The following is a 72,089-nucleotide window of genomic DNA, read 5'->3' as shown; positions in this document are numbered from 1 at the left end:
TATTGCGCGTCACAGTATTATTGAACCCTTCTATTACTATGTAGCTTGGTATTATATATGCATAATCAATCATTTGTAATTATATAGTTTCATTGTTTATCAAATTGTCCCTAAATTTATTTTGTAGTTACGAAATAGTATTCTCTTTAAATATATAAAGAAAGCAAGTGGGTGCCTTCTTTTATAATTTGTGGTAAGATTTACAGTTGCCTCTAAATGTTCGTGGTTTTGGCAACAATGTGTGCCTTAAATAGGGGTATTAGAGACAACTAATAAATAGTGATGGAGTTATGGTTGCCTCTAAACACAAGGGGTCTTATTTGAAATATATTTTGTCTGCTTCTAAAAGGTGGCATTAGGGGCAACTTACAATTAGTGATAGTGTTATGGTTGCCTCTAAACATAAATGTCTTTACCAGTAATATTACTTGTTTGCCTCTAAAAGGTGGCATTAGGGGCAACCTGTAATTAGCGACAAACTCATGGTTTCCTCTAAATGTAAGTGCTTTTAGTAGCACCATGATTTGTCTGCCTCTAAAAGGTGGTATTAGAGGTAACCTACAATTAGCGACGGAGGAATTAGAGGCAACCAAAAAATTGCTTCTAAAGACCATTAGAGGCAACAAATATATATTTAGAGGCAATTTATAGCTGCCTCTATATGTAACTTTTCTTGTAGTGTTAAAGGCGACGAGGACTTATACACCAAATGTCACACACTCCTAAAAGAAGTAATGGGCAACCGGAGTAAAATTGGCTTTAATGCGCTTATTACACACTTTGGCAATTCTTCACGAAAAGTCACCAAGGAGGAGGAGATACTTTACATTCTCTTCGCCCTTACTCGTTTTATCATGTGTAAATCTGGTAGCATTTCTGCCCTATTTCTGCCTTTAGCCGTAAATATTTCCTTCAATTCATCATTTCTGGCATTGGGTTCTATCATGCTAGGACAACTTTATCGTTGCATGTATAGATGTAGGCAAACAATCATAGATGGGGATGACCTTAACCGAATAGGAGGTCCTCTCTGGCTCCTGCCTTGTTGGGGAAGTTTATACACTGACCTTGGGTTTGCACTAACCCAAAATGAAATCATCGCCAAACTTTAACGGGATAGCAAAACCAAAATAGCAAACACACCCCGGGTGACCAGTTGCCTTTCGTTTGCAGAGATGTATTTCTCCTGCTATGACCATCAAAAGGTGGTGGACCCCTCTTTGACCATAAAATGTCTTATGCAACTAGACCCCCTACTTGGCGTCTGGCACCCTTTACATGACAAGGATAGGGTCAATTCATTTGGTTTAGGGATGTTTGATGTTACCCCAGACTGGCTACAACAAATTGGTTTAAAACATTCCTTCATCCAAGACTCGAAATTCTGGTGTTCAGTCTTGACTGCCAGGGACATGCCTGCTGCTGAGCCTGAACATTTTGGTTTTGAAGTATATAATCCCTAACTTGTGGCCAGACAATTCGGCCTATATCAGTCTCTAGCCATCCCAATACTGACCACAGAAAATCACAACTGGGGAGCCAGGTTCTTGTTTGAGGAGGAAGACGTGTGGCAAAGCCCAACTGTTCAGTTTGTGACAAGCACCTTACCTTCTTTCAGTGCTTGCAAGTTAGTCACTGAAAGCTACACCTTATGGTGGTACAATGAAGAATTCTGAAGCAACACAACAAACAAAGTCATCAATAACTTTACCTTCAGTGTAACATCATTTGAAGGTATGTCATCTCATTTTATCTGTCCTTCAGAACTCTTTTCATTTTAGTTACTTAATATCCGCTTTCCCCTCTGTTGTGTTCATGCTGAAGGCAAAGGAAACAATAAGAAAGATGTTTCTACTTTTAATATGAAGAGTGGTGATCAAGCAGAGACTACCATCCATGAAGGAGAACTGAATGCCCTTGAATTCAATGCGCAACCAATCTCCATCACCGATAATAAGCATTATCACTGCACTCCTCATCTACCAATCGTCAGTCTTCAAGAAGCCTTTGAGCGTCCAACCCGTGCTGGAGACAGGAAACATGGAAATAGGCATGGAAGAATCATCACTTGTAGCCCCTCAGCTCGAACTCGGTCTGCATTAAAGTCAAGTGGACCAAACTCTGATGAAGATGACCACCAGCCCATCTCAGGTAAGATATTACCAAGTTTTGTCTTTGACCAAGCTTTCTTTATTACTAAGCTGACCCTATAATTTACTGTCTCAGCATTTCTTGCTCAGAAATGGAAGGATTCTGAAAAGCCCTCTCCGACTGACCCCACGATAATCAGCAGTGATGAAGAAGAACAAGTGGAAAATACTCCTGCAACCAAAGCACCAAACCCCACTCCTGATATCCAGAAAACAAACCAGGATGACCAAGCTTCCAACAGTCCTCCAAAGAAAAGACAAAAGAGTCTTTCTTCCATTCTTAGTGACACCACTTCCCATTCTTCTGATACAGTGTCTACCTCTGAACCCTCAGCGACAGAGATTGTGCCCACTACAATCCTCCAGGCCTATCCTGCTGCCTCCAATGTTTACTCCTCCGAAACAGCTCTGACTATGCCTCCTGAGTCTGACCCAGTGATCCCTCAAACATCTGACACTCAGCCACCATAGCTTAGTGTAGAGGCTAGCCTTGAACATGACATTCTTCAAACATGCTCAGTGGAAATGGAATCCAGCCCATCCACAGACCAGCTTATAGATCAAAATCCATTAGGGTTAACAAAAATGGATCCTCCTGTGGAAACCCTTATTGTTGGGGAGACAAGCTCACTGCCAGAGAAACGTGTAGAGAAAGAGGCAATTGAGGCCCTAAGCATCATAGGATCAGATAACTACTCCCTCATGGAGCAAGATACCTATGAATTGGTCGGCCACAATCCAGGTAATTCTGGTTATACACTTTGTGATTTCGAATTTTCACATCATGTTTTCTCACTTGGATTTTCATGCCAGACCCTTCGCAAACAGTGACTTCAGATGTTCTTCGTGAAGTCCTTGGTAAGTGCTCCGCAGCAAAGATCGATCCTAGCCCAAAAGCTCGTACCCTTGCCATACTTTCCTTGAAAAACTTGATAGAAGTCCTTGCTATAGTTGATCCCCTTGCATGGGGTGACTTGCTCAGACCTTATCAAGTTTTCATCAAAATTGTCCTCTCCAAGAAGGATCTCTTCCAGCAGGATCTTTCCTCCTCCCGAAAGGACATTCTGAGTTCTTTCAAGCATGGGGCTCACTTATGGGCTAAGGTAGATGATAGCGCCAAAGAACAAAAGAGTCTTACCAATCGCCTTCACCAGCTAGCAGAGGAAAAACACTCCCTCGTGGCTCAAATGGCAAGCATAGAGCGAAAAAATAGCAGGTATAGAGCAAGAGGAACAACAATGCCTTCAATCTCTGGAAACATGCAAGCAAGAACAACATGATGCCCATCATTATGCTATACAACTACAAGAGATAGGAGAACAAGCTGAGAAGCCCCTTGAGCACTATGGCACTAAGATCGGGCTTGCCGCCAGGGGTCAAGTCCTCGTTAGCGCTCTGAAGCAGCGTGCTGATTTGATATTAGCCAGGAGGGCAGATAATCCATGATCAAAAGAGGGTTAAGAATGGAACAAAAATTCCCTAATTGTATTTATCAGACTATTTGGTGATGTAACAGTATTTTGCAGAACTTATAGCTCATGTATTGTTTTTAAATACTTGGCTCCTGATGTATGAGGAGCAAATCCTATTGTTTTCTAGAAATCCTTCATACTACATTGGTAATATGATTTCATTTTTTCAGGATTTCATGATTGAAATTACTCATGACTATGCACCTTCTCTTTATTCGAGGAAAGAGAAAATGTTTCATCATGATTTTGTATAATTTCACTGTATATTGAAGAGTAACTCATGAAGGAATAAGAAACTAACTTGGTGTAGTAGACAACAAAATAAATTATCAGACTTCCGTTATTTAAAGAAAATCTGGATAAACACATAATTTTACCTCAAGACGTTCTGCGATCTTGAGTTACCCTTTTTCGCCGGTACTTGCAAAATAACGGTTAGTTTTACCTGTTACCGCGCCCCATGCGATTGTACTCCCTTGGAAGCGCTTGGTCCCTTGGGCAATTTTCTCCTTACGGCTGACCTTGGCTTTTCAGAAGAACAACAGTGACTTTAAAATGATAGCCCTAACTCGGGATTAAGGACTACCCTGATAACGGCATATGTCTGTTTTAATGCCTATAGAGATTTGCATGCAATGTTTACTTACAACTTGTGATTTTAAAATTGAAAGGGGGCATTGTTCTGGCCTAATGCTAGAGGCATCTTGAATTTGAATTTGAAAGGGGCATTGTTCTGGCCTATTGCTAGAGGCATCTTGAAATTGAAAGGGTCATTGAATTTGAAAGGGGCATTGAACTTGAATTTCCTTTGGTAAGCTTGAACCTCTGGAATTTGAAAGGGTCTTTGAACTTGAATTTCCTTTGGTAAGCTTGAACCTCCGGAATTTGAAAGGGTCTTTGAATTTGAAAGGGTTTTTGAACTTGAATTTCCTTTGGTAAGCTTGAACCTCCGGAATTTGAAAGGGTCTTCGAATTTGAATTTCCTTTGGTAAGTTTGAACCTCCGGATTTTGAAAGGTTCTTTGAAATTGAATTTCCTTTGGTAAGCTTGAACCTTCGGAATTCGAAAGGGTCTTTGAATTTGAAAGGGTCTTTGAATTTGAATTTCCTTTGGTAAGCTTGAACATCCGGAATTTGAAAAGGTCTTGTCTAGGTCTGGTTCAAGACATGAAAGGACAATACTGGGGTCTAATCCTGGTACTAAGTGTTGATTGAAGAGTGTTGATAGAAGCGAGCCTATGGAAATGTGCTAATTCAAGAGTGACTGTAGAAAGGTGACATGGGCTACTATGGTTCGACTTGGACGCGACTCTAGTTTGAACATGACACTGATATTGAATTGACTTGACATTGACATTGACTTTGACTTGACGGGACATTTACTTTGACTTGAAAGAGACGGGGACCATAAGTTGAGTTTCAAGATTTCCGCTTGATAGCGACAGACTTGAACACGTAATAGGGCCTTAGAAGACAAGAAGCCCCCAACTGGAAAATAAGGGACCACGATGACGGCAAGCCCCCCAGCGAGACTTGGAGATAATGTAATTCGCTGATTTTTGTGGATAATGTTGGTGGTCTTTTAGGTAAGGCTTAGTGACTATGTGGAGGAGACAAGTCTGATGGTAGATGGGTCATTTTTGTAGATTGTAGGGATGAGTCCCCCAATGAGATGTACTAACCCTAAAGGTTAGGTGGCTTTACTTCTCGAGGATTGAGTCAATGAGTCGTTGAAGGTGGCCAAAGAATAGGCTATGGTTTGAGAAATAGAAAGGGTCAAATTTGTGACTAAGGGTCAAATATGTGGCTAGATGTGAGGTTGGCTAGTGATGTAGGTTCAAGTATGAGTCTATGTCGGGGTCTAGACTGAGTGGGGTATTTTCGGATTCTAGAGAATTGAACCACTCGTTGAGATGAACCTCGTTTTATTTTTATTAATTTGGTCAAACCTCAAGGTGAGGCTACCTACGTATCCTTGCGGAATCAGACCGATCGTAGTTCGTGAGGTCGTGTGTGAAAGTGACGGACAATGCTCATTTGGAGAGGACTTTTGAGGTTGTAATGTAGGCTAAGGTTTGAGGATGTGAGGCTTGAATTGTACTTTGATTTTGCACTGGACTTTGACAAGCTTTTGACTTTAGAACTTTGAATTGGAGGTTGATTTTGATTTCACTTGATTTTGAAGTTGACTTTGGCATCACTTTAACTTTTGAGGCTTTGAATTGAACTTTGCTTTGAAACCTAACTTTGTTTTAAGGTGTTAGACTCGATAAAGTTTCAAACCAAAGATGGGCCTATGTCAGGATGAAGGACCTCTTAGACCTATGAGCCACTAGAAATTGAATGAACCTAGTCTTGAACCTTTGTCAAATCTAGGTTCCTGGGGTTGAGTCTATGATCGAACCTAGTTTAGTTTTAAGGTTCTTAGATTGAAATTGAACTTGAAAAGTGTCAATAGAGGGACCTAGGTCAGGTTTAAGGTTCCTCGATTAAAATTGAATTAAACCTAATTCAGGTTTAGGGTTCTTGGATCGTAATTGAATCGAACCTAGTAAAGGTTTAAGGTTCCAAGGGTCGAATCTAAGTCAGGTTGAAGATACTAGAGGTCGAACCTATTTCTGTTTTAAGGTCCGAGGATTGGAGTTGAATTTGAATTTAAGAGTGTCTAATCGGACGTACATCAGTTTTGGGTCCTTAGGTTTGAGCTTAACATGGAATGGGTCTAGGTTAGTCTAAGGTTTGAACTTGAATTGGGCCTGTGAGTTGAATTGGGGACATCGAGTGGTATTGCATTAGAGGTCTTGGACTAGTAGTCTTGAAAGGAGTCATGAGCTAATGGTCCTGAACTGTAGGTCGAACTAAAAGGTCTTGACCTATAGGACCAAGGGTCGTGAGCTAATGGACTTGACCTAATGGGTCATTGGGCTTCATGTCTTGAACCATGGACTAAGGGACTATGCTTAATTGAGGGCTATGCTAAGAGCCTGGGCTAATTGAACTAGATGAAGAGTCACAAGTTAACAAGCACATTGATGGAAATACAAAGCGAATTTATTCACCTAAGGTCAGGATCTAAGTGATCTATAGGTCGGCTTGGTTAGGTCTGAGAGGGTACCACGCCTAAGGGTAGAGCTGGGTCCAATTTCACCACTAGCAATTAGCGATGTATGGCCGAGTTACCCCCTATGTACACGCATCCAGTAACACGTGCACACACGACATGGGCGGGATAGGACTTGCCTTAGCCATGTGATCCATTAACCACATGCAACCAAGGTAGTATCCCCTCTTAAGGTGATCTCGAGCATAGGACATGCCCATATTGAGACCAAGGAGCCTAAGGTGTGACCCTACTCGGAGGGTCACAAGCACAATTCAATTAATTATGAATACGGAACTACGAGACTTTCAAGTCTGTCCACTCACCAAATGGTGATTATCCCCATTGAAGTCGCCAAAAACTGTAAGGCTTCGCCCCCGCCCTAGGGAGGGGCTGACCTCAGTCTTAGTGTCATGGAATTGAGCCATGGAATCCGCATGTGAATGCATTGGGGTGTGTTGTCGAATTGAGGGGATCGCCACCGCGCCTATACCGGTTAATCATGGACGCCCGAAACGTTGGTGCCAAATTAATGGCCCCACTTTTAGGTCTAGTAACCAAATCGTGGGTTCGGGGACATAGTACGGACCAGATCTTTGACCCAATCTGCCCATGTAGCGGCCTCTACTCAGTCTCATTGTAATTCCATAAATCATAATCATTGAATTCAAAGAGCCTATTGATTTGGTCTTAAAAAGCGCACTAACCTAATATTACTAAAAAAAGTAGGTTGCTATTAATACAAAATAATGAGCTATCAAAAGTAAAAGATTAGTAAGGACAAGATAAATAATAAAATAGGCCGGTATTAACTAAACTAAAATATTAATAAAACAAATCCTACCAAACTAAACTAATGAGAAACTAAATAAACAACAAACAAGTATAAAATGCATGAATAACAACAAACATCAACTGCAAACATGATTAACTCACGCATACTAACATAAACTGAAATATGCATGGAAATCAAACTAACAAACATAAACTAATATGCATAATCTAAACTAATGAGAAATATGCTAACTCACGCATACTAACAACAAACATAAACTGAAAGTCACAAACATGGCTCGATGACAACGCACGAATCTACCATACACATGCGATTATCATCGATCAAGCATCAACTATAAAGTATCATAATCTGCAAAATCAAACCATGATCAATATAGATTAATGGAATTATATGAAATTATAGTCCTCAGAAATTATATGGAATGGCCGCGGTCGAAACGGGTTCGCAAAGGCTTCTTGATCGCTTAATTTTCGGGACGGTTTTGAGGTGAATTTTGCTGCTGTTTTGGGGGTCTATTTACTGCAATTTTGGGACAGATTCTCGAGGGTTTAGAAGTGTATTGATACTGCTATGTTTAGGGGCAGAAATGGGGCTATTTTGAGAGGTGTTTCGCTGCTAAAGCGGGGCTGTTTTGAAGGGTGTTTCGGTTGAGCGGTGATGCTGTATTTGCAGCAGTTTAGAGGGGTGTTTGAGAGGGTTTTTTCATGAGTTTTCTTGATGATCTAGAGGGCTGGTATATGGGGGTATATATAGGGAAGATTAGGGAAAAGAAGTAGGGTTAAGTAAGGTCTAGAATGTTGATAAGTTGTGCGTGGGACTTGCGTGTGCCGCAAGCTTATTTTTGGGCTTTCTTTTAGGTAGGTTTGCATGGGCTTGCATGGGGGTTTTAAGGTAGAAGGGATTTAGGTGGTTTAATTACTTGTTTTAGGTTTTATTTTATGTAGGCTTAGATTAGTGGATATTAATTTGGGCTTGGCTAAAAGAAATAGTTTAGGCTTAGGAAAAAGGATATGGGTTTAAGGGTGGGTCTAATGTCTATTTAAGCAATCTCAGGCCTTTTAAGAAATTCGGACCAATTGACGATCGATATAGTAAAATCATAGGACTACTCAATTTGGGGAGACACATTAGGGTGTCTACAACGAGAAAGTGGTGTTTGAATTTTCTAAGGCCCTCAAGAAGCCCATGGTTGAAAAAATTTGGCGAGTTGATTTGGTAGAGTCCGAGCTTGAGAGTTGTGCTATGGTGACTTCCTTGAGGAGGCACTACTAAAATTCGGTAGTTTAGCGACCGTTTTTCTACGACCGTCATGAAAACGGTCGCAAAATATGTTAATTGCGACCGTTTATAAGGCGGTCGCAAATTTGCGACCGTTTTTAAGGCGGTCGCAATTTTGCGACCGTTTTTGGGTTATAAAACGGTCGCAAAGGTATTTAAATATATTTTAAAAATAAAATTCATGTGAAAAATAATTCAAAATTAAATTAATTTCGTTACGAGCGTTAGTGGCGGTCGCAAAATGCAACAATTACGACCGCTATAACGGTCGCAAATTGCGATAATTATGACCGCTTCTCAAACGGTCGCAAAATTACGACCGCTATACCGGTCGCAAAAGTGTTTTTTTATTTTATTTTAAAAAAGGGTATAAAAGAGCTCTACTCCTAACCCTAATATGTTGATAGCCGCTCTCTGCTCACATCTCACGTCCTCCCCCTTCTTCTTTCTTCTCTCTCCTTTCTCTTTCTACTTTTTCCTTTCTTAATCTCATGTTAGTTCCTCCCCCTTCTTCTTTCTTTCCTCCTTCTCTTTCCTTCCTCATTCTTTCCTTCCTCTTTCCTTCGATCTCACGACCTTCCTTTTTTTTTCATCATTCTTTTTAGATCTTGAGTTTTGGTGTTCGGATTTTTTGTCAACAAACAAGTTATGGAAAAGGGTTTATCTTCAACAAACAAATTATTGGTTTCATGGTCAAATTCGCCCATAAAAGTTCCAGATCTGGAGTTTTTATGGTCGAATTTGAACATATAAACCCAAAGAGGAAGAAATATTAGGAAAGGTATGTTGGTTTTTCTGAAATTTTTGTTTATTTTCTGTTTTTGTGGTTTTGTTTCGTGTTTTATTTGATTTTTGTGATTTTTGTTGGAGTTTGTATTCGAATTTCTTTGATTTGGGTTTGATTCTGATTTGTTGTTAATTTTGTTCGAATTTTCATGAATTTTTACATATATTATTCGATTTTCAGTTATTTGGGTTTGATAATATTTTTTGTTAATTTTATTCGATTTTCATGACTTTTGTTCATATATTAATCGAATTTTGTTGATATTGGGTTTGATTTTCAATTTCGTTGATGTTCGAATTTTGTTGATTTTGAGTTTGATTTTAGTTTTCGTCTACTTTGTAAATTTTTTCATATTTTGGGGGTTGATTTTCTGGATTTTTTTTAGCTTGATTTTCTTGTTTTTTTTTTTCCTTTGTTTTCTGGATTTCTGTGGGTTTTGTGTGTTTGAATGTCCTTCCATTTTTTTTGCTTGTTCGAATTTTTTATTTAGTTAATTTTAGTGGGTTTTGTTTGATTTTTTGTTTGCTATTGTTTGATTTTTTTGGTTTTGTTTGATTTTTGGTATAATTTGTTTTGCTAAGAACGTTATTTTTTTTCTATTGGGTGAGATTTATGGGGGTGGCTGGTGGAGTTACGGGAGTGGCAAGGTGAGTTTTATGGGGTGGGCTAGTGCTTTCGAGGTGGTTGGGTGGTGGCTAGTAGTGTTTTAGGTGGACATTGGTGATGGGGGTGGCTGTGAAGTATAGGGCTGGCTGTGGGTGCATTTTTTTTTTGTTTTTTTGAAAACTTTTAGCGACGGCTTTAAGCGGTCGCTAAAATTCAATTTTGCGACCGTCAATTAAAACGGTCGCAATTATTAATATTTGCGTCCGTTCCCCTAACGGTCGTTGAAAATATTAAAAACGGTCGCAAAAAATCTCCGACCGTCAACCGGTCGCAATTTTATTTTTTTGCGACCACGTAAATAACGGCACCCCCTTTACGACCGTTGACGGTCGCAATTATGAATTGCGACCGTTTTTGCTATTTTTTGCGACCGTTAGAGACGGTCGCAAAAACCTTAATTTTTAGTAGTGAGGGACCCCTCTAGTGAGGCCCTTCTAGGAGAGGAAGGTGTAGAGAAATTAAGAGAGGCTCAAGAATTTGAATAAACTTTGGATGCTACACCAACTGCTAATGAGGATGTGATGGAGGAGTTGCTTCCAATGGTGGAAAAAGGGGATGAGGAAGCTAAGGAGGAGAGGACTACGCCTCCTCCCAAGGTAGAAATGAAACCCCTCCCCCCTACTCTTAAGTATCACTACTACAAAAATTGGAAAAGAGACCCGTTGAAATATGCTTGATAGACCGCCTCACAACGGGTCTCTATCTCAGGGGTCTGTTTGGTAAAGAGACCCGTCATTAGTGGGGGTCTGTTTTCGATGACAAAGAGACCCGTTGTAAGTGATGACAGGTCTGTTACATGAGTTATAAATTTAATAAATTTGAAGAAAAAGAAACCCGTTATTAGAGATATGGGGTCTGTAAAGTGGTACCAAACAAACCTACCATGTCAAATAACGGGTCTCTTTGTCCATTTAATTTTTTAAAAAAAAATATTTTTATTTTTTATTTTATTTGGTACAGTTTTGGACGATTTTCATTTGAATTTTAAATATTCTAGTTAAATGCTATGTAAAAATTGGCGAATTATTTATAAATTGTAAATTACACTCTAAGAACCCATGAAATAGCAACGGATTAAATTAAAATTGATACAAACAGATTATCCAACATAAATTTGCAAAAAGATATTAATCCTATGAATTTGGTGAAATTTTACAATTATAATAACACCATATGTTCTTGAATACTCCATTTCCAATCTCCTCTGTTCGAGAATTTACTACTCGTATGACGAAATCACACAAACCTGACAAAAAAATAGAAAAAAAAAACAAGAGAAATTACTCTTAATGAAATTGATATAAAACAAAACAAAACAAATTCATTTAATTTACAAAACAATATACTACATGTATAACATAGTTAGTTACCCACTTGAGTATAATCTCGGTGGTCTCCCAAAAAATACAACAACTAGCTCCGCAAAACCTTCATTAATCAGCCCATCAGAGAAATGACCCGAAGGTGAGACCCGAAATAGGACTACAACCAAAATTGAAGATAAGTTGTAATTAAGAGCCGTAGCAAATGTAATTCATAGAAATACAAAAAAATTGTAATACTTTCATAACATTCAAATCATAAAATTTGTTCAATTTGAGAAAAATTCAATTCAAAAGTTTTATAACAATTAAATCATAAATATAGAGACAATTTAAACTGAAAAATCAATGTATGGATTGATTACCGTAATTTTAATCGGAAGTTCAATCATAAATTAGACAACAATTCTTCATTATTTGCAGATCTATTATCGAACATCATCGGAACTTAGCAAATAGCGATATTCTAAAACTTCGCGAAAATAAGAGGATAAAAGGCAAGCATGTAAGAGGAGAGAAATAGCCCATTTTCACCATTCTTTGAATAAATGTAGTGTTTTGATTTAATGAAGAAGAAGGAGATAATATTGTTTTAATGGAGAAGGGAAGAAGTGACGGCGGCATATTCATAAGGAAATGACGAGGGTTTTAATTATGGGTTGGGCTTGCATTGGGCGGAGGATTTAAAGAGTGAGAATAGGTGAATGACTTTTGGGAAATAATGATAAAATAAAAATATAATGGTCAGGGCAATCTACTAGCATGAGTAAGAGCAAAGCTAAGAGACCCGTCACACTAGTCTACGGCTCTTTCAATTTCCTTCTCTAATCAGAAGTGTGGGACCTAATAAAATAAGAGACCCGTTAGGAATGATAACAGGTCTCTCATTTCTCTCTCTCTCTTTTTAATACACATAAGAGACCCGTTATAATTAATATTGGATCTTTTATGTCAAAGAGACCCGTTGGTTAAATAACGGGTCTTTAATTGGGGGTCTTTTTTCCAAGTTTTGTAGTAGTGTATGCATTTCTTGAAAATGATTGTGACTACCCTTTTATTGTTAATGCTAACCTCGATGATGCCTCTTTGGAAAAATTGAAAATGGTTTTTGAGAAAATACAAGGGTGGCATAGGGTATAGCATTGATTATCTTAAGGGTATAAGCCCTAGTACTTGCATGCCTAGGATCCACCTAGATGACGAGAATTCCTCTTCGATTGAGCCTCAAAGGCGGCTAAACCCGACTTTGAAGGAAGTTGTCAAAAAAGAGATTTTAAAACTTCGTGAGGCCGGTATAATCTACCCTATTTCCGATAGTAGGTGGATTAGCCCGGTCCATGTCATACCCAAAAAGGGAGGAATGACCGTCATCAAAGATGACAAGGGAAATGACATCTCCACTCGTACTACTACGGGTTGGAGAATATGCATTGATTACAGTCGACTTAACAAATCGACGAGGAAATATCACTTTCCCTTGCCATTCATTGACCAAATGTTGGAGAGGTTGGTGCGTCACTCACATTTTTGCTTCTTGGATGGTTACTCCGGATTTTTCCAAATTCCCATCCATCCAGAGGACCAACACAAGACAACCTTTACATGCCCTTTTGGTACGTTCGCATATCGAAGAATGCCCTTCGGTTTATGCAACGCACCATCCACTTTCCAAAGGTGCATGAGCGCCATATTCTCTAACATGTTAGAAGAGGAAATTGAAGTTTTCATGGATGATTTTAGTGTGTGTGGTTCGTCCTTTGACATGTGCTTGAAAAATCTTGAAAGAGTCCTTAAAAGATGTCAAGAAACAAATCTAGTCTTGAATTGGGAGAATTGCCACTTTATGGTTAAGGAAGGTATTGTCCTCGGGCATAAAGTCTCTAAGAGAGGCATAGAGGTCGACCCTGCAAAGGTCTCGGTAATAGAGAAGCTTCCTCCTCCCACTTCCATCATGGGAGTGCGTGCCTTCCTAGGCCATGCCGGTTTTTATCGCCGTTTCATCAAGGATTTTCTCTTATTGCTAGACCTTTGTCGGGTTTGTTATATAAAGATGCGGAGTTTCTATTTGATGAAGCTTGCACTAAAGCCTTCGAAACTTTGAAACATGCTTTAGTCAATGCACCAATAGTGCAAACTCCACAATGGGAACTCCCTTTTGAACTCATGTGCGACGCTAGTGATTTTGCAGTTGGAGTTGTCCTTGGGCAACGAATAGACAAGAAGTTGAACGTGATTGTGTATGCTAGCCGTACATTGGATGAGGCTCAGAAGAACTATACCACCACAGAAAAGGAAATGTTGGCCGTGGTTTTTAATTTTGACAAATTTCGCCCATATCTTGTGTGCAACAAAGCCATTGTTTTTACTGATCATGCGGCGGTGAGATATCTAATGGACAAAAAAGATGCAAAACCATGGTTAATAAGATGGGTGCTCCTCCTCCAAGAATTTGACTTGGAGATTCGTGACAAAAAGGGGAGTGAGAATCTAGTGGCCGATCATCTCTATCGATTTCCACTAGATCATCTTGCTCAAGAGGAGGGGGTAGACCCTATTGATGATGATCTCAGTGATGACATTCTCATGGCACTTGTCTCTAATATCGTCCCTTGGTATGCGGACATTGCCAACTATTTGGCTTGTGGAGTAGAGCCTCCTTCATACAATTCTCAACAACGAAAGAGGTTTTCCAAGAAAGTGAAGAGGTACTTTTGGATGATCCTCACCTCTACAAACAATGTAGCGATGGACTTTATCGGAAATGTGTTCCAACGCATGAGGTGGAGGGTGTCCTTGACATGTGCCACTCCCAAGCCTATGGAGGTCATGGTGGTATAGAGAAGACGGTTGCGAAAGCTCTTGATTGCCTAATGTGGTGGCCGACGATGCACAAAGATGCTCACGAGTTTATTTCACGGTGTGATCATTGCCAACGAATGGGTAGTATAATGAAGAGGGATGATATGGCACAACAATCTATCTTGGAAGTTGAACCTTTTGATGCATGGGGTGTGGATTTCATGGGTCCATTTGTTTCAAGTCTTGGAAACCAATATATCTTGGTCGCAGTTGATTATGTGACCAAGTGGATCGAGGCAATTCCTTTCCCTACCAATGACCACAAGGTAGTGTTAAAGCTTCTCAAATAGGTGATCTTCCCATGTTTTGGTGTGCGGTGTCTTATTAGTGATGGTGGTTCTCACTTCGCTAAGAGGCAATTTGAAGCTTTATTGAAGAAGTATGGGGTGAATCACAAGGTTGGTTTGCCCTACCATCCCCAAGCCCAAGGTCAAGTTGAGGTTTCAAACCGTGAGATCAAAAATTTGCTTGAGAGGTTGGTGAACAAAACGAGAAAAGATTGGGCATTGCGACTTGATGACACACTTTGGGCGTTGAGAATGGCATACAAAACACCCATTGGGACAACTCCTTATCGTCTTGTCTATGGGAAAGGGTGTCATCTTCCTCTAGAGTTGGAGTACAAAGCAAGATGGGCAATCAAGGAGCTCAACATGGATTTGGATTTGGCCGGGAAGAAGAGGTTGCTCAAATTGAACGAGTTGGAAGAGTTTAGGCATGATGCATATGAAAATTTCAATCTCTTTAAGGAGAAAACCAAAGCTTGGCATGAAAAGTGGATCAAGGATAGGAACTTCCAAGCTGGTGACAAAGTCCTCCTCTTCAACTCTCGTCTTCGTCTCTTCCCGGGGAAGTTGAAATCAAGATGGTCGGGACCGTTTACAATCACAAAGGTCACCGCCTACGGCTCTTTTGAATTGGAAGGTGATCGGGGACGATTTATGGTCAATGGGCAAAGAATTAAGAGTTATAATCCCAAGTACGAAGTAGGAAAAATTCCATCCTTGAGGGTTGATTCTATCCCATTGAGGCGGCCCCCGATTGATGAGTTTGAGGTAAGAGGTCGAGCTAGCGACCATTGACCAAGCCATTCTTGTATTATTTGGTTTTTGCCTTTTGTTTTCTTTCTTTGGTGGATGTTTGTTGATTTGTAATGTATGGCAAAGTCCGGAGGACTTTTGATAGAGGAGGGGGTGGATTAGCCCCTCAACGAGGTTTTTCGGGACTCAGTTTCTCAACTCATTGTAACAATGGCGAGTTTGAGCTTAACCAAAGGTCCTAGATATGCTAATGTGTGTGGAGTATGTTGTTTGTGTGCAGGGGATAGGAGAAATTGAGGAAATTTGGCCAAAAACTCAAGTCATGGAAATCCTCGGAACAGGGCTGAAGCGTCCGCTCCAGGCAGAGGAGCGTCCGCTCCAGCCCCAGGGGAGAAATTCTGGAAAATTTCGAGAGGTCCCAGGCGTCCGCTTCAACCTTTGGAGCGTCCACTTGGGCCTTTAAGGTGAAAATTTGCAAAAAATGTCAAGGGGTCCAGGGCGTCCGGTCCAACACTTGGAGCGTCCGCTTCAGGCTACGGACTTAAATTTTGTGAAAATTGTAGAGAAGGTTGAAGCGTCCGCTTCAGCAGGTGAAGCGTCCGCTCCATGTCCTTGAAGCGTCTGCTTGGTACCTCAGGTCTGAAATCTTAAAAAGCGTCGAGAGCGTCTGCTTCAAGCCTGAAGCGTCCACTCTCGGTAAACCTGGCGTGTTATGATTGGCCAAAGGGATTTCGGCTGACCCCTTATCTTCCCTTTTTCTTAACTTTTCTTCTCTCTCTCCTCCCATTTCACCATCCCACGCCATCTCTACTCCTTCTCTCTCTCGAAAACCTCTCAAACTCCCTCACAACTTCATCAAATTTCTTCACTTCTCACTCAATTTTTTTGCTTTTTACATCAAAACCTCACAAATTCTTCTCTTTTTCTTCATTTAGGGCTTAATTGATGCTTGGAGGTTGAAGATTGCAAGGCTCGGGTTCGATTTTTGCTCATCCAAGGGTTTATCTTAGCAAGTTTGGGTAAGTAATCCTTAAAATTCCATGCTTGAACTTTGAATGTGGATGATTTTGGGTTATTTGTCAGGTTTTGGTGATTATTGGTGAAACCCTAACTTTGAGTTTTTGGACTTGAGACTTGAAATTTTTGATGATTGAGCATGTTTCTGAGAATGAATGGTGTTGGATTGTGAGTTTTTGCTTGTGAATAGTTGCTTTGAGTGTGTTTTTGAGGTGGATTGTTGAATAGAGGTGTTGTTGGATTGTTGTCATTGTTAGTGGAATTTTGGTTGTGATATTTTGAAGATTGAGTTGAGTTGTTGGAATTGCTATTGTTGTTGGAAGATTGTTGGGATTATATTGTTGTCATGGCCCCCAAAAAGCGTGATAGGGTTGAAGCCTCAACCTCCTATGGTGATACTAGGCCCAGTTCTTACAAGATTAAGTTGAAAAATAAAATGCACACGGAGAAATTGGAAGAATTGGAAACTAGGGAGCTCAAGCCGACCTTATTCTATGAGCCGGCGATTTGTTTGAGGTTGGGAATCTACGACAAGGTCCGTGAAATGGCCGCTAACAGAGGGCTAAATGATTTCTTATCACCCCAGATTCCTAACAAGTATGTGACAAGTGCAGAAGATGGGTCGCCCGAGCAACCCCCACTCACCTAATTTAGCCTCACATTTGAATTCTTGGCTAGCTACGAGTTATCTACCCCCAAGGAGGGTGAGGGGTTGGACAAGTATGTGATGAGCTTTAGAATGTTCAGCAAGTCATATGAGCTCACTTTGCCGGATTTGAACGAGTTGATGGGTTGGGCCACGGAGGCCAATGACATTTCTGTTCCCGATATCTTGATTGAGGGGTATTTAGAGGATGCATGGTGGAAGAGGATAACGCATGGGACGAGGTCTTTTATTTCTAATACTTCTAAGGCCTTGGAAATTCATCATGGGGCAATGAGATACTTCCACCGTATGCTTGTGTACATGTTTTATTCGAGGTAAGATTTGGGAAAAATGTCTGATCAGGAGCTCTATTTGCTTTGGGTTGCTACGGATAGGGAAGGCGAGGTCGGGGACGACCTGGATTACTTGCCTAACCTAGGCTATCTACTTATGAAGAGGTTTGAACATTTGAGGAATAATAGGAGGGCTACGGGGCCAATTTGCATTGGGGGTATGATAACATGGATCGCGTACAAGCTCGGGTTGCAGAAGAGTTGGCCAAGTATCGGCCAATAAGGCCAAGTGCGTTCTTGGACAAACATGCTCTTAAGAGTTGGACTTGCATTGGGCCTTCAAAAGGCCAAGCGGGGAAGGCCTATATATGGAAGATACGCGAGGTCCCATGGTGCTATATGCCATCCTCCTTCCTGTCGGCACCTCCCGAGGGAACCTCAAACCTGTGGAGGGTGCCCATGGAAGACTTGCATCCATCCGACCCACTCAGTCTCTCATTAATGAGAGAAAGAGCCAGTTGAAGCAAGTGGCCATCGAGGACCCCTAGGCCTCCTCTTCTTAACAGCCCGATCAGCAGCAACAGCAGTTTCAGCAATACATGCAGCAGCAGCAGCAACAGTTAAGTTCTCGCCCCCCTAGAGGGGGAGGTATGTCCTCATCCTTTAATTTTCATGATGCTTTTAAGGACATTCATAAAAGATTTGATCAGTTGTCCACTCGGGGAGAGCCCGCTCCTTGTCCACCTACTTCTGGATTCTTTGAGCACCAATATTATACCTACATGATGGATGAGGGGCGCATTGACCCATATGTGAACTATCCGTATGTACCACCTGTACGGACGCCGGGGCGTAACCGGGCCGGACCGGGTCCGGTCCCTCTGCTCCGGGGGGTACAATTAATGGGCGGCTCGGTTTGTTTGCTAGAATTGAATTCTTACTTTTGCATATTGTGAGTATGCCTGGAGTTGTGCGTTTATACTCAAAACGAGTAGAGGAAGCCACCACCGCACTTCTTTCGAGAAGCTGTGGAACCCGGTTTAAGCCTTACCTATAATTGCATGAAGCAAGGCGAAGGACTTCATGTCTGGTAGTGCACTAAAGGTCTGGATTAGGGGACAAGGGTAAGGGTGAACTAGGGCTGTTCAAAACCGGATACCGGAAAAATTCCGATCCGAATTTTCGGAAATCTGATTTTTAATTCCGATTCCGATCCGAATAATCCGAATTTTCGAATTTCCGGATAACCGAAAAAATCAGATCGGAAAAGCGGATATCTGAATCGGGTTTTGGAGCTTTATATTGCTCTATATCCGGTTTTCGAATTTAAAAATCGAATATCCTATCCGATTTCCGAATTTAAAACCCCAATTTTACATATAATTCAGAAATTCGGATAACCCGAATTAAATAAATTGCTATCCGGATCCGATCCGGTTTCCGAATTTAAAAACCGGATATCCGATCCGGTTTTCCGAATTTAAAAAAACTGGATCGGAAGTCCGTATTTTCGGAAAAAAAAATCGTATACCGTATCGGAAAATCGAAATCGGAAATTTCTGCACAGCCCTAGGGTGAAGTAGTGCACATCACCCCCCCCCCCCGCATCTAGCGGCCTCTACTCGGTTATTGCATGTTCATTGTCCAAAAGACAACAACAAACATATTTCCGTTTTAAACCCTAAGCATGCAAGATTACTAGGCGGGTTGTTTAACAGAAAGCTATGCAAATAGTGTCTAGTTTGTTGTGGCATGTGTTGTTAATTCCGTATTCTAGGAGCCTAATGCCGGCTGTCCATAGTTGTCTTATTAGGCGTGAAACACGAAATTTGCCGGTCTTTGTTAAAGCATATTATTGGTGTGAGACAAGCATGCAAACACTCGTACGAGGAATTGAATGTTATACCTTAAAGTTGCTTTTAATTTGAATTGCGAAATAGTTGTTAATCAATATTACGTGTAAATTACATAGAAAGTCGAATTTCTAATCAAGCATGCAAAAGGGTGTTTAGAATTGAGACGTTGGCCTCAAACTTACCTTGCAACACGATGTCGAAGATCAAGGACGTAGCTTCGGACCCTTAGGAACCCTTGTCGAGCCTTAGAACCCTTAGAACCACCTAGATCTAATGTAGAAACGTGTATTTGAATGTGTTTATGTGTGTATTTGAATGTATGAATGTGTATTTGAGAATGTAAGAGAGAGAGAGAGAATGCTTTTGGAAGTGGGAGAGAGAGAGAAAACCAGAGCCAAATCGTCCAAAGTCCTCCAAATGGCCGTGGGGGTGCTTGTATTTATAGGCAAGGACCAAAAAAGGAAGGAAAATGGGCGTAATTACGCCCAAAACTGGGCGTAATTGCGCCCAGGTTTATCCTCTTTTTTCTGGTCCAAACTTGCCTATTTTAGCTTGGTTTGTCGGTTTTAATGGAGGAAAGAATTGATACGAGGCTTGTACGAGAAGTTGGCTTGCGTGCGAATGCAGGGGATGAATGTGGACACCCTTGGGGAGCAAGCCACGGCCAAGGAAGGTTCCGGAAGGTTCCGGAAGCTTCTGTATCGCTCGGTATTGCGTTTTGCTTAAGAAATTAATAAATATTAAACCATAAATCAAAAAATTATGGAAAAAATATGTAAACATTCCTTGTGAAATTTAGTATGTTTGTTTAAAATTTCGTGAATTTTGGAGCTGTCTTGAAAATTTAATTAATTATTGCAAAATTAATTAAATTGTGGGAAACTCCGAAAAATGCAAAAAGCTTAGAAAAAATCAGAAAAATTCTGAATAATTCTAGGAAAATGTCTTAAAATAAGTTAAAATTGTTTGAAAATTATAAATTATTTTTTGAGGTGCTAAGTGCTTGGAAAAAGTGCTCAGTGTAAGGGAACTTGCCTGTTTTAGGGCCTGTCAGGGTCCCAACTCTCTCAATTTGACTTGTGTGTTGCAAGGGGTGTCTTATCATTGGCCGTCTTAGGCTAGGGAAAAATTTAGGTTTCTACATATGCCCCCACTTTGGCTGAGTTTGTAGAAAAGAAAATCTCGTAAAACAAAAGCCAAAGTACCCGGTACCTGTAAAACAAATGTGTTAGTTTTACCTGCACCTGCGGTTGCTGTTGCTTGCTTGCTTGTCTCTGTTGCTAATGCCTTTGCTTGCTCTTCCACCTATGGTTCTGATTCCACCGGGGAACTTTTGTGAGGGTATGTTGCATGATGTTGATCTGCTTCCACCTATGGTTCTGATTCCACCGGGGATTGGTTGTGCCTCCACCTATGGTTCTGATTCCACTGGGGATTGGTTGTGCCTCCATCTATGGTTCTGATTCAACTGGCAACTTTTGTGAGGATTGATCGTATCTCCACCTATGGTTCTGATTCCACCGATGTATTTTGATTGTGCCTCCACCTATGGTTCTGATTCCACTGGCATATTTTACTAGTTGGTTGTCCACCTCGATGCTTCCATTAGGACTTCCTGGGGAATTTCTATCTCAATGTCCACTCTGATGCCTCCGTTACGACTTTTATGGGGAATTGCTGCAGTGTCCGTATCGATGCCTCCGTTTGGACTTCTCTAGGGAAAGTGTTGTGAGCATCTGTATCGATGCCTCTGTTTGGACTTGTTGGGGAAATTTGAAGTGGTGACCGTATCGATGCCTCCGTTTGGACTTGGTGCTTGCTTGATCTGCTCTGTCCCATCTCGGCTAGTCGTCAGGGAAAATCTGAAATGATGATAACGCCGCGTATAGCCACGATCGCATATAGCGAATGTCTTTTTGCTGGTTCTTGTTGGATCTGCTTATGCCTGCTCTGATCTTCTTTATCCCATCTCGGCTAGTCGTCAGGGAGAATTGAAGTGAAGATAACATCGCGTATAGCCACGATTGCGTATAGCAATGTCTTTTTGTAGATGCTTGCATTGCGTATACACAATCGGGCTAAAGCTTGGCTTTTGTATGGTTGCTGAGCATGATGCAACTTCGACTAGGGAATGTGTGCTTTGACTTTGATCGGCTTTCGACCTTCACTTGATCGTGGCTATCGCTTCGTCTTGATTTTGCATTTGCTTACGGCTTGTCGTAGCTTTGTAGGTGCATTTTTGTAGCAATTTGATGACTTTCGTGCCCATTGTGCTTGCTCAGGGGCATTTTGGTCATTGTGCATGACTTTGAAAGTTGTGATTGCAGTTCTGGGTGTATGAGTACTTTCCACGCATGGGTTTGGTACCTAGGTTGTCTCCTCAAGCACAGCCTTCTCGGTGGCCTGCGATGATGCGGTGGACAATACACCTTGAGACACTCCGTCTTGGAATGGCGGGCTTCAACAGCCTAAGAGGATTTTCCACCGCTTGAACCCAGCTGATGTAAGCTTTAATGCCTAGCTATTTGCATGTTTTTGGATGTTTGTGACCCTAATTCCATTGCCTTGCAGATTGAGTGGCGCCCATGGAGGCGAGTAGGAAATGCGAGGCCGAGGAGGCTTGCTGCAGCAACCGAGCTGACCAAGAGACGATGCGTCATCTGGGGGCCTCAAGGGCCTGTTTGGTGCCTTGGAGAGCGTGTAGTGAGGTAGCATAGTTGTTCAGAGCCCGTGGTGCCTCAGGATCCTCCTGAGACGATGATGGATGATGATCTGCTGGTTTCCGCATTGCATGCTGACATGAGTCATGGCGAGGTAGTGTAGTACGAGCTCTTGCTCGGCGCTCGAGGACTGGACGTTTATGAGTGCTTTATCGAGGAGCGGCTAGCCCCCTAAGTCGAGCTAGTTGCCGAGGTATGAGTCTTGTTCCTCAACTCCCTTTTCTTTGCATTTGCTCTCTTTAGTTGTGCACTAACTTGAGCTTGGCTTGTGCAGCCTGACTATGAACTCGAGGAGATTCCCTTTACTGACTTGAGGATTCATCCTAACTCTGATGAGTTCATCGAGCCTGCCCCTCTAGCTGCTAGGCATGCTCAGAACTCGATTCCTCTTGGAGCTGGTCAGGTAAGGAATGCATTTCTTGTTTGATTTTGCCCTTTGTCAACATTCGCCCATGTGCTGACTTGCTTAAGTTGTGAAATAGATGTCTCGGGCAGGTTTCCTGAGACTTATAGGAGTGATTGATGCTTGGAGACACTCCTACGGCCAGCTGAAAGACTCGGTAAGTTCACCAAATCTGTAATTTCAATCCTTCGTGGGGTTAGGAACCCGTTTCTAACTTGGAAATCCTTCTGCAGGTTCGTCAGGGCGACGAATATGATGCTGATGATGATGGCGATGTGAGGATGAGACAAGACCCCAACCAGGGTAGGACCTCGACCTTGTTGGGCACAAGGTTCACGAGCGGCGCTTTGACTTCTCGTTCTCAGCCCGGACCTTCGACTCAGTTCACAGTACCAGGGACCCCTTCCGTAGTTTCTTTCCCTGACGAGTTGCTGGACGAATTTGCTTTACGAGTGTTGTCTTCACTTGGCTTTTCGACATGTCTCGAGTAGTAGATGTACCTGTCACTTGTAGGGAAGGGGGGTGACCCTAGCCTTGCATTTGTTGATTTTAGGACTTAGCTTAGACCTGCTTAGACTTTTTTGTTGAATTTTGCATACTTTACTTGACTTTTGACTCGACTCTAGCTTAGACTCGAGTATATGTGTAAATATGCCTAGACTTGTGTATGACCCTACACATAGCTCATTTTGTAGTGCCGAGTTTTGACTACGACTTGCAAAAAGTCAACTTGCTAGCTATATGCAATGCTTGATGCACGTGTTTAGACTCCTATGACGACATTGATCATCTTGCGTGGTTGCGCGTGTTGCGTTGCGTTGTTGAGGCGAATATCGGCTCATTCCTCCTTCAAAATGCAGGGAAGGACCTAGGTTGAACCAAGAACTGCATGCCAAAGTGCATGGGAGCAAGCAAAAAGGAGCAAAATCGGCCAAAATGAGCCAAAACTAGGCGTAATTACGCCCAGGCTAGGCGCAATTGCGCCCAGAAACTTGCTGATTTTGCTCGATTTTTTTATTTTTGGCAAGTTTGTGCGACCCAATTGCTTATAAATTAGGGTTTATGCTTAACCTAATTCGTCATTACAGCCTTAAGAGTGCATTAAAACCTCTCTTACAATGCTCAAACCTCACTTAATTCATTACATCAAGGAGTTTTGCAACAAATCAAATGGAGAGAGATTTTGCTAGTGCTTTGAATGATGTGCTTCGAAACTTGGATGCTCGCGAAAAGGAAGACCTTGCAAGGCTGAATTTTGACGTTCTCTTGACTCTAAGGTATGTAAGCCTCGATACAAACCTTCTCTATGCCGCTATTAGCCTGAGGGACCCATTGATGCATTGTTTTCGCCTTCGGGACAAGGAAATTGTTCCTTTGCCTAAGGAACTTGGCACTATTATTGCTTGGCCTGCTGTAAGTCTCCCTTGTATTCCTAATACCGCTGATTATTTTCTTGACGAATATGAGCGATAGTTGAGACTTAGCCTAACTATTTCACGACGCATAGTGCATGGTCGGGAAATTGACTTGCTTGCCTTAGTTGACTATGTTGCTAGTGATGCTTCTTGCCGTAGAGTTCATCGTAGGCGTGTTATTATGATTTGCTTGTTTGCGCTCTTCCTTTTCGTTCATGGCAAGACGAATGGTTGTCATGCTAGCATCATTTCTATTGTTGAGCAATGTGAGGCTAGCCGTACTCCTATGTCGTTGTGCACGGGGGAGTTATTTGTGATGCTTGACCTCCTTAAGGAGGATGCGCATGCGCCTTTGTCTAGATGCCCCGTTTTGCTGCAGGTACAATATTTTTGCTTGAATATTTGCAAAATAGTCCATTTATACAAATATTATTGCTTGTTTATTGATGTGATTACTAAATATTGTACATGCTGCTATTTTCGACAGATTTGGCTGATGGAGCGCTTGAGCCTAGTTGAGGTGCCCCAGAATCCTGTCAAATATTCTGCTAAGGGATTCTTTTCCTATAAGAGGGTCCATGTCAACAAATCTCAGCATGAGTGGATTCTTATCCTTGTTGACCGTGGTATTCTCGTGCGGTGGACTGTCCCTTGGTGGGGTATTAGGAGTATGGTGCATACTCACTTGTCTCCATATGTGTGTGTGTGGCTAGCTTGACCACGTTCAGCTTATTCCCGCTATTGACACGGTTCGGCCTGAGGACAAGCGTTCGCATTCGGGCAATGCAATAGAGTAGGAAATGTACTGGGAATCCCATTTTACGCTTGAGGTGACCCCACTTGCTCAGGGTGATCACAAGATTTCTGCTCATTACCGTGTCTGGATGAATGCGACTGATACGATGAGCCGTGCTGAGGCAAGACGTATGGAGCAGAAGGACCATGCTAAGAGTAAGAGACTAGACTGTGACTCTATTGAGACCCCAGCTGCTAAGTCTAGAGCTGTTTTTGCTAAGGACGGACTTGGTCCTAAGAAGGTGTCAGTTTGAAGTAGGCTTGAAAGACTTCCTCCCTTGAGGATTGACTCGAATGTTGCTGAAAGAAGACTTGGGCCTAAAGAGGTGTTTGGACGTGATGCTAAAGGAAAAGGGAAGGCTGCTGTGGAAGATAGACCCAAGAGATGCAAATGGGTGAGGAAGCCTAAAGGTGAGAGCTCGGGTGCAAGGAAGGATGATGCCAAGGAGCAAGAAGAGGAGGGGAAGGAGTGATTGCTTTTTTCCACAACTCTTGTTTAATTTAATGTTTGTTTATTTATGAGTTAATAAAGCGATTGGCCTGCGAGCCACCTTTGCATGTAATAAGTGAACTTGGAGCTTGAAATTTCCTTTTGTATTGTAGTTGCTCAATTTTAATTACAAGTAGTAATAAATTACAAACTTGCATTGCTTTCATACATTGTGTACTTTGAGCATGTTAGAGAAAACTTCATCCAATTGCCGCTTAACTGTTGTTCACTTGCAAATCTAAAACAAGTACGGCACTTGTTATTGTGGCCGAGCCCCAGGGCGAGGCTTCCTACGTATCCCGTAAGGAATCAGGCCATCCGCAGTTCTGATGCATGGTGCTATTGTGTTGCTGAGACGCGGTGCGCATGTATGCCTTAGACGTAGTATTTCTTGAGTTGGTCTAAGTTGGTGAGGCTGTAGAAATCATCACCGTTCATGTCCATTAGTTGAAGTGCCCCTTTTGGTAAGATCTTCTTGACAACGTAAGGACCTGCCCAGTTAGGACGGAATTTGCCCCGAGGATCTAGGACTGTTTTGTGGAGTGCTTTAAGAACCAAATCACCTTTTTTGATGCCTCGTAACTTGACTCGTCGATTGAAGTACCGTTCGACTCTCTTTTGGTACGCTTGCACATGATGCAAGGCTGCTAGCCGTTTTTCGTCGAGCAAAGCTAACTCGTCAAATCTTGTCCTTACTCATTCTACTTCTGGGAGCTTGCTTTCTAAGACAATGCGTAGAGACGGGATCTCTAGTTCTACTGGTTGAACAGCTTCGGCACCATAGACTAGTGAGAAAGGAGTAGCTCCCGTTGAAGTGCGAATAGAGGTCCTGTAACCCCATAAAGCGAAGTGTAGCTTTTACGGCCAATCTCGATAATTCTCCGTCATCTTAGAGATAATTGTTTTGAGATTTTTGTTAGCTACTTCAACTGCTCCATTGGCTTGTGGCCTGTAAGGTGATGACTTGTGGTGCTGGATCTTGTATTTGGCGATCAAATCCGCACACTCAGCTTGAAAGTGAGTGCCATTGTCACTAATGATTTCATGAGGGACTCCATAGCGACAAATGATGTTGTTTTCTATGAATTTTGCCACGTCCTTAGCTTGAAGCTTTGCATATGACGCTGGTTCGACCCACTTCGTGAAGTAATCTATGGCCACAAGTATGAATTCATGACCTCCTTGCCCGGGCGGCATAATCTTCCCCATTATGTCTATTCCCCATGTCGAGAAAGGCCATGGAGAGACAAATGTGGATAGGAGAGACGGAGGAACATGCTGCGCATTGGAGTATTTTTGGCAAGTATCACACGTACGGACATGTTGCATGCAATCCCTTTCCATGGTGGTCCAGTAGTACCCCAATTTGATGATCTTAGAAGCCAGGAGCCTGCTGTTCATGTGAGTGCCACAAACCCCGTCATGGACGTGCTCCATGATCGTTTTGCCTGCTTGTTGAGTGATGCAAAGTAGGTGAAGATCGTTGTAGTGATGCTTATAGAGTTCTTCACCTTGAAGCAGGTATTGAGACGCAAGACGCCTCAGAGCTCTTTGTTGCTTTTTTGTTGCATTGGAGGGATACTCGCTAGTTTCTAGGTAATCTTTGATGTCTTTGTACCATGGCTCTTCTAGATCGAGGTCGGGCACCTCATCAGTCTCGTCTAAAGTGCAGACGCATGCTGGTTCTTGCCTTCGTTCAATGACTAGGGGCATTTGGATCACTGAACTCGGAATTCGCACCATGGATGCGAGCTTTGCTAGTGCATCTGCGAACTGATTGTCTTCGCGTCGTAAGTAGGTGTATTCGACTTCGTCTATCTGGGATGCAATGTTCTCAAGGTAAGACTAACACGGAGCAAGGCTTTCACTTCGTACCTTCGATCGGCCTGAAATCTGGTTTATGATGAGTGAGGAATCACCATATACCCGCAATTTCTTAACGTTAAGTGCAACGGTGGCGTGTAATCCCAGAATACATGCTTCGTACTCTGCGGCGTTGTTAGTGACATCAAAGTCGAGCTTGATGGAAATCGGGATGTGCTCCTCTTGTGGCGAGATTAAAAGAACTCCAATTCTACATCCTTTTTTATTAGATGCACCGTCGAAGTATAATGACCAACCGTCTTCCTCAGTCATCATGAGTTCCTCATCTGGAAAGTATAATGACAAAACCTAGGAGCTTGCCTGAAGTGACTCCAAATGCACACTTTTGTGGATTGAGGCGCATATTGAATCATCGGAGCCTTTAGAAGAACTTCCTTAGTGCAAGGGTATGTCCTCCGCGGTCTTTTGATTTGACGATCATATCGTCGACATAGACCTCTACTTCTTTGTGTATCATGTCATGAAGCAGAGTAGTGGCAGCTCGCTGGTATGTGGCGCCTGCATTTTTGAGACCAAAAGGCATCACGGTGTAGATAGCCCCCACGGAGTAGTGAAGATTGTCTTTTCCTCTTTTCCATGTCTTCTTCGGCCATTTTGACTTGATTATACCCCGCATACCCATCCATGAATGAGAGCAAGGCATGATCTGCTGTGTTGTCTACGAGAACGTCTATGTGTCGTAGAGGGAAGTCATCTTTCGGACTTGCATTGTTTAAGTCACGAAAATCTACACACATTCGAACCCGTCCATCTTTCTTAGGTACTGGAACCACATTTGCTATCCATTGAGGGTAATTTACGACCCTAATGAAGCCTGCATTGTGTTATTTGATGACTTCCTTCCGAATGTTAAAGGCAACATCCGGTTTCATGCGGCGGAGCTTTTGTTTGACTGTCTTAGCTCCCTCTATGAGCGGAATTCTGTGCTGTGCGATGTTTGGATCAATCCCTGGCATGTCTTCATAGGACCAAGCAAAAACATCCCGAAACTCCTTCAGCGTTGCAACCAGTTCATACCTTTCTTGTGGACTCAGTGTCAGACCAATCTGTATCTCCCTCGGCGTGTCGTTGTCGGAGATGTCTACCTTTTCTGTTTGCTTGATGACGGAAGTTTTCTTTTCATGATCTTCCATTGCCTTTATTAACTCATTGTTATTTTGTTTGTTTGCGAGTTGTGAATTAAAGCAATCAAAATAAGGAAAAGAGGAGTAAGTAGAAAGAAGCATGTTATTAAACTCTGAAGAGAGTACAGATAAGTTTGTCTCCGAAGAGACTTGATTTACAAGGGAAAGGGGGACACTAGGCTCCTTGACAAACTCAGGAGGACACTCCCTAGGGTTAGCTATCCTAGCTTCTACGACCTTAAACTCAGACTCAGTCTCAGATTCAGAATCCTAGAACATTGGTCCTTCACCCATGGCGCACTTGATGACCTTGCCTCCTGGAGTAGTTATCTTCACAGTTTTGCGCCAACCACGAATCGAATCCTCAACTGGTGTGATGAGAGTAGTGGAGTCGAATGCCTCATTGGTCATTGCCATGAAAACCTCTTGTTCAGCTGGAGGTGTGATTTCTTGACCAAATAGGAGTCTCAGACCTTGTGCTTCGAGGCCATCTAGGGTAGGAATCTTGCTTGAGGGGACAGGATCCCTGTCTACAAAGTTGCAATTGCTGAAGACCTCAAGTCCTGGATATCTATTGCCATCAATCCTTGTGAAGTGTTCTAGGAATTCGTAGCATGGAAACTCATCCCCTTCTTTAATGAACTATCCATTGAGAGTGAGTGGATATAGGTCGAGAGTTATGTTGCATTCGTCCTTTCTCTTGGATACTTTGTTGCGCACGAACTCCAAACGCTCTTTATAGGAAGGAATGTATCCCAAGCCGAACCTGTCATTCTTTGGTATGGGCTCCCGAAAGTCTGAGGGTCCTCCCAAGGAAGTGCCCCTTGTCTCGTAGGAGTGCATTGACCACCAAGTTGGAGTATGGATGGAAGTCAAAAGGGACCTTGTCTTCTTCCAAGACTGCTACGGTAAAACCCCACAAATCTTCATCGTTCTCATCATGCTCGACGTGGATTATGGGTTGCTCAATTGCTTTCACTCTCATGGGAGATGCATCGATGGTGATGGGCTCACCTTCTAGAATGAACTTCACCTTTTAGTGGAGTGTGGAAGGGATGGCTCCCAGCTCATGAAGCCATGGTCGCCATAGTAGCAAGTTGAAAGTTGGCTTGATGTCGATCACGTGGAACCGAACTCTCCTTTCAATTGGTCCTGTAGTGATGTTGAGCCATACCACACCTAAAGTGTCCCTCTTGTTGTTGTCATAAGCTCTAATAAACAGGTTATGAGGTTGCATTTCACTCTGAGAGATGCCAAGCTTCTATACGGTCCTCAGGGGACAGACGTTAATTGCGGAGCCATTGTCGATTAATGTCATTGGCACGTTGAGATTTTTGGAAATGACATTAATATAGAGAGCTTTGATATGATCACTGTCTTCCATTGGGAGATCCTCTTCTGAAAAGGTAATGGAGGGAGCATAGGAATCCCGCATGACTAATCCCACCATTGCCTCGGGAGTAGTGTCATTAGGCACATTCATTTGGGTAAGTGCCTTGAGAAGTGCATCGCGATGGCTCTTGGAATCCACTATGAGTTGCCATATGTTCACATCTGCCTTTATCTTCTTCAATTGTTTGATAATGAGTTTCTCTTCCTGTGGAGGGGGAGGCGGATGCGGAGTAGCCTAAGCATTTGGCTAATCCGGAGAAGTGTTGAGTCGGCCCGACCTAGTGAGAACCTGAACCTCCTTAGACTTAGGGGAAGGTGCTGGACCAAAGAGAGCTTCAAAGATTGCGTTCTCTTCCTGGAAGGTAGTGGTGAAAGCAGTTTGAACACCCTTGTTTATGTAAACATCTTCGTCATCACTATCCCATATGCCATTGACGTGATGGAAGAGGTGTGGTATGACCAGCTGAGGAAACTGTTGTCCCATTGGTGCAATGAGAGCGGTAGGATCAAAAGAATCATCATCCCTTTCTACCATGGTCACTTGGGCACATTGCTTAGAACCTTTGATAGGAAAGGGAAGATGGCCATCATCTATCAAGTCCTGGACTACCTCCTTCAGTGTGTAGCATTCTTCAGTATCATGGCCATGTCCTATGTGGTACTTGCAAAACTTGTCTATACTCCATTTGGGAGGCCTTTTCTCCAAAGGAGGGTTAGGAGTAGGGCCTTTTGGAGTAATGAAGCCAATCGCCTTGAGGTGCTCAAAGGCTTGGGCATAGGGCATGCCTAGTCTAGCGTACCTGCGCTTGTTGCGGACTGTAGGTGTCTTCACAATAGTTTTGCTTTTAAGAGAATCATCGATCCTCTTCATTGCTTTGTTCATGTGAGAAGTGATGACCTCCATTATATTGGTTGTTGGCTTTGGTTTAGTGTCATTCTCGCCAACTGATTCTTGCAAAATGTCGTCTGAAGAAGCCATTTCCCCATTGGACAGAACCCGGTCTACATAATGCTTAAGGATGCCATGGATCACTTCCTCAAGAATCTCGAGGACTTGGGTGTTGGACTTCTCTAGCTGATTGACTCGGGAAGCCAATGAGTTGAGGGTCTCATTTAGATCAGCTAAAGTCAAATCCATTTGAGTGTCTTCGCTTGCCATTCACTACTACAAAAATGTCTATTTGCGTCGCACGTTAAACCCCTATTTGCGTCGCACTTACGAGCGACGCAAAAGCCCTCGACGCAAATAGGGCTAAAGCTAAGCTGCGACGCAAATGATTATCTATTTGCGTCGCACCTAAGAAAAAGTGCGACGCAAATGATTAACTATTTGCGTCGCACCTTCGCTTATAGTGCGACGCAAATGATATTTATTGAATTCATAAAAAAGAGCTATTTGCGTCGCACTTTTAGCTAAGGTGCGACGCAAATAGCTTTATATAAGAATTGGATGTTTATCTATTTGCGTCGCCCTTTAGCTTAAGGTGCGATGCAAATAGAGTTATAATTTTATTTTATTTTAAATATTCACAATAGCTCATTTTACTATACAAACCTGTATACGATACACAATAATAAAAATACAACTCTTGTACTAATAATTTAACATAATTAAGCAAAAATTAGGCAGCAAATCGATAATAATAAAAAATTAGGCAACAATAATAAAAATAAGTTTTTAGCTTCGTAAATCGATCACTTCATTCAGCAAATTATCAAGAGTACTCATCATCAAGAGTAGAACTGTAGAATCAGTAATTTAAGTTTATACTTTATAGTGATACCGCACTACCAGCTAGTAGGATTAAAATATGGCAAGTATAATACCATCAACTACAAGATAACCCTTTTCACTTCCCTGGGCCTCACAAACAAAGAACTGAAGAGGGCAATTGGTTCCAAAGCCAGGCAAAACATAATTAATTCTGGGCCTAAATCCCCTAACTTTTAGCAAAACTGTCATCAATTACGACGAGAAGTACAAAAGATTTGCAACAATTCTTTCCGAGGGTGGGGCTGAAAAATTACTAAAGTAATTCAGTATACAAACATGTACACATAAACACAAGTTAATGTGAACTTACTCCCAGTTCTGATGACGGGAGTTTTCTATTCTACCATATTCAACATTTTCTGAAGTCTGAACCACACAAAAGAGTTGATGTGCCTGAAAAGGTAGATTACAGTAGATATCATTCTGTCATCCAATTGCAGACAATCTATAACATGACAGAATTATAAAGTGCTACTATGGATGGAGAGAGAGACCTCTTAGCCCATTTGCAGACAATCACCCGGTGATGTCCAACCCTAGTCTCACTAATACGGCCTAGGTGACGAAGAACCTGTAAGAAATAACAAGCCAAGTTTTATAAATTATGTGCTAGCTTTTCAATAACATGTAGCAGCTACAAGAATAGGCAATTTCAAAGATCTAAACAATGAAATCAAAGTCACCCAAGGACTACCAATAATAGATTAGCTTCTGGTTATTCCCAGAAGCATATGCCAGTTCACTACAATCTAGCAGTAAAGTTTAGACAATTTGGGTTTACTCAATGACTTTAGAGTAGTGACAAAGTGAAGATAAAAATAAACATTTCACATAAAGAATATGGTCTTTTTTTCACCTTCTGCTGTCAACGATGTTTTATAAGGATTTATTTCAAAAGGAAACTGAGTTTGACACCATGACTAAAATACAAGAGTAGAAATTACTTCTATAAGACCATAAGGAGTCAAACCGATTGTGTTTTGAGAAAGACTTGAAACTACTCAAATGCAGTAATAATGCACAGAGCTAACTCTAAACAGACTAAAATGCACTTAACATCAGCCCAAAGCAACAAAAATAGAGGCATAAGTGATACGTCCAGAAAAGATTTCTACCAAAGGTAAAAAAAACTAAAAACTAGGGACAAGCAGAATGATGAGGTAGTAGGTCATGTTGCAGCATCTTCCCATCATGAGTAAACCCTGAAGAGTTTGGAACAATGAACCTTCAATATTCACGTGTGGTTCTTAGCTTTCTAGACCAAGTGACCAACTAGCTAATGCTATTAGACAAACAAAGACCATGAACAAGCAGAAAGTGGGAAAGTAGAGAATGCAATGTTCATTCAATTACAGTGAAATGTCAGGGAATAATTGCTTCCTTATCAGGAACTAGATAAGAAATTCAGGACTTGACGTGCAGTGCTGTGTAAAATACTTTGTGATGTAGTATGACACATCAGTTGTCTTGTGCTGCTGCAGTGCTGCTAGATTATATTTTCAATAGAAAGTGAGGTGAAACAGGTGAGGTATTGGAAGTGCCAAATTCACTATAATTTTCATAGCTCTCATCAGGAGACCCCCTTGGCTCATAAAATATTTTTAGATTTATTGCAATTAAAATCAAAAATGATTTATAGACTGATTATCAAAGCATAAAAAGTCAAGTCATCGGCAATGGAATATACAAAACCTAGGGAAGGAGAGATTCACCGTTAATGTTTCTTTTCCGGTGTTGTCAAGCTTCAGTGAAGGCCCCTTTATGTCAGTCTCAAGAAAAAAATGTTTTCCCTTGACTCCTTCCAGTGACGGATCCAGGATTTTCGAACTTATGAGTCACCATCAATAATTGATCACTTGTTTCAATCCAAAAATTATATTTAACCAAAATGATTTCAATCCAAAAATAGGATCTAAAAATACATACTATAAAACTATTACATTAAACTAACTTTATAATGAGACCGGTTATTTAAATAACAGGTCTCTTTAACGAAATATGAAAGCACTGCCAAAAATTATTCTGACAAAAAGAGACCTGTTATCTAGATAACAGGTCTCTAATGACATGATGGCAATAGCAGCAACAAAGAGACCTCCTATCTGATATTTTAATAGGAGGTCTCTTTGATATTTTAAAAAACTGACAGTGGGCTAATCTCAAATAGAAGCAGCAAAGAGACCGCCTCTCTGTAATAGGGGGTCTCTTAGTTTTTTTTTTTTTTTTTTTTTTTTTTTTTTTTTTTTTGTGTGTGTGTGTGTGCTGGTGAGTCACGTGACTCACTGTGCACCTTAATAGATCCGCCCCTGACTCCTTCGGTCATTGCAATATCTCACAGCTCGTGCGTAGGAAGATTGCTTTTAAAACAATAATATCATATAAATACATAAAGCTTCATTTAGCCTTTATAGAAGTGGAATTTAGTAGTGAAAAGTCAAAAACAGGTTCCAAAAACAGCACATTGTTGTACTATAAAGACAGTAGTTGTTTAAGGTTCACTCACCATGGCTTTCTCCCACATGCTTTCTGCCAACTTCGCAAGGAAAAAAATACATTAGTCAGTACATAGAATAAGGGCTAAGAAACACAGAAATTGAACCACAGACATATTTTCACTTGTACCTTCTTCTTAGGGGCTGAGATAAGTTGAGCAGTTGATATAGCATAAGCTGCCATATCATCAACGACAGCATTGACTTTCTCAAGAGTCAATCTTCCTCTCATGTAACTATTAATCACAAAGAACTTGAGTTAGGAGCTATACATGATATGATAACAAACATACACCCAAGCAACAAGGCGAAAAATCAATCAAAAGTCCAATATTGCAAGAAACTTAACGATGACAGGATGCAAGCTCATCTGCGGAAATGTACCACAAAGGTGGAGGTCCGCGGCCCTTCTTCTCCTATTACGCATATTAGACAGTGAATAATAAATGAACAGAAAACACGAATCGTGTAATATTAATTATAAAATTACAAGCTTGCCTTGTGCGATGGCATAGGTTCCTCTTCAATCTTCAATGAACCAAGCGTCGACAGATCATCTTTCGTAGGGTTTGGTTGCAAGCTTAATTACACAAAGACATCTCAGCAACATTAAATTCATTCACTAAAGGTTTGTGAAATGATCAAGGTATCAACTCATTGATCATTGGAGTCAGGTTGAGAAGACATCGATTTGACAGATAGGTGAGTAGGAACATGCATGTATTGTCATCTTCTTATAATATTATAATTTAACAAACAAAATTAAATTTTAATTTTTTAAAAACCAAATATAATAAGCCAAATTCAGCAGCACCAAATCCTCCAAATGCTCTTGAAAAACCAAATCTAATAAACAATGCAATCAACCAATTCAATATAGCAGCAAAAAACATAAGAAAGATTGAGACTTAGGGCATATACCTTGAAAGCAAGGAGCAATATGTTCAACCACGAGCAGGATTGACGAGCGGGAACAACCAAAGCAGCCACGACAACCAGGAGCTGAACGGCAACCACGATTGAGTATTTGGTCCTGCAAGTGTACAACGTAATTCTGCTCCTGCAAGGACTCAATCTGCTCCTGCCTTGAAAGCATATACCTTGAAAGTAAGGACTCAATCTGCTCCTGCAAGTCTGCAACGCAATCAGTAAACCACGACTCCACTCAACTGCTGCAACTCCCAATCACAAACCACCATCAACGCCTCCCAAAACTTGACATCAGCACGACCACCATCATCATCAGCACGACTCTCAGCTCCATCTCGCCTCTCAGCTCACAATAGCAACGACAACAACAACAGCTCGCAACAAGAATTTGTGAATGGGTCGTGAATGGCTCGTGAATGGCTGCAAAACAGCTCATGAATGGTTGCAAAACCGCTCCTGTTTCGCTGCCAATTAGGGCGTCAATTCCCTTCGAATTTGTGAATTTGCAATTTGATGTGAATTTGTGTCGAATTTGGGGAGAAATTGCAAATTAAGTTCGAATTTGGGGAGAAATTGATGTTAGTCAAATTAGGGATTTGATGTTTGAAGTGAAGTTTTTTGGGAGTGAAATTCTGTAATTGTGTTGGTGTTAGAAAAAAAGGAATTATGGAAATGCTAGGGCTTTGATACGAAATTATTCTTTTTTTTATTTCAATTTCCTTATTTGCGTCACACCTTACAAAATATTCGACGCAAATAGCTTGTTATATTTACCAGCTCCACCTATTTGCGTCGCACTATACAAACATTCGACGCAAATAAATTATCTATTTGCGTCGCACCTTAGCATAAAGTGCGACGCAAATAGATCTCCACCATTTTTTACACATCATATTAGCTATTTGCGTCGCACCTTAGCTTAAAGTGCGACGCAAATAGAGATAACTTGATATATTTGCGTCACATGTACGAAGGTGCGACGCAAATAGACGTTTTTGTACTAGTGATTAGTGCAATGGTGTTGATTGCTGGAGTGCTGCTTGAAAACCGTGGAACGAACCCTGTGTCTACGAGCCCAAACCGTTGGTGCCTACCCTATTTGCGCATGGACCAAAAGTTAAGTTCCATGTTGGTTCAACCTGTTATGTAACGCATGTCCTAGGGGTGATCATTCCCTTTCCTATTGACTGACTCAAAAAGTAAAAAGTGCATGAACGTCGAAAATTTGCCTTTCGCCTCTTATTTTCATTTTTCACCCTTTTTTTGTTGTTTTTTTGTCATTTTTTTTTTCTTTTGTCTTTTTTTTTTTTTTTGAAAAGGTGAAGTTCAAAGGTCCGACGTCCGTTTACAATTACTCGACTCAACAAAGACGTAACGCCTAATGACTCTAGTTTACAACCATTTCGACATTACGACGCCTAAGGAATGATCACCTTGCTATATGAGGACTGTTACATGACTCGATGAAAATATAACAGATTTGACATTGGCGTGTGTTCCCTAATTATAACAGATGCTTCAGGTATATCTAGAGACATTCACAAAATTCGCAAAATCGTTAGTGAGAGAATTAGTGAAATCAATCTTGGACAACCCTAACAAAGATTTATAATATAAATAAAAAGTTTCATGATAAACACATACTACTAGGAAGCAAGTTTTGAGGATCAGAGGCATTGAATCTCTTTAGTTCGTCAGCTTGATAGAAATGCAATTGTCAATCAAGTTCAAAGTGTCTTACTTTATTCAGAACCATATTTCGTGCAACCTCTTCCCATACACAGTGACGAGCATAGTGGTCGGATATTGCGAATTCATAGCCCTTTCTCCATAAGAAGCGCTCCAACAAGAGTAGAGGGTCACGTTCAAGGCGTAATTTGTCATCCACCCAAATTGAATACTTGTAGCATTACATGTGAAAAATATTCGGCTCAAGATCGTTATTTTTGCACATCGGGTGTAAAATGAAAACATTTAGTGTAACAACTGGTGGTATAATATACATCCTCGCATTTACATTTACATGATGTTAGATACAAGCACCAAAAGTCACAATACCTTGTGACAATCTAAAAAAATTTAAAAGTAAATCACACCTTTAGTGGTTTTACATTCTTACCTCGTAGAAGGGAAAAGTCGATGGGGCAAAAGTTTAGGTATTTTTCCTACTCTTCTCATGTCGTTGAGGGAAGATTTTTGACGATAACAATCTTCCAAATACCAATGAATCCCATTTTGTTGGGTATTTGACCTTCTAATGTCATATTTTGCAAAGTCAGTTCATCCATAAGCATCACAAAACAGACGTTTTTTCTAGACAAATTACTGATCTGAAACATGAAAGAAAATAAATATATGTACAAACAATAAATTATATTTAACATGCAAATAAAGCTGGGAAAGTATTCTTATATACGGAGTAATAATTAAATTGATAATAAAAATGATTATGCAACTTTAGTTCTTCAAATCGAAGCTTGATAATGCACTAAAAATAAGAAAAAAAAGTTTTTCTTCAATTAAAAAACAAACAAATGGATATTATTTCTCGGTATTAAATATTCAAATTTGTTGTATTTATTTTGTTATGAAGGAAATATAATTTATGCCATGATCATTGTGAATAGTTGTTATGAATTTATCATTTCCGCGATACATTAAAAAAGGACTTTGGAGTAAAAATTTGGTGGTTAGTTAGTTTAATCCAAAACCGTACACAAACTAGATATGGAATATGGGTTACAGAACTTACAAAGCCACACTATATGCAAAGCAAGAAATTAAATACTCCCTCATCCTTCTAATTTAATTTATTCACTACATTTTCTTTTCACATTTGGTGAGACACAACTTTAAATGTTTATAATATCTTAAATTATATATGTAAGAAAAAATTGTAAAAATTATATATTCGAAAAATACGTATTGAGACAATTCAAATAAGATCTCACATGATTATCTTTTTATTTTTGTATATAAAACTAAATACTAAGACCATGTTCTCGTCAATTGAATTTTGATGAACCAAACTTTTATGAGTACTGAATTTTATTATAGAACTAGACTTATTTTAACTGAAAATTAAACAAATATTTTTAAGGATTGAACTTAATTTTAATGAACTGAATTTATTTTTTACTAAAGCTTATTGAAATAAGCTAACGAAAATAGGGCACTTTCTCAAATGTAGCTACTAAATTGAATCGACCAGAGGGAGTATAGTTCGGATGAATTGATTACTTACCACGTTAAAAGGAGGAGATTTCAGGCGATCTGAATTCCCAAAGATGCAAGAAACGACAACAATGTGACATTTACTGATATATAAGTGATCATCCCCAGCTAAGTCAAATCCAGTGCTTGATGAATGGTTTATAGGACCCTTAACAAAACCGCAATTAATCTTTTGATCGCGTGCAAAGAATGATTCCTCCCTTTCCCTCAAGTTTTGACGCCCTGGGAACCTTGGCTGCCAATAATCTACTCCCTCGGGCTTTTCCTCTCTTTCTGTATACGACAGCGAAAATCTTGCAAATAATCTATCTTCGAGGGGTGGCTATACAAGTTGCGCGGTAGAGTTCAGCAATTTCATGTCACAATTCAAAGCTACAACAATATACAAAACGCTATCAAACTTAGCTTGTGCATATATATAAAACATGTGATTAAGCTTAAGAAAGCCCTAAGAATTTGATTTACTTTAGAACTTACGCGAAAATCCGAGTTGTGGAGTTATAGCTATCCTTGATACATTTGCAAGAAAACCATTCTTTAAGGATTTATTATCTTGGATATCCTTTTTTCTATATCTGTTAAAAATCAATAATGAGTCGCTCCGTATTAAATTACTGAGAATGTAATGTTAATCTTTTTGTTCGAGATCATTAATCAAACATGCTATTTTATGATTAGAGAATTCATAACTATATTTCATTCTTTTTCAATGATAATATATAATGACTAATATTTAGAGCACTCACAATGAAGAGGAAAAAAAATTCTCACTACTCTCTCTCCTACTTTCTCTCTCTTCCCACCCAATTTTTCCTCAACTTTACTTTTTCCTCCACAACAATGATCAAAAAAAATTCCTCACTACTCTCTCTCTTACTTTTTCCTATACCCCACCATATTTACACATCATCTTTTATTTTTTTCCCACTCCTATTTTTATATTAAACATATTTAAGTTAATAATATTTAGTAATAACAAGAAGTATACAATAACTAAAAAAATTAAAGAACTATTTACTGCATACAAGATACAACAAGAACAACAACATCTACCTTCATCAATGTAAATAATTCTTCACAAAATACAAGTTAATAATAAAATTTAAAAAAATCAAGCAACCTTAGCAACAAAATAACAACAACCAACAACTTCAACAAATTAAACCAACATGAACAAGACTATTATAATAACAATAAATTAATAATTAAAAATAATTTTATAATTTCAGAAAAAAAAAAAAAAACTACTTAAGATAAGTGAATTACCTTGAAATTAGAAGCTTTTGTTGTAGGAAATGAGAGGAAAAAAGAAGATAATAAATTTTTGTTATTTTTCAAAGTGTGTCAAAATATAGCAAAATGGGTATGTATTTATAGAATGGGAAAAAATATGACCGTTGGTGATTTTTTTTTTTGAATTTTTTAAACAACCGAAAATGCAATTACAAAAATATTACCGTTGGGATTAAACTGCTTTTTTCTGATTGGGCGAGCAGCAGCGCCAGGCCGCGTGGCAGCATCCCATTCGCTGGCCTGACGCGCCAACCAGCTGCTATTTGCAGTTTTATTTTTGCTTTTTTCGCGTGCAAAACGACGCGTTTTGGTACAGCCTCAATACCACGACCCACCAAAACGCGTCGTTTCGCGTGTGTGTGCAGCAAAAAAAAATATTTTTACACCCTAGCAGGTGGGGCCCACGTGTGCACTGTAGCACTTTATTTTCCTCTTCCTCCACTCATTTTCATGCTTCCTCTTATTTGAGGAATTACTCTCTCACCGTTGTAGACCGAATTTAACCATATTTTGCTCAAGTTTTGGCATTTGAGGAAAAATCCTCTCACCATTGTGAGTGCTCTTAGTCTTTTTAAGAGGCTTCTGCATTGATTATTAAGTGATTGATCAATTTGCATACGTAGTAATTTATAATCAACAAAAAAAGTTCATATTAGTGAATAGAATACAATGTGATGAAGGAAACTATCCATTTACTAATATTACTCTTATTATATCATGTGTAATGCTATAATTATGCATTCCAAAACTCAAAATATGAATAATGGATGTCAAATCAAGTGTAGCCTAATTTGGTAATCAACATGATAATTTTCAATTTAATTAACCTAATATTTTATTTCTTAATGTGGTAGGTTTTTTTTTAAAAAGAATTTTAATGAATCTTTCCTTTATTTAAACAAAAACTATTGTGTGCAACCGCCTCACAGTAATTTAATGAAAAACGGAGTTTTTGATATAAAAGCTTTTCACATATATTGAGTTGATAAAGTTGTGGTTTTAATGTCTTAAGTTACTCTTTTTAACTGATCACTTTAATACATAAAAGTGTAACTTAAAATAAAATTTACATAACTTTTGACTATATAAGTGTAACCTTATAAGTGTAACTTGAAATTCTATTAGCATAACTTAAAGCTAGAAAAATATAACTTTAATTTTCTTTCCCACATTTGCCAGTATTAGAAATTTTTTGAATATTTTGCATTTTATTTCACATTTTGTGTAACTTTAAAGCAATAAACTATGACTTGAAATCATAAATTTGTAAGTTAAAACTGAAATGCATATATTGATGCTGTTTATATTATTGCAGTAGTGATATCCATGGCTTATTCATGAATATTAGTGGTTTGTAGTGCTACAATTTGCTTTTGTATTGATATTGATGAGTAACATGAAAATAGTAACTTGTTACAAAAAAATCACAACTTCAAAAAAATACACACTAAACTTAGTCATCAAGTCTAGGTACAAAATTGTCACTACAAAGATGAAAATAAAAACTTTAGCAATCAAAAGGGTGACTTAAAACACCCAAATCAACAAAACACAATTCTTCTTCACTTCTTCTTCTTGCTTCTCTTGTTCGTCACTTTTGATCTCCTGCTAACAGATTCAAATTGAAGATCTCCTGCTAACAATAAGTGTAGCTTAAGCAATAAAAAAAACTTAGAAACATAAAACAGATACTTTGAAACATGACAATTATTTAGAAACAATTTATTTGACAAATACAAAAGATTATAACAAAATAGTAACTTTAAAACCAAATGTTATAACTTCAATAGAAATTTTAGGAACTTGGTGCTTAATTTTTGTTTTGTTCAATAAGTAGTGTAACTTAAACAATAGAAAAAGTGACTTAGAAACATAAAACAATTACTTTGAAACACAACAATTATTTAGAAACAATGTATGGACGAATACAAAATATTATAATAAAATAGTAATTTGTAAACACAAAATAGTAACTTAAATAAACAAAAGAGTAACTTAATAACTTAAAAGCAATCTAGCACTTCCTATTCTTTCCCTCTACTACAAACAATCTAAGGATATGCTAATAACTAAACACATTGTACAACATAGCATTCTTTAGAACACAAGCAGATTAATCAAAGATTCATAATCATCGCAAGCAGCAACTTAGCATGACATTGTGAAAGAATTGCAACTATACCAAATTCTATTGAATACAAATCAGAAACAACTGAACATAACAACAATGAGTGCCAAAAAAACACAAACCTCGTCACGGCTTCTCGGCCATGGAATCGGAATCTTGTAACCCTTAGGCGCCGGAACCAAGCAATTCATCTCCTTCCCGTTCTCAGGACAATGCCGCTCAAACTTCTCCCCTTTCCCTGTCGAAATCAACTTCTTAATAGCCTCCTCATTATCCAAGCAACGAATATACTCCCTCAATTTCCCATAACAAATCGGATTATAGAGGAGATGACGAAGGATTTGTTGATGTTAGGAGAAAGAGAAATCGAGGAAGACGAATGCGAAGCTGACGTGGCAGAGCAGGAGAAGAAGAGGAGCTGCTCGTAGCCGAGGTTGGACCAGTGCTTGCCGATGTAGAAGAAGGTGAGGGAGAGGAAGAGGAGAACGGAGATCTTGATGCAGATGGGGGATTTGAGGAGTTCGCCGCCATTGTTGAGAGGTCCTTTCATGGCGGAAGAAGTGAAGGATGAATGAGTGTGATCTGGGTAATGCGAATAGTGTGTCTGAGTGAAGTGGGAGATGAAGAAGAAGAAGATGTCACGTGGTTGGGCTTATTTTTCAATAAATTAATGAAAAACCGTTTTTCTTATACTTAGTCTTATTTAAAATCACATTATATTTCCTTCATTAATTCATAATCAAATGTTATTGGAGTCAATTGAAATCTTTAGGCGTGTGCCCAACATAGACTTGTGCCCAATTTTTAGAGGAATGTAATTAAAAAAAAAATAAAAAAAAAAATGTTTTGGCTTACTGGAAGGCTAACAAGTCCAAACGACCAAACTCCAAAACTCTACAATCATTGTACACCCTATAAGCCTATAAAAGGGAAAAAGAATACGATTTCAAGTAACTTTCACTTATCCAAAAACTATTACGGAGTACTCATTTTTAAAGAATATTTTTCCTCTCTACTTTGTGTCATTACTTGGACTATCCTAAGCATCAAAGGGGCGTCCTTAGGACAGTTTTCCTTTGTTTTGCGGGAGCATTCGAACAAGAACCCGGACCATCAATGGACTTTCTCCAAAAAAACACTTTATTTACTTAGTTTCCCTTCTTGAATTGAACAAAAACTTTTTTGTATAGCTGAATTAAGTCCCCCACTAATTAGTTTTGCAGCTGAATTCCAATTAAATATGTTCAAATTCGAAACCATCATAACAAATAACAATGCATATATAATAAAAATAAAGAGAATAATACTAAAAAGCAATAATTGTAACTTTTTTGTCACTGACAAATAATGAAATAAACCTTTTGATTATTCTTGAATAATGCAACTTTTTAAACCCATTTTATTTGAATAAATACTACCTCCGTAACATAATACATTATATTTTATCTCTCCCAAATAATGACAATTGTTACAAGTATTACATTATGGAGGGAATAAAACTCATTATACCACATTACCACCTTATATGAAAAGTTGTTTCATTGAGGAATAATCAAAGAGTTGTATCATTATTTGCTAATAACCAAAATGTTACATTAATAATAGAAGCAATAATCATTCCTACTAAAATTGATACGCAATATGTTCAAGAGATAAGCTAACCTGCTCGGGAAAGGAAGACGTAAACAGAAGCAACAAGAAAAAAACAGAGGATAATAATGATTGCACTATAAATCAAGATCTCATGTTCAAAATGAGCCAATCTACGATAACGTCGTGATTGTTTATCTTGCACCTTACGAACGACACCGATGTTAGTGAAATAAAAATTTTCACCGTTGTTTTTGCTAGTGCTAGCATAATCAAGGTGGTTGTGATGACACCCTCAAGGTTGTCTATATAGCACCATCTCTAAGGTGACTTTAATCTGCAAATTTTTTTATATAATAGAAATGAGATACGGAGTAGTTAAACAAATATTCTTACACAGTAGATGTTATATAGAGGTGGTACGTGGTAGCATAAAGGTATACAAGGAAAGAAGTATAATATTGGTAAGAAATATATCAGAGTAAAAATGGTAAGAAGTAATTGAATGATACTTGGGAACAAAAACATTATTGTATCTATAACTTCTATCTATTCATCTATAATGTTCAATCTTCTAATTAAACAATAATTCAATTATAATACTATCAATCATCAATCAATAACTTTATATTGAAACAAAAACCAAAACTGCCACTTCTCTTATTTTGAATTGGTTTAATATTTTCCCTCCTTTTTCAGGTTCATTAAATATAGAAAGTTAAAATAAAAACAAAACTTCATATACATCTAAAATATTATTACAATTACAATATGATAATAATCCTTCCAGAATATTAAAAAAAAAAATCTAAAAGATACTCCATATTGAAAATTTGTATACTAAAAGATATTCCATACACATATAAAAGTCACTAAAATATTAAAATAATATATAAATTAGTTCTATTGTAATACGAGTAAATTTTATTAAAGTTATTTGACGTAACACAGGCATCATATGACAAAACACGGGCAATGCCCGTTTTCTAGTTAAATTTTTAACCACTATTTTCCTATTGTGCTAATTATATTATATTGTAATATAGGGAAAAGAAATCAATAATAAGGAAATTATATCAACTTTATATTGTAATATAAGGAAAAGAAATCTATAATAAGGAAATTATATCAAAAAATAAAACTGCATATTTTTCTTAGAGATGATACAAAATATAAAATATTTTGTATTCTATAAAAAGATACGTCTAAAACATTATTCTAAGAAAACTTATGATTTTGTACAATCTTCATTATTTTAATTTCATAAACCATCATTAGGAAATTATAACAACAAATATTTAACAAAATTTGCTTATTTTGCTAGGAGATCATACAAAAAAAAACAAACAAATATTTTGTATTGTACTTTCTGCGTATCAAATTAATTGCAACAAACTAAATTTTACGTATTTCGAGGTTGAGATTTATCAATGTAAACGAGCAAATTAATCAATTTAATTTTAACACAATTAAGTTAAAATCTCATTTTTCATTGTGTTAAAACTATTTTGAATAATCTGCTCGTTTACATTGTTAAGTCTCAACCTCGAAATGCGTGAAAATTGGTTTGTTGCAATTTATTTGATACGGAGGAAGTATAAAAGATAGTGTTAAGTAAACACCTGGGTAGTGGGTACTAACTTTTGATAGTTTTAACCTTTTGAGTATTCCTTCTTCTTTTCAATATTTTTTACTCACCCCATGAAAATTATAAAAAGTGGTGAAAATTATTTAATAAATGAAAGGTAAAGTGGACTCAAATGTAATAGTTCTTGTTTGTACTCTCTCCGTCCGTAATGTATTAACTACAACGATTTTGTCATTTTCTCTCTCTACTTTATGTTAAATCGTTGCAGTTATTACATTGCGGATGGAGTATTAATTTATTGGAAAAATTGCAAATATTAATCTGAAGTTTTACCCATCCTCTACTTTTAATCCGAAGTATGCTTTTTCCCAAATTAATCCGAAGTTGGCACACAATCTTCCATTATTAGTCTATTCCCCTAGGTAACCTGCTAAACAGATTAAAAAATTACATGGGCCCACATTATTTTTATTTTTAAATAAAAAATTACATACCCCACTTCTTTTATTGCTTTTCCCTATTTTCATTCAGTACTCTTACTAGTTTAGAACCCGTGCGATGCACGGTATTTTCTAATTAAATTTACTTATAGATATTTATAAAAAATATTTAAAAATTAAGAAATAATATTGCACATAAAACATACCTACTAAAAAACACATAAATTGAAGAGTAAAATATAACATGTTGGGTGACAATATTTATGTTGTTTACGGAGTATGCAAATTGATATAAAAATGTATTAAGCAAAGGTTGTATTTGTTACATGAAATTCGGTTTTTTCAGAGGTTTATTTTGTATTTTTTAATTTATTATTTAGTTTAATTTAATTTTTATTTGTAGATCTACGTAAACTGCATTTATATGGTAGTCTCTACTCTCTCTAGAAGGTTTTTTTAATTTAATTTTATAGTCTATTTAAATTTAAGATTTAATTTTTTTTATGTCGATCGACGTGAAATGAAATTATATTAGAGGTTTATAGGAGGTTTTTAAATTTTTATGTAGATTTACATGAAATACAATTATCATGTAGTTTCTAGTAGGTTCTTTAATTCAATTTAGCAATGTATTTAAATTTAAAACTTAATAGTTTATTAACTACAACGATTTTGTCATTTTCTCTCTCTACTTTATGTTAAATCGTTGCAGTTATTACATTGCGGATGAAGTATTAGTTTATTGGAAAAATTGCAAATATTAATCTGAAGTTTTACCCATCCTCTACTTTTAATCCGAAGTATGCTTTTTCCCAAATTAATCCGAAGTTGGCACACAATCTTCCATTATTAGTCTATTCCCCTAGGTAACCTGCTAAACAGGTTAAAAAATTACATGGGCCCACATCATTTTTATTTTTAAATAAAAAATTACATACCCCACTTCTTTTATTGCTTTTCCCTATTTTCATTCAGTACTCTTATTAGTCTTGACCACGCATACATAATTGGAGTACATACATTTTCATTGATTCATTCTTATTTTCCATCTGTCCATTTTCATTGGTTTTCACAGCATTTATGAATTGAATTTGAGCTGCAGGTTGTGAGTTGTGAGTTGAGTTTTTGAACTGCCTCTGAGCTTTATTTTGTGAGCTGATTTTCTGAGGTTGAATTGCGAACTTGGTTTGAGTTCAATTGGCAATTATTGATGACTAGGATGAGTTGCGAATCGTTGATAATGATCATTAATTGTTGATAATTTTTTATAATCATTGATTATTGGAATTGTTAATTGTTAATAATTGTTATGAGCTGTGAGTTGCGAATTGTTGAAACTTTTGCGCAATTAAACTGAGATTTAGCTTGCATTGTTGAATTTGTATTGTGATACACAGCTTGCTCTAGTTTAGTTGCTTGTATTTGGGGTCTTAAGGCGCTTGGAGTTAGGCCTTTTGATCTATCGATGGTTAGGAGATTTCAGCTGTTAGATTGACTTTAGGTTGTCTATTTGCTTGATTTTTCCTTTGATCGATTTTTTTTTTTTTGGATTTTTCTTGACCACCATGTGCTTCTAAACCCAACTCACTCCCACCCTTGCCGATGCATTGTTGTGATTTTTAACGTCATGAGCACGAGGACGGCTCATAGTTCTAGCTTGGGGGGATCGCCTTTTAGGCTAGCTTGGGGGAGTGGTTAAATAGAGCTTTTCTTTGGTTCGTATTGAGTTCGGTGGTTGGGTTATGTCCATTTGTGTTAGTTTTATTACTTTTTGAGTCTTTTCTCTTGAGTCTTGAGTCTAGTTTGACATTTGAGTACACTTGTACTTAAGTGTTTGTTAGCCCATTGTTTCGCAAGGTTTGTTAGGGCTATTGAGTCTTCAAACGTTGCTTAATCGTTTTTAGGTTTTTATTTTCTAATTAGTTTGAGTCTTTTAGGGAAGTGTAGACCTGTTTCTTAATCTTTTGTTAGATTTGGTTATGCATGTATCGGACACTTTGGTTTGAGTCGTTAGTTCGACTTCTTTGACCTCTTTAGTGCGTAAGAGCCTTGGTTTTGATTCTTTGGTTTTGGTTGGTCTTTTGTGCTTGTTTTGGTTGTTGCTCCCGTGTGATCGGAAGTTCCGAAAGGTACTTTTAGAACCCGTGAGAGTTTTGAGCCTTCAACCGTACTTCGACCAATCATTATCTTGTGGTCTTTCGTTTCATGAGAGCTTAGAAGACCCGTTGACGTGCTTATATCGAGAACTTGACTTGTTGACTTACTTGGAAAGTGATTTTGGCCATTTTTTTTAGTTTTTCCTTTAGGTTTGTTCCATTTCTTTTTATTTTTGTTTTTCTTTTTCATTTTCCCCTTTGTTCCCCACTTTGAGCCTTAGCCTTCGTTTCTTTTAGCCACACTACAAGCCTTAACCCGCTTTGTATCCCGTAGCTAGAGAAGCATAGTTTTGGTTCGTTTCGTTGTATATATTCGGTTTGTAATAGTTTAGTAATGTAAATATTAGTAGTTTTTAGTTCTTGTAAATTTTAGTAGTACTTGTAATGTTTTTATTAGTTTCAAAAAAAAAAAATCAAAAAAAAAAAGAAAAAAAGAAAAAAAAAAGATGAAAAATTCAAAAAGATTGTTTCTTGCTAATTATTTCAATTCATAAATTAAAAGAAAAACAAGTTTCAATCACAAAAACATGTCATTAGTTCACATGTGAATATTTAGTCTATTTCCTTTAGTTGTTTGTTTGTTAGGTACTTGTATAGTTTTGTGCCTCGGTTTTAGTAGTTTGGTCGTGTTGGCCTTTTCAGTGTAGTTCGGTTACTAGGTTGATAAGTTTTCTTGGTTTGGTTCGATATTTGGTTGTAAATGCTTCTCTTAAGTTTACCACCACATTAAAAGCCTTTCCACACCTTCACCTAAGCCCCGTTACAACCCTGAAAAGTCCTTTTGATTCCAAGTTGAATAAAAAGTCACAAGTCAAGTCTATCGAGCGAGCACCACTCACGACGGGACTTATGAGAGACCGTTCTTTCTCCTCTTACTCTAGTTCTTGAATACTCCCTCACGGAGTGAGTTTATTGTCATATGAGTACTTGAGAAATGGATGTGATCACGGGAGTAGGTTGGTTTCTGGATTGCTTTGGTTCGAGCCTCCCTCTACTTTTGGTCATTTCCTTGGCTTGCTAGTTGAGGTCATTGTTCTCGTCGTCCGAGTTAGTGTTCGATATCATGCATAATAGAATCCTTCATTAGCGTTTGAGTCAAGTCAAGTCTTCCTTTCTTGTGGGTCGTTTTTCATTCTCCTCTCTTTTTGCTCTTAGTTGCTTGAGGACACGCAACGGTTTAGCTTGGGGGAGTTTGATGTACGGATTTTATATCCGGTTTTTAGAGTTTTTTTATTATTTATTTTCGTAGTTTTGAGTTAGTTTTGTCTTTGTTTTGAATCTTTTTCCTCATTTCTTTCTCTAACCCTCTAACGGCCGCTTTTAGCGTTTTTGCCACATTTTCTCTTCTGTTTTGATCGGTTTTGCAGGCACTCATTTGGTGAGCATTGTTTGGAGTTGTTTTGACACACTTTGGATTGTTTGAGGCTCGGGATTATTGTTCGTGTCACCTTTGGTGAAGTTTTGGAGCGTTTTGGGCACTTTCGGATGTGTTAGGCAACTTCAATTGAGCATAACTTTCAGCACACTTATCATATTGATGTGATTCCACTTGGAGGTGAAAGTTCGTCTCGATAGCTTCGAAACGAGTGGTCATATGCCTGATTCTGATTTGAAACGAAGAAGTTATGGCCATTTCTTTTTCTGTTCGCAGTCCAGTAACGCCCAGTAGCAGGCGTTACTTGATCCAGTTTTGTTTTATAGGATTTTCTACTTTTGGCTTTTGTTTTTACCTTTTCTTTTCCTTTGTTTTGGCTGGTTGTTAGCCCCACTTGATGGGGGGTATGAGCATTCACCACATACTTGTATCATACACTATTAGCTTAGTTCTCTCTCTTAGTTTTTACATTTTTGCTCTTATTTTGCTTAGTTACTATTCATTCATCATCAACATTGGTATTGTGCTCATTGGAAGCTTGTAGTTTGGAATTCTTGCACCAAATTTCATATTGAAGCTCTAGTAACCTTTCTCAATCTTTTGCACTTCTTTATTTTCAATTTGGTTAAGTATTTGTATGACTTGTGTTTTTAGGGTTTGCTTGTGATTTGCTTTGATTTACTTATAACACTTGATTTTGATGTTTAGCTTGTTAAATATGAATGTTATTGTGTTTTTAAGCACGTGTGAGTAGTTTATTAGCTAGGGTTGGGTGAAACCCTAAGTTCACCATGTAATCATCATGTTCACTTGAGGTTTTTATTGGTTTTTAGCCATGACTTGTGTAATTAGGAGGTGCAATTGCTAATTATCATGATTGATCACCATGGTAGTTTTTCTAGGGACCTTAGACGAAGGAATGAGAGTTGAACTCTTTGGTGTACTCCTCCTAGTTGCTTAGATGATGGAACCATGAGAATAGGGGCCGGAATCTAGGGATGTTACTAGCTTTCGTGATTTTGTGCTTAAACCAAACTTGTGATCAAGCCATGAGAATAGGTCTTGAATTGCAAGTGAGGTTGTCCTAACTAGCTTGAGAGAGTGGTTAGGACTCTTGAAAGTCTCCCCATGTCGGTTAAAACCGTGCTAGAATGCCTCGTTGTTTGCTTTGGTTGTTACATGTGCGTTCTTGGTGGTAAAACCCTAACTCTAGTGCTTTTAGTCTTGTGTTAATCTAGTTTTTAGTCAATTGCGATAGTGACAATCCTCTTGACCTTGATTTGGCTTAGCTTATTACTCGAGAACAATTCCGGTGTGTAACGCCTTTCCCGTGGGTTCGACCCTTACTTGCCCTTGCTAGTAGTATAGTGAGACCGAGTTAGGTTTTATCTTTGGTAGTCACAACGACAGGCTGTCAGACCTGGACCGGAATCGGCGGTTAGGTCCGGTCCGGTCCGGTTTCAGGTCCAGACCGGACCGCTGCTCAGCCCTACTACTAGCTCGTTGAAGTTGTGGATAGATCCGGTTGGGAGTTGACTGAACCATCTTTGTGCTAGGCCCTTCAAGGTGACCGGGAAGTAATTACACCAAGTGGCATCGTCAGCTTGAGTAGTTAGCATGAGATGCTTGTACATGGCTAAGTGGTCATCAGGGTCAGTCGTTCCGTCGTATGCATCCACCGAGGGAAACTTGATCTTTTGAGATTGCGTTGCCATCAAGATGGAAGCAGAAAATGGATTTTTGTCGGTAAGGGAAAGCGCTTGCATTCCCCTTACCACCCCATGGGAAATAGGTCCATACCTTCTGTCCAGGTAACCATGGCTTTGACGGTACCCCCCACGTTGGTGGGTAGGGACTTCCAGCTCTTGAACTTCATGCCTTCGGTCCAGGTGACCATCGCTTTGATGGTACCCCTCACGTTGGTGGGAACGGACTTCCGGCTCTTGGTGATATGGGCGACCTGCGACCTACCCCGATGTGCTATGGGAAGGGCCATGTGTTCGGAACGATGGGATGGATCCGTGCACACCGGAGTAGACCCGGTCAAAGAGTGTTCTTCATCTTGAGTGGCCTGCTTAAGCCTCTCAGTTCTCTTCCTTTCCAAGATTAGCCTAGCATCTTGGTTTCTTTCCTTCTTGATTTCAATAATCTTGCGAGCATCCATGGAGGAGGCTTCCCTATCTTGTTTCCTCCTCTCAATGAGTGCCCATACATCTTCTGGTTCTTCATGAGAAAAGACATCATCCTCCACATAGGCATCATCAAACCTATATGGTCCTTTGCTCAAAGTGACCTTTGGAGCAGTATTGGTGGTGGTGGCAGGTTAGGAGTGCTACGGTACTTCCTAACCTGTCCTTTCTCACGTTCCAATGGAACAACTTCTGTTGAGACATACTTACTTGCTTCTCTAGGAGTGGGATTCTTGATCTTTAGTGTCTTGAGCTTTGGTGCTACAGGAGTATCATATTCCAAAGCATGAGACTTGGCAGGAGCTTCACTACCAGTTGCCTTGGACTTGCCTGCACGCAAGGCTTTCAAGCATGCATTCTCTTCTTGAAGAGCTTCAAGCTTTGTCTTGAGGTCTTCCTGGGCAGCAAAGCGCTCCCATATCTCATCTACTCCTTTGCTTATTTCATTCTTAAGCAAATTGTGAGTAACATACCTACTATCCAAGTCATGGATAGATAAATCTGTCACGTCTTCCACAGCTTGGAAGACAAATTGGGCAGGATTGGTCTCGCCATTCGGGTTGCTCTCTTTTTCTGATGATGGAGGAGTGTTCATCCTTCGTCGTGTTTGGTCATCTCCTGAAGCCATTTCTGATTGCCTCTCCACAGACGGCGCCGAATGTTGTAGCATATAAAATGGGGGTGGCTACAATATTTCCTCTGAGCTGCAGGGTTGAGAGAGGGGTGGAGGCTTCCCGTCAACGCTACCTCGGGAGAGCTGACCTCTATTGGACAAATGTACGAACCTTAGCACTTGCTTTCCTCCTGGCCAAGTCAAGGTGAGTCCTAGCACTAGTCCTCGCCTTAGAACTTCTCGCTCCTAGCACTTCTAGTGGCCTGACACCTGCACACAGGAGAATAATCCTTTTCGGATCATCTCCCCTTCGATGCTTAAGTAAGTACGAATTTAAAGGGAATGTAAAGGTGCTAAGCAAAGCATAAAAAGTGACCACGAGCTCTCAAGTAATAAATGAGGTGGTTGTTGTGTAGAATGTAGGTGTGCGTATTTATGAGGTTTTTCGGGGTATTTATAGGTAATCCCTCAAAAACCTCTACAACCATTGGATGGGTGACACTTGTCACACATCTACACCATTGATCACCCCTTACTATCGTTTGTCCACTACAAGAAATTCCAGTTTACTGAAATTGGAAGCGAAATTGCGCAAGGAGTTAGACCTTGTACTTGAACAAGAGGAAATCCATTAGTATAAAAAATCTCGGGTGGAATGGCTCTCGGATGGTGATCATAACAAGACCTTTTTTCATATGAGTACCATAGCTAGGAGATGGAGAAATAAAGTCACAGCTCTTAAAGATGTTGATGATCAGTGGGTACATGAGCAAACTGAGGTGTAGAATATGGTTGTCAACTATTACTCTCAGCTCTTTACGGATGATGGGAATTCTTCTGAAGGGCTACTACCTATTAGTACATGCCCTGAATTTCCGATTCACATTTGGGACCAACTTACCAGGCCTTATACTCGTAGTGACATTGATCATGTCATTCAAAACATGGGCTCACTAAAAGCATCGAGTCCCGACGGATACCAAGCTCTCTTCTATCAAAAGAATTAGGATTTGGTTGCTCAAAATGTCTATGCTATGGTTCTTGACGTGCTGCATGGTAGAGGCTTACCACCCACTCTCAATGAAACTTTTTTATGCTTGATTCCAAAGGTTGACCATCCAGAATATCCTCCGTAGTTTAGACCGATTGGACTTTGCAATATCGCTTATAAAATTGTCACTAAGGCCTTGGTTAACTGTATCAAGCCGGTCCTCCCTTACTTGACTTTGAATATTCAAACGAGCTTTGTGCCGGGGAGACAAATCACTGACAATATCGTGATAGTTCAAGAAATCATTCACACCATGAGACAAAAATCTGGAGCTAAGGGATACATGGCTATCAAAATCGACTTTGAAAAGGCTTATGATCGTCTCAAGTGGGACTTCATTCGTGAGATTCTGTGTGAAATGAAATCCCCCCAGCAAATGATTGATGTTATAATGGAATGTGTCACGACTGCATCATTGAAAATTCTCTGGAATGGAGAACCTACTGCCTCTTTTTGCCCTTCGAGTGGGGTTCATCAAGGCGACCCACTTTCCCCATATTTGTTTGTGCTATGTATGGAGCGTTTGAATCAAGTAATCGAAGAAGCAATCATTGAGGAACGTTGGCAACCGATTCGAGCTAGTAGACATGGACCCTTACTTTCCAATTTGTTCTTTGCTGACGACATCATGTTGTTCTCTGAAGCATCTAGTGATCAAGCCCATGTCATCATTGACTGCTTACATAGATTTTGTAAAGCTTATGGATAGAAAATTAGTCATGCCAAATCGACTGTCTACTTCTCCAACAATACTTCTCCCCATGACAAGCAAGCAATATGTCGTATCCTGAATATGGAGGCCACAGATGATCTCGGCACCTACCTGGGCATGCCTACTCTGACTAGTAGGGTCACACGAGCTACGTTTGCGCATCTATGTGAGAAAGTGGATCGTCGTTTAACAGGTTGGAAGTCCAAGTATCTTTCATTGGCTGGTCGTATCACCTTGGCCAAATCCACTCTACCCACGCTTGCATACTATTCTATGCAAACCGCTAAAATTCCCAGAATGGTTTGTGATGAGATTGATCGAAAGACTAGGCGGTTCATTTGGGGAGGAGATGATGAAAAGAACAAAATTCACCTCCTATCTTGGGACACTATTCAGAAGCCACAATCTCAAGGAGGTATTGGAATTCGGTCAGCTAGGCAAGCAAATGCGGCTTTTCTCACGAAATTGGGCTGGAGAGTTTTGACGGAACCAAATGCTTTATGGTCTCAAGTTTTGAGGCACAAATATTGCCAAGGTCAATGCGACATAGATATGTTTAATCCCACAACAAGCATGTCTAATGTTTGGAGGGGCATCACAGAGAACGCCTCTTTTCTTCGACAAGGGACAGCCACGACAATAGGAATGGGAATAGAACTTTATTTTAGGATCATAGTTGGGCAACTGATAAGCCTTTGAGCAGCTACTGTTTGGGCACATACTATTCCACTGGATATTGAAGGAGCTACTGCTGAAGAGATGTGGGAGGATGGTGTTGGTTGGAAATGACACCTTTTTGGTGATTTACTTCCCCCTATTATCATTCGGCAAATATGCTCCCATGAACTTAATTCAGCCCTAGACATTGGTGACCTTTTTTATTGGAAGGGTAGCAAAAGTGGAGGGTTCTCAATTAAGTATGCTATGAAACTCATTCGACATGAGGATGAGGACTTGAATTCGAATGTGAATTGGGATGCGATCTGGAAGGCCCCATTACAACAAAGAATTCGTGCCTTTCTTTGGCTTGTCATGCATGATCGAATTCTTTGTAATGCAAATAAATTAAAAAGGCACCTTATTGATGATCCCCATTGCACTCGCTGTCATGGTGATGAAGAAACTTTACTTCATTTGTTACGAGATTGTCCTACTGCTCGTAATGTTTAGAGAATAGTTAGAGGTCCAGCACGGCATGCAAGGTTTAATGAAAATAACCTTCAAGCTTGGCTAATGCAAAAATTGGAAGCTAAGGATGCTCACTATTTGAGTGTTTGGCCAACGAAATTTGGCGTGGTGCTTTGATGGTTGTGGCGTTGGCGCAACATGGTTGTTTTTGGACGACCCGATGATGTCCCTGGTGATATCATCTCTTTTTTAAAAATTAAATTCGAGGAACACATTAACACTTTCCACTTCAGTGGTAACCGTAACATTCTGCCTCGTGGTCTAAGGGAGGAAACTTTTGTGCGTTGGCATTATCCTCCAGACAATTGGGTAGCGTTAAATACGGATGGTGCTGCTAGGGGGTGTCCTGGTAGTGCAGGGGGTGGTGGAGTGTTACATGATAGTAGGGGTGTTTTCGTCCAGGCGTTTAGCGCCAACTATGGGGTATGTTCAGCTTACAAAGCTGAAATGCGAGCAGTCCTTGATGGTCTTCAACTAGCATGTAACATGGGAATTCAGCGGCTTCTAGTTCAGTTGGATAACCAAGCTTGTGTCCAAATCTTGAACAACCCGGAATATCAAGGGGGTGAGTGCTTCAACATTGTTAATCAAAGTCGTGCAATTATACGCAGGTTTGGAGATAATATTAGTGTCACGCATTGCTACAGAGAGGGCAACCGAGTCGCAGACCGTTTGACTAATAAGGGAGTAGAACAAGCAACACCATTGATATACTACAATGATCAGCCACGTGAGATTAGGCAAAAATGCAAGAAGACTTAGGAGGCATGGCTTTGCCAAGATTAATTGTTATGTAGTGTAGTTTTTTCTTTTGGGGCATTCCCCTCGTTTGCACAAAAAAAAAAAAAAAAAAAACTAATTTGAATTAGTCCGAATTAGTCCGACTTTAAAATGAATTATTTGTAAAAATAAATAAATTATATTTATTCATCACTCATCTACCTCATATTTTTCGATACAATTCCTTCTGCCTGATTATCACATTATAACTTTGACTATTATTAAATTAGAATCTTAGATCATGTATTTGAAAAAATTGAAAGTTAAAACGACCAAATAACGTCCCTTTCTGGTCACTAGCAATGTACGAACTACTCGTAATATTAAAAGCTAAATGACTTGCACGTAGTGATGGCAACGGATCGGATCTGGACCGGATCCTACTAGATCCAGATCCGGATCCGTTTATGGAAGAAGGATCCAGATCCGATCCGTATCCGTCGGATATTTTTTCTTAGGATCCATATCAGTATCCGACGGATCTTACGGATACGGATTTGAAACGGATCCAAAACGGATCCTATGAATAATTGCAATATTTTGCCTATTTGAAGTTGCGAAAACAACATATAATAAACTCACTAAACATCAATGAATATTCTGCCTAATTATTAATTAAGTGTTAGAAATCATGGATATACTTTCCACAATTAAACATTTAATTTCCAATTCTATTGCACGCTACTGCATATATTAAGTAATTGCAAGATAGTGAACAAATGTGCTGGATACATCATAAATGCCACAATTCAAACAATCACCATCACAATCTACTGAATTAAACTAAACAACAAACATCAATCACAACTTATAATCGACCAAAACTAGACTAACACATCAGAAGATAAACCTCGAGTAAAAATTCAACAACAACATTACAACAACAACAACAACAACAACAACAACAACAATTCCAATTGAGAAATCAAACAGCAACAATAAACTCCAATTGAGAACTCATTTTCAGATCTGAATTGCAAAATTTGAAGCTCGAAAACGAAATACCTCCTACTGCTCGCCGCCAATCAAGTCGCCGCTTCACCGATGTACACTAGTTGTTACGGCCGATCAGGCCACCGCTTCACCGCCGTACACTAGTGGTTACCGCCGAGAGTGAGAGCGAACTGAGAGAGTGAGGCCGTCGAGAGTGAGAGCGAACTGAGGCTGTGGACTGTCGCCGTGGAGGGCTGCGGGAGGGCGCTGCTGCTGTGGACTGTCGCCGGTGAGATGAGATGGAGGGGTGGGAGTGCGGGACTGCGGGAGGGCTGCGAGGGAGAGTGACGGAGTTAGGGTTTTGTTTGAATTTTTTTGAAATGTTTTGATGATAAGGTCAGTGAAGATGTGGATAAGTGGAGTTATGGACTTGTGGTCCATGAGATTGCTTGATAATATTTGATATAATATAAACAGAAATATATATGTATTATTTCAAAAAATGGATAAACAGATCCGAATCCGGATCCTATTATTAGACCCGGATCCGTTTTTAAAGACAGGATCCGTATCCGACCCGGATCCGTCGGGTCAAAAAAATTAGGATCCATATCCGAAAAAACGGATACGGATCCGCGGATCCGGGGCGGCTCCTGGAACTCTACTTGCACGACTACATCTCAATATCACTCATTATCAAGTCATCAATAACAAAATTATTAACTTGTACTTGTAATAAATACAAATCAAAACCTCACGGCAAAAATTATCATAAATACCACCGGTTGTATAATACAATTTGTCCGATCAACCCGAAACACGAGACAAAGTGGTAAGATGTGCACCATAGGATAATCCGCCCCACACCACAGATTCACACTCCACGCCCCCAAGATTAGACACTAACCAACAAGGGTTTATTAACTTCCCAAAATAATAATTGTTAACTAATCACACTCCTGTTTGCCAAGTGGTCAAGATAGTGACTACTAAGTGCTGCGCAAATACGTAATTCTCTCTCATCATTCATTCGTTCATCTTCGAATCTCATTCATCTCCTTCTTCTTCTTCCTCGCGTTTTCATGATCTGGTAAATCCTTTTCTTTCGTTTCTGTTTTTTGATCTGACATGGTGTTGTTTATTAGATTTGTACGATTTTTTTTGAATTTTATTTATGCTTTTTTACATTGATGATTTGCTGTATTCACTGCGCATTTAATTCGTCGTATCTGATTTCCTCATGTATTTTAGTGTTGTAAATTCTGATGTACTAGTTTGAGTTATGGAATTACAAATTTAATTTTAATCTGCAATGCCTGAATCATTGTTACTTTGTTTGTTTGATTGACTTGAGACCTAAATTTTACGTTGATTGAACAATCACGATAACCGTTTTTTTAAATTTGATTTTTTTGAAATTATTTCCTGATTTTTTGAATTGTTGTGCGTGGGAATGATATTGATTTGGATTGGTGAGTTGGTTTGAATTGTTGTACTTGTATGCAATTTAATTGAAAACTACTCTACCAAAGATTTGATAAATAGCAATCAAATCAATGCCATAATGTGTTGGATAAATAGCGCCGGAAAATATATAAAATGCGTTGGATAAATCTCATAGCTATGAAAACTCTAGAACTTTGTAGTTGGTAAACTTGTTATAGTGGCGTGGTGGCGGAACCTAGGGATGACTAGTGAGAGAGGCTGTGGCATCCCTAATTATTTCATATTTCTATTGAAGTTTGTAGCTTAGGCCATGCTTGGGATGCAAGTAATGTATTTAAAAGGTAATAAAAGTCAAACTTGATAAAACTAAGGTATTTAGAGGTGTAAATAAAGCAGGTGACATGGCGGTGGGGAGGATAAAGTGGTGCTGTTGGGAGGTGAAGGGAGGATAAAGGGGGACTCCATGAGGGGTAATAGTTACCCGCCATCATCATAGGGTAATAGTTACCCTCATTTTGGTCATCATTCCTCTACCATCAGCTGACATTTATTTCCTCTTAGTTTGACTTTTATTACCCTGTAATTATTACCCCATCCCAAGCGTGACCAAAGTATTAGATTCACCTGAGATAGGATGGTATCAGTTGAATGTTTATAAGCTTAAATTCTAACTTCTCATGCCAGTCACTCATCTATTGGTTTGATTTGTTGGATCAGTTAATAGCGAAATCAAGCTAGCACAAACATGGAGACGGAGAAGGTAGACAACAAGTTTTTAAATGTAGGGCTCTTGGTAGTGGCAACTTTTGTAGTTGCCAAATTGTTGTCAACCCTCGTAATGCCAAGATCTGGAAAACGTCTTCCTCCAGTGATTAAGGCGTTTCCTCCTTTCGTTGGTGGCCTCCTTCACTTCCTCAAGGGTCCCATTATAATGCTCAAGGAGGAGTACCCAAAGCTAGGGAGTGTATTCACCTTGAACTTGGTTGCTAAGAATATTACCTTCTTGATTGGTCCTGAGGTGTCTGCTCATTTCTTCAAGGCACCTGAGACTGATCTTAGTCAGCAGGAGGTGTATCGCTTCAATGTCCCTACTTTTGGACCTGGTGTTGTGTTTGATGTTGACTATTCAGTTCGCCAGGAGCAGTTTCGCTTCTTCACTAAAGCTCTTCGAGCCAATAAACTCAAGAGTTATGTTGACCAGATGGTTACAGAAGCTCAGGTAGTCTTGCTCTTCAACTTCCCTCCGTCCCTTTTGTGTATTTTGGGTCATTGTTTGGAAATTAATATTCAGAGCATTTGGATGAACGAAAATTTGAGTGTCTAAATAAGTTCCTTACATTCTATTCATTGTTACAACAAGTTCAGATAATTTATATAAGTCAACTTAGTTAAAAATAACACCCTTCGTGGTGATTGTCTGAGTTTGATACAATCACAATGCAGCCTTCCATATTGCATTGTTTCACTAAGGCCGTTATTGGCTTTGAAGCAATATATTTCACCCTAATGCGTTGACATGAGGCCATGTAGTTGCATGATTTAATTTCTCATGATATTAGTATGTCATTTTATCGTCCATACAATAGCTTTTGTTGATGACTACCATCCTTAACCATTGTTTGCTTCCTAGCATATGGTGATACATTGATTGTGTTTCTTTTTAATAATATAGCTATAAGCATCATAAGTTAAGCTTGAAGTCCCCTAGCTGGTGTGAGAGTTACTGTGGTGTTTAAATTAGGAGTAGAAACATACTACATAACTGTGTAAACAGCTTGAATTCCAGTGCTTATCATTTAATCATCATGATGATACCAGAGCGTCCCCTGTAAAACTTGTGGCTTTTGTTAAAGAATATACCCGCTGGCTGCTGGTATAATTGTTGTTTCGCAATGGTGAAACTAAATAACTAATTATGTTTTAGTGTTATTCAGTATCCTATATCATGAAACTGAGACTCAGCATTGCCTAGACTTTTTCTAGGCTTCTCTGTGATACTAAACTTTCACAGACTGCTTAAACAAAATTGAAACATTCTTCCTTTTTTTGTCATACAGGACTACTTTTCCAAGTGGGGAGATTCTGGAGAGGTAGATTTGAAATACGAGCTGGAGCATCTTATTATCTTGACAGCTAGTAGGTGTCTATTGGGTAGGGAAGTCCGCGACAAGCTTTTTGATGATGTTTCTGCGCTATTCCACGATCTTGATAACAGAATGAAACCCATTAGTGTTCTGTTTCCATATCTGCCCATCCCTGCTCATCACCGACGTGACAGAGCCCGTAAGAAGCTTGCAGAGATTTTCTCAAACATTATAAGCTCCCGTAAATCCTCTGGTAAGTGTGAGAATGACATGTTGCAGTGCTTTATTGACTCAAAGTACAAAGATGGTCGGCCCACTACAGAGGGAGAGGTCACTGGTCTGCTCATTGCTGCACTGTTTGCTGGTCAACACACCAGCTCCATTACATCGACATGGACCGGAGCTTATCTTCTTCGCTACAAGGAATATCTTTCTTTTGTGGTTGAAGAGCAGAACACTTTGATGAAGAAGCATGGAGAGAATGTAGACCATGATGTTTTATCAGAAATGGAAGTCTTACAACGGTGCATCAAGGAAGCACTTAGACTTCATCCTCCACTGATAATGTTGTTGCGCCAATCACATGGTGATTTCAGTGTTACTACACGAGATGGTAAAGAATTTGACATCCCAAAAGGTCATATTGTTGCTACATCACCAGCTTTTGCCAACCGTCTACCGCATATATTCAAAGATCCAGACAGCTATGATCCAGACCGTTTTGCCCCAGGTAGAGAAGAGGATAAGTTAGCAGGACAATTCTCATACATCTCTTTTGGAGGGGGCAGGCATGGCTGCCTTGGGGAGCCTTTTGCTTATTTACAAATAAAGGCAATTTGGAGTCATCTACTGAGAAATTTTGAATTCGAGCTAATTTCTCCGTTCCCAGAGACTGATTGGAATGCCATGGTGGTGGGCGTGAAGGGGAAGGTGATGGTGAGATACAAGCGAAGGAAGCTTCCCGTTGAATGATTTTATTCGAGGGTATGAACTCAGTATTCTGGGTTTGTTGTCTTCCTATTTGGTGAAACATTTTTTATCTAATCTGTTTTTGTGTCACCGCCCGTGCTTGAAAATCATGTTGTTGGGGGTAATTAGCATTTGGTTGTAGGGAATGCACCTAATTTTTCCGATAAAAATTGTTATGTTTAGGATTCTACTTAGTATAGTAGACTGTTGTGGTTTCGCCATCTTTCAAGTTTCGAATGTCACATGCCATTATTTGCTCACTTCTGAGTCACTGCCTCTGTTGTTATGGTCCTTCAATCGAATTGAAATGTAGTTCCTGAACTCCATGTTGCTCGGAAAGTTTCTGAATCCTGTACTGTTGCATTATTTTCTAGATGTAATCCTGTAATGAAATTTCGGTATTGTGGGCATGTTGCTCTGCACAGGTTGATTTTTTATGGGAGCATATTTTCTTCTCTTATCTCGGACATCATGATCACCTGACGAATACTCCCTTTGTAACACAAACAATTCTACAATGTATTTTGCTCATATTTTTGGGGATTACGACCTATCTAATATCATACACGAAAGCAATAACAATTGACAAACACAGACGTGGTACACAAACTACTCATTGCTCTTAACTTCTCAAGACATTAGGTTGGCATTGTATTTTCTTACAAATCAAAGGTTCCATAATTGGCTTCAAAAAAACACAGTTGCATGTGAATAGACGCATATATTAACTGGCAAGTACGTGCAATACAGCGTTTCTGCCAGTGTGAGCTTATACTAAGCCAATTATGAGGATAAATTGATTAAGATATGGGTGAACCTATGAGTTTAACTCGATTATTGACTTGTATTGAGCTAAATTTTTATAATATGATTGAATGATCTAGATTTCCCACTTGTATATTCATTCTTGGTGAACTGAAAGCCGAAAAGGGCACTGATGTACAATTATATTTGCTTTAATTAAGTTAATTGACATCCACGCTTATTTATGTTGTCCGTGATGATTGATCTAAAATGGGATCGAGAATTCTCCAATAGTAGTTTTAAGTCCACTCTTAATAGCTCATAGCTAGACAATTGGAAGTCAGCTTAGGAGAAAAGGCCAAGAGTAACGAAGCCGAGCTTCCAATAGGCCAAAAGCAGAGCCTTAGTAGTCTCTTTTGGACCTACCGTTAACCACTTGTTTTTCCTACTAACCCTTCAATATTAATAAATGCTCGTTTTATGTAGTTATTAATCAAAGTTTATTCCATCTAAAACTGTCTTTAAAGAGTTGAAGAGATCAGAATAGCTTGAATAGGCTAACTCAACCAGTGAACCAGATTCTAAACGGGCAATATGACCAGGTTGTCTTTAAGCCAGTTCAACAGCTGCCTGATGTACAAGAAAGCCTGCTAGGGCTTTCGCGCTGCTAAAATTTAAACTAGTACAAAATACAGATGAGTTACTATGAAAAGAAGAAAGTGCATTACTCTGCCACAAGTGCATGATAATATTAATGCTAGAAAAAGGCACCATTGTTATACCCTTCAGCCGAAGAGTTCAGAAGCTCCACCTCCACTACACATTCACAGACAAAAGGCTGAATTCATCACGAGAGAAGACCACATTCATATTTGCTGCGGCATGAGCCTGTCAGAGCAGACTGTAGGGCATTGTGAACATCGACTCCCACTTGCGCTTCTGCTTTCTCATAATCAGTAGTGGCTGAACTCAACTTCTGTGAGAATTCAGCAAGCCCTTTTTCAACCATGTTTGGGTCAATTCTATCAACAGGAACAGCTTCAAGTGTGATTATGTCAGCAACAGAGTTTGGATAGATGAAGGCAAAACCACCACTGACAAAATACTTTGTTGTCTCATTCGCTTGGTGAAGCAAGAGAGTGCCAGGCTTCAACTCTGTCATGGTTGCTACGTGCCCTGGAAGAACGCCCATCTGCCCGGTTGTTGCTGGCAATGTGACCATATCAACCTGAAAGGAAGGTCAAGTTTGAAAGGTGGGAGTTATGATTAATACTCCGTAATTCACACAAAAGCCAGTAAACCACAAAGATCAACAACAACATTTAATTTAAGCAGCAGCTCAAATAGGTTGTTGATTATACTCGTTAGGTGTTTCTATTCTATTTAGAATTTCAGTCTTTAATAACACAATCACACAAGTAACGTTAGCCAACAAGCAACTTTCATCTTCGACCTTTCAGTAGGCTCTATGTACTATGCCAAACATTCTATTTAGAAGCAAATTTAAACTCCCATGTTGTACAAAGGACTTTATAATAATGTGAATCATTCATTTCAATCCCACATAAAGTCAATGACAAATAAGCAGCATTTAGTTAAGGTGTGATGATGATTTAATCTAATTTCAGCGAAAATTACTAAACAGTTGACATTATAAAAAGCAAGGAAACCACCACAAACATCAAGAAAGGCTAGTGTTGTCTTATCCCTCTGTAGAGAGTCGCTGTGTTGTGGACCTAAATAAGTGTTTTCCTTTTGATGTGGATGACTAACAAAGGGTTTACAAGTTAACCAAAAAGAAACACAAAAAAGCTAGATTATAGAACTATAGAAGTGCTTAAGAAATGGACCCAAATCCGAGGCTCGGCAACTGAAAGGTAAAAATATCTCCACTAAAACCAAGAATGACCAGAAGACTCCAGCAAGGAGATTTCTCTGTGCCACAGTAAAACGAAGTGCAAATACTCGCGGTCTATGACACGAAATCTAACAGCTGCAGTACATATTCACTAGAACATCAAAATTAGATCTCACACTACAGCATAACTATATTAGTCTGTATAAAAATGTTAGCTCAACAAGTTTGATTAATGAAATCAAGCTGTCAGGCAACACGAACGAAACACTACTACAATACAGATCAAAGATGCACTGTGACAATAGACTAACAACTTCTGTGCAGCAAATAAGATAGCATTCATATCACTAACACTGCAAGTGTTTAGTGAGTTGAGTATAGGTCTTTAGCATAAGAATATACTGTGGATTGCCTGAAGCAGCAAAAGAACATAACACTCACTCTCAAAGCCAATAACCCTGAAATTTACTCCATTTTGGATGAGAATACTTCAGAATTATTCTTAAATATCAACACAAACTACTTTTTGAGCCAAACCAAACTCGACAACTGAACCAAATTGTTTGAGACCGCGCTTAAAATTCCTGGCATCATATGCCAACAATCACATAAGCCAGCTTAGGGTTGGCTCCAAGCCTCCAATGATCAATCCAAAGGACTGAGATATCATTTCATGCCTCAAATATTAATTAACACAAAATGAGTAGCCCAAAAAAGAGATAATTCTAAAGAAACAAATGCAAAGTTTAGCACTTCATGATGAAGAAGCAAAAGCACAAATTTAGATTTTAGACTTCTATTTTTCCAAATATAGTAAACCATACTTTCCCTTTTGAAGCTTATACAAATCTATTTCCAAAGATTAAGAGCAAAACCCTCCAATTTCCATGACATAAACAGACATCAGCATGAAACCTCATGTTTATAGCATATTTACATCAAAATTACACCAACACATAATACTCATTAAACCCCCAATAATAATAGACAATTCAAACCCAGAACTAGAAAGACAACATTATAATTAATTCAAGAAATAAAGTAGACCAACATAATTAAACAATTGCATTCAACCCAAAAAAAAGCACAATTCTTTAATTTCTAAAAAAAACAAACTTTACTAATAATAAGTGAGAAATTCGAGTTACCTCTTCGTTAAAAAGATCAGACGAGTGAGGAAGATGAAGATTAAGGGTGAGTTTAGGAGGAATTGAAGTGGGGTTTTGAGAACGAGGTTGCACAAAAGAAAGAGGAGTTTTTGGTGGGTCGATATGAGGCACAACTTTCTTCCATGACTCCTTAAACAATTCTTCAGCTTCAGAGACCGCCGGCGCCGCCGTGGGGCAGGTGGAGAACCACCGGAGGACGGTGGCGCCGGCGAATCGTGAAGGTGGTCGCAGCATTAATCGCTCGGATCGCAAGTCGGAGAGGGGAAAGGAGGGGAGTGAAGTAGTCAAGTAGTGATGAATGTGTTTGCTTGTTGTTGTTTTTGTTTTGGGGAGGAGGGAAATGGTGCTTTTGTTGGGTTGTAGTACTTGTACTTGTGATTTGAAAAGGGGTGATTTGACTACCCAAAACCCAATTGCCCGAAAAACATTGTGTTATGGTCTTACGTGGGGTTCTTATTGGAGAATGGTTTATGTCTATGAAGTACGGAAATTTCTAGGACTTAGAGTTTCCACGTTTTTGAAACTCGGAAACTTGGAAACTCCTCGGAAACGTTTCCGAAACTTAAAATAAAAATCGGAAACGTTTCCTATATCGGATCGGAAACTCTACGAAAGCAACGTTTCTTATATTAGAAACTCTACGTTCGCTACAAAAGTAGCGTTTCGGAAACTTTATAACTTTCAAACCCACACATTTTTAGTTTAGTGAAAGGAAACAAATTTTAAAAGGAAAAATTGAATTTAATAATCTCTACTTTTTGCCGTCCGCTCGTAATAATCCGTATTCAATTTAATCTCAAAATAATCCTAATTTGTTACCTAATCTTCTCAAAATAAACCCAGTCATTATATTTACCTACTAAATCAGGTAATCCCACCTATCATCCGGTTACTCACTCTCACCACCCATAAAACCAACAACCACCACCTAACTACCCATCCACACAACCACGCACAAGACTAGCAACCACGATCCAACAGCCACAACCACGCACAAGACTAGCAACCACGACCCAACAGCCACAACCACCGCGCGCGCTGCAATCCCGTAACCACCGGACCACCCAACACCCACACCACAAATTCACCATCACACATATTCGCACAATCTACCACCCACCACCACTGTAAAAATTCGCACAAATTCGAAATCGAGCCACCACCATCGAGCACAAATTCAAAGCACCTAGGTCGCACTAACCACCATCGAGCCAAATCGAGCCACCACCACCACCGAATCAAACGCCACAATCGGTCGCGCAAATTTGAAGGTTTGAGGGTCGCGAGTTGTGGGTCGTGAGTTGATTTCGAGGGTTGTGTTGGTGTTATTGGGGTGGTTGTGGGTGTTTCGTGGGTGGGTGTGAGTGGTTGTGGTGTGGGTTTGAGTGGGTGGTCGTGGGTATGAGTGCGTGTGAGTGGGGGGTGGTCGTGGGTGTGAGTGCGTGTGAGTGAGGGGTGGTCGTGGGTGTGAGTGCGTATGAGTGGGGGGTGGTCGTGGGTGTGAGTGCGTGTGAGTGGGGGGGTGGTCATGGGTGTTTCGTTGGTGTTTCCTGGTGGTGTTGGGCTGCCAGGTGTTGTCGGTGGTGGTTGATTGTTGCTGGTCGCGGTGGTGGTCGATAATGGGTGGTGGGAAGCTAAGGAGGGAGGGTGAGGGTGGGTTAGGGGGTTGACAGGGAGGAGGAGGAGGAGAGAGTTAACCTATTGAATAGGTAATAGGTTAAAAGGATTGTTGAGAGAATATGGGGAATCAAATTGGGATTATTCTGAGATTATGTTGAGTAAGGATTATTACGAGCGGACGGCTAAAAGTAGGGATTATTATTTTCAATTTTTCCATTTTAAAACTTCAACTAATGTATTTGTAGATAGATTGTTTACTTATAACCTTTAATTTCATTTTCTATATCTAGTCATCCATATTACTTTTATGAATCATGTCTATTTGTATGTAATTTTATCTATTCTTGAATAATTAATTATTGTTGATTATTTTTTCTCCTTTAATTTCACATTCTCCATCTAATGTGTCAATGTAGGAGAAGAGAATTTTTTTGTTAATAATAATTTGACGTTTTATTTCAATGAAATATAATTTTATCGCACATGCTAAATTATATGTGTATTTATATCATTATATGACATGTTAAATATATTTATTTGTTGGTAAGACAATTTTAGAGTTTTTCTTGTCTTTTTATCCTTTTATTTTTTAAAAATTAAATTTATTTTTATATTATTTAACGTTTCCCCGTTTCCTTCATTTTTACAACTGACGTTTCCCCGTTTCCGAAACCTCTCCGTTTTCGAAACTCTCAACGTTTCCGTGCTACATAGGTTTATGTGAGGGGGAGAAGAGTGCAGAAATCATTTCGAGAATACACAAATCATTACTCTTTGTTCATGGTTGCAAAATGCAATTATCTATTATGGATCTATTAGTTATATTTTTGATAAATAGGTTGAATTTAATTATGATTGGAATTCTTTTTTTTTAATTATTCCATTAGTTCCCTTTTTATTGAAACTCGAATCCAATTGATTTCCTGATTCTAATTATTGGAATTCTTCTTATGATTTGTTAATTCGATTTTTAATTAGATTGATTGAAAAACAAAACGTGTCGAAAATAACAAAGAAGGTGAAAATACATTCTTTTAGTGATACATAGAAAAATAATGACAAGACCTTTTGAATAAAATGTTACGTGAAAAAAAGTTAAGTAGTTTAGATAATATAAACAACTAAAGAGTAAAGATGAAGAAATAAAAGACATAATATGTGTACTTCCATCACCTTTGGGTGAAGGAGTGAGCTTAAGTTGTACTCTAGAATTTTGGTCTTATTTTTGCACTATTTTTCAATTTTGTTGAATTTTGTTCAATTTATATCCAATTTTAGTTTCATTTCACTTGTTCAATTCAAGACCTTAAAAAAGTTAAAAGTACACTACATTATAACGCTTAGCAAATGGTCTCACCGCACGAGCCCCAAAATCCTATGTGCAAATAACATACTATTGGACATTTGGACTATTGATTGTACTTAAAGAATTGAAATTATGTTGCGGATTAGGGGTATTGAACTTTAAGTAATACTCCCTGGCATTATCGGGTTCAAATATAACACTTTGAATATCTAATTCTTAGTTATGTACATTTTTCTTTCTTCCATGCAAAATATCATTTTTTTTACACGGTAAGGTAGACGAGTGATCCCTACACAAATCCTATCTCAGGAGCTGTGCAGTGGGGGGAGGGGGGAAATCCCCAGCGTACGCACAGCTCCTGAGATAGGATTTGTGTAGGGATCACTCGTCTACCTTACCGTGTAAAAAAAATGATATTTTGCATGGAAGAAAGAAAAATGTACATAACTAAGAATTAGATATTCAAAGTGTTATATTTGAACCCGATAATGCCAGCGAGTATTACTTAAAGTTCAATACCCCTAATCCGCAACATAATTCAATTCTTTAAGTACAATCAATGGTCCAAATGTCCAATAGTATGTTATTTGCACATAGGATTTTGGGGCTTGTGCGGTGAGACCATTTGCTAAGCGTTATAATGTAGTGTGGCCACAGGAGATGGGTTGTCCTACCACTGGGACAACTCTCAACTCTTATGCAAAACATCATATATGCATTTCACTTCATAAAAATATTTAGGGCCTAATTTTTAAAATTAGCATAGACCCCCCTAAAGTATACTCCCTCCGTAACGAAAAACTTTCAACAAATGGATTAAATCATCTAAGATTTCAAAATAAGCTAACGAATATTTAGTGTACAAATTAATGTTGTGGTCCCTTTAAAAAAAAAGAAGGGAAAGAAAAGTAGGGAAAGAGAAAAAAAAAATTGCGGTCCCTTTGAAAATAAGTGTGTAGATTAAGTTTAGATTAGGAAGTTAAAAAGGGGTAATATGGTAGTTTTTCAATTAAAAAGTTACCAAACAAAGAAAGTTGTACAATTGTTGAAAGTTTTTTGTTACATCCAAAAAAGGAAACTGTTAGAAAGTTTTTTTGTTACGGAGGGAGTACAATACAATTCAGCATTCTTATATGAAGTTAATCATTTCTCGTTGGACATTCGGGTTGATCATTCCTCCTTTGTTATTGGCCATGGGGTTGTTTAGATGGGATTTGCGACTGTGCGGCAGAGTTGTTATTTGTTAACTCATGTTCCATTTAAACTTGGAAGACCCAATGAGGACATTGGTTGGTGACTTGGTGGCCTTTAGATTGTTCTACCACCCAACATGGCTATGAGACTTTCTTGTGCTTCATTATATGTTTTGGCCTTTCCCATTTCTTTGTCTCTAGGATCTAATTAGGAGACATAACTATTCATTCCCATGGAGTATTAATTAATTCATCATAAATATTTATTTATTTTTTTAACAAAAAAAAAATATGTCATGGGTAATGGATTAGTGGTGTATCAAGTGAGTTGATTGCAAATTGAGGAAAGCTCAAATCGTACATACTAATCGTTACAGTTTCAAGTCGGGTCAAGCCAAGTTTTTCACAATCTATAGTTCTTCACTAATATTATGTATTTTGATTCAAAATAACAGTTACAATAACACATTTTTCGAAAATTAATTCATAGAGTTTTTTTTTTTTTTTTTTTTTTTTTTAAACAGGATCCTCATTCATTTACTAAATTTCGAGTCTAGTTAACCCGAGTAAAACTAACTCGAGCCACCTAAAGTCAACCGAGCCGATATTAATCCTCTTGACCGAGACAAGTTTAATGCAACACACCATTTGGCATTTGCCCATTAGTTCATGACTTCATGGGCACTTCATTAGTGAAGTTTAGTCCCTGATATCCAATGAACCACAAGTATTGGACTAATGCAGTCTACAAACTTTCTTCCCACATTCGAAGTTGCAAGAATTCACCTGCATTTCAATCACCAAACCATACCCATGTCATTGACGCCCGAATCATCAAAACGGGTTTCAACCCGAATACAAGCCGGATCAACTTTCACATGGAAAACCTCATCAAAAGTGGCAACCTTTCCAAAGCACGCCAACTGTTCGACGAAATGCCCAACAGAAACATATTCTCATATAACACTCTGATTTCAGGTTATGTGAAATCAGGGGATCTTGCTACTGCAACCCACTTGTTTGATGACATAAATGCTGATGCTAGAACTGCTGTGACGTGGACCATTTTGATTGGTGGTTATGCCAGCCATGGTAATTCCATGGAGGCCTTTGAGCTTTATGTTGACATGTATAGGTCTAGGACTGTGCTGGATTCTGTTACATTCGCCACGTTGTTGTCGGGTTTTGACAGCGAAAAGTCGATGCAGCAACTGGTTCAAGTTCATGCCCATGTTGTGAAATTGGGGTTTGGTTCGACGCTTACTGTGTGTAATACTTTGGTGGATTGTTACTGCAAGTGTCATTGCTTAGACTTGGCTTTTAGGGTCTTTGATGAAATGCCACAACGTGATTCTGTTACTTTTAATGCAATGATTAGTGGGTATGCTAATGATGAGCTGCATGAGGAAGCTGTTGATCTTTTCTTGACTATGCAGAATGTGGGTTGTAAACCTTCTGAATTCACTTTTGCTGCTGTCTTAGGTGCCGGTATTGGGTTAGGGAACTTATGTTTGTGTAAGCAACTTCATGGCTTGGTTATGAAGACCAACTTACTTCGGAATGTTTTTGTTATCAATGGTTTGCTTGACTTTTATGCAAAGCATGGCCATGTAGAGGAAGCTGAGAAGCTTTTTCGAGAAGTGTCTGTGATCGATGGTGTTTCGTACAATATCATCATCTCCGGTCATGCATGGGAAGGGAACTTCGAGAGGTCTCTGATGTTTTTCCAAGAACTGCAGGATAAAAAATTTGACAGGTTGAATTTTCCTTATTCTACTCTGCTGAGTATCGCTGCTCAGAAACTTGATTTGAGAATGGGCAGACAAATCCATTGTCAATGTGTGGTAACGACAGCATCATCAGAACTTAAAATAGGAAATGCGCTCTTGGACATGTATGCTAGATGTGGACAATTTGAGGAAGCAGAGCTAATCTTCCGGTCTCTATCACAACAGGACACAGTTCTGTGGACAGCAATGATCTCGGGCCTAGTACAAAATGGGTATCACGAAAGAGGTTTGAATGTATTCATGACAATGTGCAAGGCAAATGTCAACCCAGATCAAGCTACTTTTGCCAGCATTTTAAGGGCTACAGCCAGTTTAGCCTCACTCTCACTAGGAAGACAGTTGCACTCTTTGTTATATAGGTCGGGATTTGTTTCCAACGTGTTTTGTGGGAGTGCATTGCTCGATATGTATGCAAAATGTGGTTCAATGAATGATGCTATCGAGGTATTCCAAGAAATGCCCGAGAGGAATATAGTCTCGTGGAATGCCATGATATCTGCCTTTGCTCAAAATGGAGACGGTGAAGGTACCATCAGATTGTTCGAGGAAATGGTTAAAAAGGGTCTTTGCCCAGACTCGGTCAGTTTTCTCAATGTCCTCACTGCTTGTAGCCATTCTGGGCTTGTTGATCAAGGAACGAGGTATTTCAACAGCATCACAGAATTATATCATATGGAGCCCAGGAGAGAACATTATGTAGCTATGGTTGATGTCTTGTGCCGAAGTGGACGTTTTGAACAAGCTGAAAAACTTATGGCTCAAATGCCCTTTAAATCAGACGAGGTTATGCTCTCATCCGTTTTAAATTCATGTAGGATCCATAAGAACCATGGGCTTGCAAAACAAGTTGCAGAGCAGCTATTCAATATGGAGGTCAGAGATGCTGCTGCTTATGTGAACATGTCAAACATCTATGCAGCAGCTGGGCAATGGGACAAAGTTGCTGCTGTAAAGAAAACTATGAGAGAACGAGGAGTTAAGAAACCACCCGCGTACAGTTGGGTGGAAATCAACCACCAGATGCATATTTTCACTGCAAATGACAAGTCTCATCTGAGATGGGAAGACATAAAGAGGAAGATTGAGTCCTTAGCAACAAGAATGGAGGAGGAAGGTTATAAACCAGATATTAGCTGTGCTCTTCATAACTGGGACGAAGATACCAGAGCAGAATCTCTGAAGTACCATAGTGAACGCATTGCTATAGCATTTGCATTAATCAGTACTCCTGAAGGTTCACCGATATTAGTGATGAAAAATCTCAGGGCTTGTTCTGATTGCCATGCTGCTATTAAGATCATATCGAAGATAGTTGGGAGAGAAATTACAGTGAGGGATTCTAGTCGATTTCATCATTTTAAAGATGGGCATTGTTCTTGTGGCAATTATTGGTAAATCTTTTTGCCGTGAAACAAGATGCTGAGGCCTGAATGGATTGTTCATAATTCTAATCGAAGACAATGCTACATGAGACAACTCTACAAGAGCATTTCATAAGGCAAGAGGCAATACAGCAGTGAAAGGTCACGCAGGCAATAGTTGCAACAAGTTGATGATAATCAACAGGACATAGGAGACACTACTCGCAGAAGTAGCAGCAATGGAAGCTAGCTAATCTTCAGCTTGCTTATGATACGAGCAACAACGAAAGATAAGGGACAGCTACAGCAATAATTCACTCAGGAGCAGCATTCCTAGCTGGCAACTTAGGCCAGGTTAGTATAATGTCCATGATTTACTATTTACGATGCATGGACCAGGAAAGGATTAGGTTCCAAAGTTCCAATCCCCTGTAAGTGGTTTTAAGGGAACAAAATGTTGTTGCACGTTAATTGATGCCACTAATCACTGCATTTTGAATGGATTTCTAGGAATTCATGGGAACATAATGATGCTGGACCATAGGTTAGGAGGCGCGAGAGCCACCTGAAAGTGCC

The 72,089-nt window shown here is 39.2% G+C and overlaps 1 protein-coding gene, 1 long non-coding RNA gene and 3 pseudogenes across 2 annotated transcripts in view; 3 read left to right on the top strand and 2 right to left on the bottom strand.

Moving 5' to 3' along the window:
* LOC145605752 (uncharacterized) overlaps positions 1-187 on the top strand; it is a 3,901-nt gene extending 3,714 nt beyond the window's left edge. The window contains exon 4 of the long non-coding RNA XR_014105140.1: positions 1-187. This exon is cut by the window's left edge and continues 431 nt beyond it. This is a non-coding gene — a long non-coding RNA (uncharacterized LOC145605752).
* A 31,400-nt stretch (positions 188-31,587) lies between these two features.
* LOC145604258 (SKA complex subunit 1 homolog) lies at positions 31,588-34,493 on the bottom strand (annotated as a pseudogene).
* Positions 34,494-58,155: 23,662 nt separating this feature from the next.
* Positions 58,156-60,851, top strand: LOC145605631 (sterol 14-demethylase-like). The gene is made up of 2 exons (XM_081661702.1): positions 58,156-58,638; positions 59,477-60,851. Exons 1-2 carry the CDS (start codon positions 58,165-58,167, stop codon positions 60,473-60,475), a joined length of 1,473 nt encoding a protein of 490 aa, XP_081517828.1. The 5' UTR covers positions 58,156-58,164; the 3' UTR covers positions 60,476-60,851.
* A 1,212-nt stretch (positions 60,852-62,063) lies between these two features.
* On the bottom strand, positions 62,064-64,477 carry LOC145604257 (ATP synthase subunit delta', mitochondrial pseudogene; annotated as a pseudogene).
* A 4,601-nt stretch (positions 64,478-69,078) lies between these two features.
* LOC145603430 (putative pentatricopeptide repeat-containing protein At2g01510 pseudogene) lies at positions 69,079-71,547 on the top strand (annotated as a pseudogene).
* Positions 71,548-72,089: the final 542 nt, after the last annotated feature.

The sequence above is a fragment of the Chenopodium album genome, chromosome 22 (assembly GCF_948465745.1).
Source record: "Chenopodium album chromosome 22, dcCheAlbu1.1, whole genome shotgun sequence".
Classification (NCBI taxonomy): domain Eukaryota; kingdom Viridiplantae; phylum Streptophyta; class Magnoliopsida; order Caryophyllales; family Amaranthaceae; genus Chenopodium; species Chenopodium album.
The sequence above is the reverse complement of the archived record's forward strand: the minus strand, read 5'-3'. Positions and strand labels throughout refer to the sequence as shown.

Coding starts and splice junctions, on each gene's coding strand:
- LOC145605631 (XM_081661702.1), top strand. CDS start 58,165: ATGGAGACGGAGAAGGTAGACAACAAGTTTTTAAATGTAGGGCTCTTG. Junction 58,639..59,476: donor AGATGGTTACAGAAGCTCAG/GTAGTCTTGCTC, acceptor TTTGTCATACAG/GACTACTTTTCCAAGTGGGG.